Source organism: Pristiophorus japonicus, chromosome 21, assembly GCF_044704955.1.
Source record: "Pristiophorus japonicus isolate sPriJap1 chromosome 21, sPriJap1.hap1, whole genome shotgun sequence".
Classification (NCBI taxonomy): Eukaryota; Metazoa; Chordata; class Chondrichthyes; family Pristiophoridae; genus Pristiophorus; species Pristiophorus japonicus.
The window spans coordinates 85,228,753-85,300,841 of NC_091997.1; positions in this window are offsets into that span (position 1 = coordinate 85,228,753).

Here is a 72,089-nt window from a genome sequence, read left to right on the forward strand (position 1 = left end):
TGTTGGAGCCGTTACACATGCTCCTCCGTAAAGGGTGTGAATGGTTTTGGGGAGATTGTCAAGAACGGGCTTTCAATAAGGCGAGGAACCTGCTGTGTTCCAACAAACTGTTCACTTTGTATGACCCCTGTAAAAAACTGGTTTTAACATGCGATGCGTCATCCTACGGGGTTGGGTGTGTGTTGCAGCAGGGTAACGATGACGGCCGACTCCAACCGGTGGCTTACGCCTCCAGGTCACTCTTCCAGGCAGAGCGTGGATACAGCATGGTCGAGAAGGAGGCACTCGCGTGTGTGTACGGTTTGAAAAAGATGCACCAGTACCTTTTCGGAAGACAGTTCGAGCTAGAGAGGGACCTCAAGCCATTCACATCCCTGTTGTCCGACAGCAAGGCTGTCAACGCTAACGTGTCAGCTTGCATACAGCGATGGGCCCTCACGCCGGCTGCGTATGACTACACCATACGGCACCGGCCAGGCACTGAAAATTGCGCTGACACACTCAGCATGCTCCCACTGGCCACCACCGAGAGGGCGTCGGAGCAGAGCGCCGAGATGGTCATGGCCTTTGAGGCTTTTGACACTGCGGGCTCCCCCATCACAGCCCGACAGATTAAACTCTGGACCAACAGGGACCCCCTCCTATCCATGATAAAGAAATGTGTCCTGACTGGGAATTGGGCGTCTGCACACAGGGCGTGCCCCGAGGAAGTCAGGCCGTTTCAGAGACGGATGGATGAACTCTCCATCCAAGCCGACTGCCTGTTATGGGGCAGCCGGGTAGTCATGCCCCAGAAAGGAAGGGAAGCATTCATCAGGGAACTCCACAGCGAGCACCCTGGCATCATGTTAATGAAGACCATTGCCCGGTCACATGTATGGTGGCTGGGGATTGACTCAGACCTGGAGTACTGGGTTCGCAGGTGCACGACGTGTGTCCAGCTGGGAAATGCACCAAGGGAGGCTCCACTCAGCCCATGGCCCTGGCCCACCAGGCCATGGTCATGCATTCACGTAGACTATGCGGGCCCTTCATGGGGAAAATGTTCCTGATCGTTGTCGATGCATACTCGAAGTGGATCGAGTGCATCATATTGAACTCGTGCACGACATCCATCACTGTGGAGAGTCTGCGTACAGTTTTCGCAACCCATGGCTTGCCGGACATCCTGGTCAGTGACAATGGCCCGTGTTTTATCAGCCATGAATTCCAGGAGTTTATGTCGGGCAATGGGATCAAGCACGTCCGGACAGCGCCGTTCAAGCCGGCTTCCAATGGCCAGGTGGAACAGGTGGTCCAAGTCATAAAGCCGGACATGCTACGCATCCAAGGACCCTCCCTTCAGTACCGCCTATCGTGCCTCCTGCTGGCCTACAGGTCCCGGCTGCACTCGCTCACGGGAGTCCCGCCAGCGGAACTCCTCATGAAACGCACGCTCAAGATGCGGCTGTCCTTCATTCACCCAGACCTAGCAGACATTGTTGCGGGCAAGCGCCAGTCCCAAACCGAGCTCCATGATCGAGGTTCAAGGGGGAGGTGTATAGAAATAGATGACCCGGTATTTGTTCTTAACTGATAGAGAATTCAAACAAGCAGTCTGTGAGAAAACACAGACTTCCCAGTCAGAGCTGCTACGTGAGTGGGAGCACGTTGCATTAAGTCATCAATCAACTTGACATTTCAACAAGCCAATTAGAGGTTAACAGTATATCAATTGAGCCAATAAGGTCAAAGAAGGCGAGTTCTTTTCTGTAAATTGATCAGGTATAAGAACAGCCATTTTGGCCATGTGTTCTCAGAAGGACAAAGGACTGGCAATCAGCCAAAAGCTTGTATGCTGCTGTTGGAATCAAATTACGTTAAACCTACTACCGGAGTTCGCATTTCATTGAAAATTAAGAGATCTAACATTAACCATGCTTTGGGACCCAAATGGCTTGAGGGCACTGTAATCGGCAAAGAAGGAAACAGGGTCATGGTGGTCAGACTAAACAATGGGCAGATATGCCGCAAACACTTGGACCAAGTAGAGACAAGGTTCAGCATAGACAAGGAGGAACTGGAAGAAGAGCATGATTAGATAGCACCAACACCACTGCCAGTGTACGAGCAACAAAGACAGCCATCAGCATGCACAGTCCCGGCGGCCAGCCTGGACAGGCCGGAATCACCTCAAGTGACAGAGATGCGTGCTGAGGCTCAGCCACCAGAGCCACAACTGCGGAGCGTCGACCACCCAATAGGCTTAACCTCTGAAACGAAAAGACTTAAGGGGGGAGGTGATGTCATGTATTTCACCATCTTGCAATGACAATAGTTATGTAACTGTAACTCATGCACACTGTACCTGTACCCTTGAAATGCACACCCTGACCACAGGGGGTGAGCTTGCGGGAGACAATACTCACCTGGGTTTCCAGGTATAAAAGGGGAGGTCCCACCCAGGGTCAACACTCCTTGGTCCTGGGAATAAAGTGAAGGTCACAGAGTGACCGTATCTGATATATACATGCCTCATGTGAGTTTGTAACAAGGTGCAGAGACATTACAGGGACATTGAATAAATTTAAGACAGACAGTTTCTTAAACGATAAAGGGATAAGGGGTTATGGGGAGCGGGCGGGGAAGATGAGCAGAGTCCATGATCAGATCAGCCATGATCTTATTGAATGGCAGAGCAGGCTCGAGGGGCCGTATGGCCTACTCTGTTCCTATTTCTTATGTTATTATTAAATATTCCCTCCCCTAAGAGACACAGCAGCTTTAATTATTCACAAACATTTTGACGCAGCCAAAATGTAACAATACAAGATAGAAACAATATTCGAATGTCAGGGAGTTACACAGTGAATTGTCAGAGACTTCAGGCCCAAATTTGGCCCTCCGGTTTTATCGGCGCACCTCGGAGCCCCCCACCGACATTTTGCCTCAGAAGCAGTGCCAAAAAAAATCCTTCCGATCATGGCCAATTCTCGGGCCGTCTGTGGAGCTGGCATGGTGCAGAAGAAAGATGGGGGGGGCGGAGCTAGGTCCTGGTGCTGAAAACAGTACCGGGACCTCTGCACATGCACGCTAGAGTCTGCACGCATGTGCAGTAGCTCCTGGCAGGCTGTTTCGGCAAATGTGTGGTGCAGGCTGTGTGGGAGGGGCCAAAGCACGCCGTCCCTATCCCGGGCCGAGTGGCCTGCCGCACACTCTGATATCGAAGGATCGCAGACCGGTGCGAGCTTTGACTTGGTGCAGAGCCAGGATGGCAAGGAGAATTCACAGAACACCGAAGAGGAGAGCATTGGCAGCCAAAAGTGCCCAGTGTGTGAGGTCGTCTTCCAGCTCAACCTGGAAGACTTTGATTTTGAGCAGCACGTTGTGAAGCACTTTGTTTACGAGTGTCCAGTGTGCCAAAGGACCTTTCCAGAGAACAGACAAGCTGCCTATGAAGACCATGTGCAGTCCCGTTTTATGGAGGCCAACTGAGAGGCAAACAACAAACCAGTTTGAGTTCTACTTTATAAAAATGCCGCCGAGCCCAGCCTTTCCTCTCCCTCCCTCATTGGTGGCCCGTTGCGTTCCCTAAGGTAGGAGTTCTATTTTTTCGTTGTTATTTACTTATTGATTTTGGTGTTTTAGGTGTAGGGCTCCTTCTATTTTTTTATTTTTTATTTATTGATTGCTTATTACTTTGGTCTTTGTGTTTTAGATGCAGAGTTCCTTCTATTTTTGTATTTGTTATTTATTGATTGCTTATTACTTTCGTCTTGGTGCTTTAGATGTAGGGTTCCTTCTATTTTTTTATTTTTTATTTATTGATTGCTTATTACTTTGGTCTTGATGCTTTAGGGGCAGGGTTCCTTCTATTTTATTTGTTAATTAATTGCTTATTACTTTTTGTGCTTTGTTTGGTGCTTGGTGGTGCTTTAAATGTAGTTACTTGCGCCGATTCCTTAACTGTAGGTAAGGTATTTCTGTGCAGACAAAAGTGGACACATACGCTGCCCTAAGTTAGTTTAGTACAACTTTTTTCTGACTAAATTGGCATAAATGGTGTAAGTGGCTGGGAACATCCCCTTTTGAAAAAAAACTGACCTAACAAAAAACCGAATTAACTCACTTACATTGCCGCAAATTAAAAGGTCATATTTCGCAACAGAAAAATCAAGTTACACCAAAAAAAATGATGCAACTCATGGGGAAATTTGGGCCCTTCATTCCTTGTGCAGAGTCTCACTCAGTGGGAGGGTGAATTGGATAATTGGTCACAAAGATCAGTATGCTCAATTTTCTAATCATTAAGTTCTCCAAAAATACACTCTCTGATTCCTCCCTGTACAAAGGGGTAAAACATTAAAGGCTGAGCCACTTCTGCATACATCCTGGTGACCAGTTCACCACAACATTAGTAAAGGTCTGAGAGCTGGTCTACTCTTCTGCGACCTGGGAGCAGGTCTCTTGTTTGCCTAAGGCCAGGCAGCTAGGTGTCCTACTCACCAGAGGCCTGGAAGGAGGTGTCCTGACGGTTTTCTCGGCTGCAGATAACGCATGACCTGGAAAACATTTGAAGGGAACAAATTCAGGGGTTTTATAAGAAATACTGACTAAAACTGACCAACTTGGAAAGGTTTTAGCTTTGTGTAAGTTTCAATAAATTTAATTAGGTCTTAACATATTGAGGACAACAACAACTTGTATTTATATACAGTAACGCTTTCAACGTCCCAAGGCGCTTCGCCATTGGCTAAATAAAAGATATGACAATATTAACTATTTTGGATTCTTTGTTAATTCTGTCAACTCCAAAGCTTCTGTAACTTTGTAAGATAATCTTAGAGAGATCCAAGGGAGATCACTGTGATGTTATAAATCAGAAAGCAGGAGTGTATATTGGAAGCTGCCAAAGGCAATTCAGTGCATAAACGCTACTGTGCACTTTACAACTGTCATTAACTGAGATGGCGAATTGGCATTCTGACCCAATACCTTACTTGCAGATTACTATGAGTCAGAAGGTTGTGGTTTCAAGTTCCACTCCAGAGACTTGAGCACATAATTTAGGTTAACATTTCAGTGCTGTATTGAGGGAGTGCTGAACTGTCAGAGTTGCTGTTTTTCAGATGAAACATTAAATCAAGGCCGTCTCAGGTGGGTGTAAACAATCCCATGGCACTATTTGCAGAAGAGCAGGGAGGTTCTCCCTGGTGTCCGAGCCAATATTTATCCCTCAACCATCGTCACTAAAACAGATTATATCATCATTATACCTTGGTGATATCATCCGAAAACATGGAGTCAGTTTCCACATGTACGCAGACGACACCCAACTCTACCTTTTCACCACTTCTGTTGACCCCTGCTTGATATCTATATTGTAAGATTGCTTGTCCGACATCCAGTATTGGATGAGCAGAAATTTTCTCCAATTAAATATTGGGAAGACCGAAGCCATTATCTTTGGTCCCTACCACAATCTGCGTTCCCTAACCACTGACTCCATCCCTCTCCCTAACATCAATCTGAGAGTGAACAAGACTTTTTGCAACCTAGGTGTCATATTTGACCCTGAAATGAGTTTCCAGCCACATATCTGTGGCATAACTAAAACCGCCTTTTTCCACCTCCGTAACATTACCCACCTCCGCCCCTGCCTCAGCTCTTCTGCTGCTGAAACCCTCATTCTTGCCTTTTCTTACCTCTAGACTTGACTACTCCAACTCACTCCTGGCCGGCCTTCCACATTCCACACTACGTAAACTTGAAGTCATCCAAAACTCAGCAGCCCATGTACTAATCCGCACCAAGTCAAGATCACCCATCACTCCTATGCTTTCTGACCTACATTGGCTCCCAGTTAAACAATGCCTTGCTTTCAAAATTCTCATCACTTTCTATATCTGTAAACTTTTTCAGCCTTGCAATCCCACAAGATATCTGTGCTCCTCAAATTCTGGCCTCTTGAACGTCTCTCATTATAACTGTTCAACCATCGGTGGACATGCTTCAGCTGCGTGGGCTCTAAGCTCTGGAGCTCCCTCCCTAAACCTCTACGCTTTTCTACCGCTCTTTCCTTCTTTAAGATGTTCATTAAAATCTACCTCTTTAATCAAGCTTTTGATCATCTGCTTTAATTTCTTCTGTGGCTCGGTGTCAAATGTATCTGAAGCACGGTTGTGAAGCACCTTGGGACTTTTACTACGTTAAAGGCGCTATATAATTAAAAGTTATTATTATCTTATTGCTGTTTGTAGAAGCTTGCTGTGCAAAAATTGTACTGTGTTTCCCTACATTACAACAGTGACTACACTTCAAAAGTACTTCATTGACTGTACACTTGGGGACGTCTTAAGATCATGAAAGGCGTGATATAAATGCAAGTCTTTCTTTCCATTATCAGAGATGCCAGTGTCTCCGTGTGATCCACCTGGCTCTGTTGACTGCTTATTTAGTCTGTGTGAAAACTAACAACAAGGGTAGCTGTCAGTTCTTTCTTGGCCAAGGATTCACACTTTGAATTATGGTCTCAGTCACTTTCTGTCAATTTGCAGTGGTCCAAGTTCCCAATGGACCACAATTATATTCTGAGAGCATCTGATTTTTAAAGCCAGCCCAGCCATCAATTCAGCTTCACCCTGCCAGTCACAGGGCATCTGTATTAATTTTCGTCCTTACCCACCCTGTAGAATTAGTTACTAGTTAATCAGTGCTTTAAAGTAATTCTTCCATGATAGAGACCCTGGGATGGCCCCATTCTTATTCGGTGAAGGTGGTGAAGCGCAGAGGCTCCCTCAGTACAGGGATGATACATCAATACATATCAAGCTTTCCTTAGAGCTGTACACTTATGGTAACAGGAGTTATTGCAGGCAGACAAAGGGTGATGTAGAGTAACTTCAGTCGATACATCGATATATCAGATTGATAAATGGGATAACAACGATCTACATTTGTCTTGCCAGCTTAGAATTACTGACAGATCCACAAACTTTGTTATGTCCATTGTGTAACTGAGATTTTAATATTCTAAATATTAAATACAAGTCTTCAACCATCATTAATTGTAGTATTCTCACTTGGAATGTGATCTCACAAACTGAGTGGCATTTATGCAGTGTCCAACATTTCCTGTATCTGTTTAAAAATATTTACTGCTAAAAAGAACAGACTGGACATGGACAGAAGCACTGCAAAATCAATCTACTCTAAAATAATTTTTAAAAATAAGTACAGAATTTTACAATACATTGTGGGGAATTCTGTGAGATAATTGGAGGATTTGATCTGCAATGAAAAAAGCCTTCAAAGAACACACAGCTGGAGACTGTTAGTCAGATTCAGTGTCTGTACCACTGCTTAGGCGTCAACTTAGTTACATATTGTTGATGTTTGTTTGACAGAAGTAACATTACTGTAGTCAAGTTAACGTCATTTGCCATTGCTATTCCCATTGTAACATTTGTTCATTATACAAGAGCTATTATGTTTCACAAGATTTAAAAAAAATCCAGCAATAGTGCCTTTTACTGAGATTTTTTTTACTGTAAGTGCCATAATCCTTGAGCATGCCTTTATTCTTTACGTTGTTTATACCCATATGTTAGTCTTTATGTTTTTGAAATGTGCCATCCGGTCCAATTTTGTGGGAGCAGTTAACTTGAATAGACGCACCTTCTTTGTGACATGACAGCTTGTGAAATCAAGTGTTCCATCGTTGCCACCCGGGAACATGAAATGCACCATGCAAAGGTTGACGTCAACTTCTATTAGAATGAAAACCAGACTTTTCACAGATGCACAGTAATTACATTAAACTCTGAGGAATTGCAGTAAAGGGAGTCTGAATCAAAATGATACCCAATAAAACATGCATTCTAGAATAAAAGACAGAGTCTATTTCACTTAAGTACATCCCCATTTTGTGTTTGAGCCCCTATATATATATTTTTAAAGTCAATACATCTCATAAATATTTGAAAACCTGTCTTTGTTAACTTTAAAACAAAATACACGTAATTCAGTAAAGAAAAATTATTGATGACAGGAAGCTGTTCAAAACATATTCTGCTAGTTGGTGAAGAACATATTAACTGTCCAAGTTTCAGCGGCAATGTTGTAAAAAGGGGACTGAAAGATGATTAAGGCAGGTGCTCACAGCTCCCTAATCCAATGGAAAACTCACTGGAATTATCACGTAACTATTTGTAGGTGGCAAAACATCAAATCAGTAGACAGTGAGGATGGACGCATGGAGAAATATGTAGGAAAAAACTAAATGAAGACTTTCATGATATTCCTTCTCTCACTAAGCATTGATAATTGCTTGACGAGTAGTATCAACTGAAGAAAGCTGATTCCTTTCTAACAATCTAAAGAAGAAAATCTAAGATGATTTAATGCCCCTAAATTTTTGGTAAATCCTTGGAATGTTCTGATTTTTTTCTCTATAGAATTGGGTCATTTTCATTCTTTATTTTTCAATTTTCTTCCCATTTCCATTGTCTTCATTTGAAAACCCATCATAGCAACCAAATCCTGTCCTTACCTGATATCTAAATTTCTGGATGCTGGCTGATTTTCCCCTCCTTACACCAGGAACACGGAGGCCATTGTAACATTCCTAGATCATTTATTAAGGATCGATTTTAACTGCTGGAAGATTGGGCGGGCTTTGTTAGAAGTGTCAAATCCTCCTTACTCAATGTTCCTCTCTGCTCTCCGCCCTGACGATAGCTTATCCCCAGCGCAGTACAGACAAAAATCTACCCCACTGTCTCTAACTGATTTTCTGTGCAGACAGCATCACATAGCACTCCTCTGCAGAGTTCAGTTATTCAATCTCTATTTGAAAGGCAGATAAAGTTATAGTTGGAAAAATAAAAAAGCAGAATATTGTTTAAAAGGTAAGAGACTGTGAAATGTTGATATTCAGAGGGACCCGAGTGTAGAACTAGGGGTCATAGTCTCAGGAATAAAGGTCGGCCATTTAGGACTGAGATGAGGAGAAATTTCTTCACTGAAAGGATTGTAAATCTTTGGAACCCTCTACCCCGGAGAGCTGTGGATGCTCAATCGTTGAATATATTCAAGACAGAGTTCAATAGATTTTTGCATACTAAGGGTTCAAAGAATATGCAGCCAAGGCAGGAAAGTGAGTTTGAGGAATAATATCAGCCATGATCTTATTGATTGCTCTTATTGAATGGCCTACTCCTGTTGCTATTTCTTATGTTCTTATGTTGGTGGTATTCAAATTTCTGCAGTTTAGTTACCTCCTTATTTACGGTATCGGATTAAAAGTTATTTAAGTCTCTGTAGTTTCAAGCTGAATTAAACATTGGAAAGTGGTGCAATGCTAGCGCTTGAATGCCACTACCTCATGCACAGTGCTCCCATTTCCTGGCAAACAACGTAATGGCTAATTTATTATCCTCTGACTCACAGTATAGTGCCATCTGGCAGATGCACATGGAATGGAGATTACAGGTCAGAGAGAAAAGGGAACGTTTGGTGATATATTTTTGGCTTAAAATGTTTGTGCAGATACACAAAAATAAGTATCAGATCTGTTAGGGGAGCCGATGTGTCAAACGTAATTACATGAATTTCTGGTGAACTTTGATTTTAAGCAAAACAATTAAAAAAATTCATTCATTCTCAGGATGTGGGTGTTGCTGGCAAGGCTAGCATTTATTGCCCATCCCTAGTTGCCTTGACTGAGTGGCTTGCTAGGCCACTTCAGAGGGCAGTTAAGAATCATAGGGTGTGAAATTCATTATCGCCCTGTTTGGGGGTGGTAACAGTTGGGAGGTGCAAGACTTAGTGCCAGGTGCTGAAGTCTTGCCCCTCTCAAAAAATTCGGGTTACTGCCCCCGCTAAATCAAGTGCTCCACTTACTTCTTGGAGCACTAACGGGGCAGATGCCTCAGCAGCGCTGCTTACTAGGCCGTGCAGCGCTGCCACGTCCAAGGGGCTCTTCCCTCACTTAAAGGGAAGGGCCCACGCTGCATACTTTGGACCACCATGGAGCGGAGGCGCTGCGCGATCAGCCCGGCGCTCAAACAGAGTGCCTGGCTGAGCAATCGCGGTTAGGACCCCGCGAAGAAAATGGAGCAGCATCGTCCATCATCCACCTCGCCTTTATTTTCTGCCCCGGTAGCGGCCGGCCGCACAATCCACGCCTCCTGCAGCTATCGGTGCTTTCGCCTAGCACTACTACAGGGGTGAAAGTGATTTTCGGAGCCGGAGCAATGCGCGCGGCAATGATGTCATGATCTCTGGGTGCAGGAGATCGGGGTGCAAAGCAGTAGCACCAATGCTAAACTCCCACGCAATATGGCGGGAGTTGTTGCCAGCGCTGTGCCCGGGCGGTAAGGCCTTTGCTCCCCATTAGTGACCGCCCATGGAAGGCATAAATGCACCAAATTCCTAGCTCATAGAATCATATTTTACAGCACAGAAGAAAGCCAATCGACCCATTAGGCATGTGCCGCCTGTTTGAAAGAGCTATCCAAAGTGTTGCACTCCCCTGCTCTTTTCCCATAGCCCTGCATTTTTTTCCTTTTCGAGTACATATCCAATTCGCTTTTGAGAGTTACTATTGTTAACATACTAAAGTTAACATGCAGGTACGCCAAGCAGACTTGAGTATAAGTGTAAGATGTCTTAATGTGTGAGGAGCTCATGGACTTCTTCGTCTCAAAGTTTGAGACCATCCAATCAGCTGCCTCTACGAGTTCCCTTCCTTCCATTAGACCACCAGTCCAAACTTGCTCTGAGGCTCCCACCTGCCCTAGCACTAAGCTTGCAACATTCTCTAGTTCCTCTTTGATCTCCCCTCTTGAGGTTGGTGATTGGAACATGAGCAGATACAGCAGGAGCAGTGAGAAACTGTCGAGGGATGTGGTCAGGGCCCAGGAGAGGCGTGAGTTCGGGACCAGGGGCAGCACGGGCCAGCTCACACTGCGATATGCGTGCGCACTAGGTCCGTGCAGCAGAGCAGGTCTCCAGTCGTCTTGGATAATCTTTGCCACTGGACCAAGACCTAACTCTGTCAAGCCCATGTGGTGGCTGGTGTGCAGTTAAAAAAAATCCACGCACAGGCATCTTCCACCCTTCAGGATGTAGTATCGAGCCTGGAATATTAGGTTCTTCATTGAAACACCTGTGAACTCATCCTTTTTTGGCGTGGAAGCAAGTCATCCTCATTTCGAGGGACTGCCTATGACGATGACCTCTCCAAGCTCATCTTGTCCATGAGCCCCATTTCCTGTTCCCTTGATCCTATTCCCACCAAACTGTTGACCTCTTTTTTTGGATCCTGTTGTGTATGGAGAAAAAGTCAGACTGAACACAGTGAGCTCAAAGTAAAGTATGACCTTATTCTTTTATTGCAGGTCTCCAGAATGCCTCTCCAACTTGTGAAGCCTCCTAAGATTCCTTGAGACGCCAGAGGATGAGCCCTCTGGTGGCTGTACATAGTATATACAAGTCCACATATATAACAACACTTCCCCCCGCCTCCCTCCCAAAGTCAATAGTGTAGCTATTTACAATGTGAGTCGATCTGGGGCCCTTCTTGCCCTGGTTGATCATCTCGGTGTGAAAGCTGGTGTTGTTGAATCATTTGTTGGGCCCTCGCTGGCTGCTGTGCAGCTGGCCTTGCTGGGCTGCCTGGTGTGTTGGGTCCTGCAGGGCTGCTGTGGATGATGTGTTCTGCTTCGTGGTCAACTGTGGTGCCGGTTGCCACTGGTGTGTATGTTGGGGGATCAAAAAAGGTAGGGTCCAAGGTGGGTTGCTCAGGACAGTCCGTGAATCTGAGTGATTTGGTCCAAGTGTTTCCGGTGAATGAGTCCATTTGAAAGTTTGTCCCGAAACATCCTGCATTTCCACTGGGACACTGGACCAGCTCCCGTGAAGCACACAGCTTTTGACTAGAGATAATAAGGAGTCCTGGCTTGTCCAGGTTTTGATCTGCAGGGCAGTGACGGGTGATTGATCACTCTCAAATGCTTCCATAATCATGGCTAGATCTGTGGGCTGCGCCATTTCCACCCCCGTGGTGGGCAATGGCAGCCTACTGAGAGCATCAGCGCAGTTTTCTTTGCCTGGCTTGTGGCGGATGGCATAGTTGTATAGAAACATAGAAAATAGGTGCAGGAGTAGAGCATTCGGCCCTTCAAGCCTGCACCAACATTCAATAAGATCATGGCTGATCATTCACCTCAGTACCCCTTTCCTGCTTTTTCTCCATACCCCTTGATCCCTTCAGCCTTAAGGACCATATCCAACTCCCTCTTGAATATATCCAATGAACTGGCATCAACAACTCTGTGGTAGGGAATTCAATAGGTTAACAACTCTCTGAGTGAAGACGTTTCTTCTCATCTCAGTCCTAAATGGCTTACCCCTTATCCTTAGACTGTGTCCCCTGGTTCTGGACTTCCCCAACATCGGGAACATTCTTCCTGCATCTAACCTGTCCAGTCCCGTCAGAATTTTATATGTTTCTATGAGATCCCCTCTCATCCTTCTAAACTCCAGTGAATAAAGGCCCAGTTGATCCAGTCTCTCCTCATATATCAGTCCAGCCATCCCGGGAATCAGTCTGGGGAACCTTCGTTGCACTCCCTCAATAGCAAGGACGTCCTTCCTCAGATTAGGAGACCAAAACTGAACACAATATTCCAGCTGAGGCCTCACCAAGGCCCTGTACAACTGCACTTGTGAGTGCCCATCTCTGGATGTGGGCCGATGCGTTGATATTTATCTCTTTACTCTCGGAAAACGGATATAAGTGGCTTATGGTCAGTTTCCAATTCAAATTTTAGCCCAAACAGGTATTGATGCATTTTCTTTACCCCATAGGCACACGCTAACGCTTCTTTTTTAATCATGCTGTAGGCTCTCTCAGCCTTAGACAGATTCCTGGATGCATAAGCAACATATTGCAGTTTCCCGAAATCATTAGCTTGTTGCAATACACACCCGACGCCATGTGACGATGTATCACATGCTTGGAGCAAACGCTTACATGGATCATGCAACACAAGCAATTTGGTTGAGCATAACAATTTTCTCGCTTTTACAAAGGCATTTTCTTGGCTTTTGCCCCAAATCCATTCGCCCATTTTTCATAGTAAGACATGTAGTGGTTCTAGCAGTGTGCTGAGACCCGGTATTAAGTTACCAAAGTAGCTCAAGAGTCCCAGAAACGACCGTAGCTCCGGCACGTTCTGTGGCCTCGGTGTGTTTTCGATTGCCTCCGTCTTCGCATTGGTAGGCCTGATGCCGTCCGCCGCAATCCTCCTTCTAAAGAACTCCACTTCAGGCGCCAGGAAAACGCACTTCGAGCGATTTAGCCTGAGCCCCACTTGGTTGAGTCAACTAAGAACCTCCTCCAGGTTCTGCAGGTGCTCGACTGTGTTCCAACCTGTGACCAAGATGTCATCCTGAAAGACCACGGTGTGCGGGACCGACTTCAGTAAACTTTCCATGTTTCTCTGGAATATCGCCGCCACTGATCGGATTCCAAACGGGCATCTGTTGTAAACAAAAAGACCTTTGTGCGTGTTGATGCAGGTGAGGGCCTTCGATGATTCCTCCAGTTCCTGCGTCATGTAGGCTGAAGTCAGATCCAGCTTCGTGAACGTCTTTCCTCCCGCCAGCGTTGCAAAGAGGTCGTCGGGCTTTGGTAGTGGGTATTGGTCCTGCAGGGAGAAACGATTGATAGTTACTTTGTAATCGCCACAGATTCTGATGTCGCAGTCTCCCTTGAAGACTGGGACAATAGGACTGGCCCACTCGCTGAACTCGATTGGCAAAATGATGCACTCTCTTTGCTCGATCTTTATCCTTTCTCTCATCATGTACGGTACTGCTTTCGCCTTGTGATGGATGGGTCGCGCCTCCGGAATTAGATGGATCTGCACTTTCCCGATGCCTGGTTCGAACAGCGAAGGAAATTTGTTTAAGACCTGGGCACACGAAGTGTCGTCAGCGGGCGATAGCGCTCGGACGTCGTGCCAGTTCCAGCGTATCTTTCCCAGCCAGCTCCTGCCAAGCAGCGAGGGACCATCGCCCGGTACCACCCAGAGTGGTAGCTTGTGCACCGCTCCATTGTAGGAGACCTTTACAGTAGCACTGCCGATTACTTTTGTGTAAGATCTTAGTTTCGTGCGAACTGGAGTTAAGACTGGCCTTGAAGCCTTGTTGCACCACAAACTTTCGAAAGTTTTTTTGCCCATGATGGACTGGATTGCGCCCATGTCCAGCTCAATTGGCACCGGGAGTCCATTTAATTCAACATTCAGCATTATCAGGGGACAATTCGTGTGAATGTGTGCACCCCATGTACCTCTGCCTCCTCTATCTGAGGCTCTGGTTAGTCGTGATCCTCCGTGGATCTGTCCTCCTCTGCAACATGGTGGTTTGGAGGTTTACTGGCTTTGCAGCTCGCCTGCCCACTCGTTGGAGATGTCCCATTGTTCCATAGCCCTTGAAAACGTACTCTTTGAATCGGCATGAATGGAAACGATGATCACGCTGCAGTGCCAACAAGGTTTTAGTGGCCTTGCATTCATCACCCTTGATGGTGGACTCTGAGTCATCTGTGGATGTGCAGCTGCAGGTATGCGTGACCTGCCCTGTATGTTACGATTCGAAAACAACATCACTTTATTCACAGTACTTGTGTGCTGAGAGATTTGTTTCATGTTGTCACTGGTGGCAATGAATGCCTGGGCTATTGCTATGGCCTTACTCAAGGTTGGGGTCTCTACAGTCAAAAGTTTGTGAAGTATGGTTTTGTGGCCAATACCAAGTACGAAAAAGTCTCTGAGCCTGTGCTCCAAATGTCCTTCAAATTCGCAATGCCCTACAAGGCGTCTTAGCTCGGCGACATAACTCACCACTTCCTAGCCTTCAGACTTTTTGTAGATGTCGAGCCGATACCTCGCCATCAGAACGCTTTCCTTCGGGTTCAAATGCTCTCGGACCAGTGTGCACAAATCGTTGTACGATTTCTCTGTGGGTTTCGCTGGAGTGAGCAGATTCTTCATGAGGCCATACGTTGGTGCCCCATAGATGGTGAGGAGGATCGGAGTTCGTTTGGCAGCGCTCTCTTCCCCATCTAGCTCATTAGCCATTAAGTATTGGTCGAGTTGCTCCACAAAAGTTTCCCAATCATCTCCCACCGAAAATTTCTCCAGGATGCCCACTGTTCTCTGCATCTTTGGGTTCGCTATCTGTATCTTGTCGCCAGTTGTTGTGTATGGAGAAAGAGTCAGACTGAACACTGTGAGCTCAAAGTAAAGTGTGACCTTAGTCTTTTATTGCAGGTCTCCAGAGTGCCTCTCCAACCTGTGAAACCTCCTTAAATACCTGTGTTCCCAAGGGATTATGGGATCCTTTAGGACTCCAGGGGATGAGCCCTCTGGTGGCTGTACAGAGTAAATACAAGTCCCCATGTTAGCCGTCATTGTTAACGGTTCTCTCTCCTCAGGTACTGTTCCTCTCTCCTTCAAATCTGCCGTCATCACCCCTCTCCTCAAGAAACCCTTGACCCCACTGTGCTTGCTAGGCCGCCCCATCTCCAACCTCCCTTTCCTGTCCAGAGTCCTTGAACGTGTTGTTACCTCCCAAATCCATGACCATCTTTCCTCATCAAACTCAATGTTTGAATCCCTTCAATCTGATTTTTGCCCCTGCCACAGTACCGAAATGGCTCTCATAAAAGTCACAAATGACATCCTTTGTGACTGTGACAAAGGTAAACTATCCCTCCTCGTCCTCCTGGACCTGTCTGCAGCCTTTGACACAGTTGACCACTCCATCCTCTTCCAACGCCTCTCCATCATCGTCCAGCTGGGTGGGACTGCACTCGCCTGGTTCCATTCTTATCTATCGAATCGTAGCCAGAAAATCTCCTGCAATGGCTTCTCTTCCCACTCCTGCATCGTTACCTCTGGTGTCCCCCATGGATCTATCCTTGGTCCCTTCCTATTTCTCATCTATATGCTGCCCCCTTGGCGACATCATGCGAAAACAGGGAGACAGTTTCCACATGTGCGCTGACGACACCCAGCTCTAACTCTCCACCACTTCTCTCAACTCCTCCATGGTCTCTAACTTGTCAGGACGGCTTGTCCGACATCCAGTACTGGAGGAGCAGAAATTTTCGGCAATTAAATATTGGGAAGACCTTGGGACTCCAGGGGATGAGCCCTCTGGTGGCTTTACAGAGTAAATACAAGTCCCCATGTTAGCCGTCATTGTTAACGGTTCTCTCTCCTCAGGTACTGTTCCTCTCTCCTTCGAATCTGCCGTCATCACCCCTCTCCTCAAGAAACCAACCCTTGACCCCACCTGTGCTTGCTAGGCCGCCCCATCTCCAACCTCCCTTTCCTGTCCAGAGTCCTTGAACGTGTTGTTACCTTGTTTACAAATCCTTCCATGGCCTTGCCCCTCCCTATCGCTGTAATCTATTTCAGCATTACAATGCCACGAGATGTCTGCGCTCCTCAAATTCTGCCCTCTTTGGTCCCCGCCACGAACTGCGTTCCCTAACCACTGACTCCATCCCTCTCCCTAACATCTATCTGAAGCTAAACCAGACTGTTCGCAACCTAGGCATCATATTTGACCCTGAAATGAGCTTCCGGCCACATATCCGCAGCATAACTAAACTGACTATTTCCACCTCCGTAATATTGCCCACCTCCGCTCCTGCCTCAGCTCGCCTGCTGTTGAAACCCTCATCCATGCGTTTGTTACCTCTAGACTTGACTACTCCAACGCACCTCTGGCTGGCCTCCCACATTTTACACTATGTAAACTTGAGGCCATCCAAAACTCGGCAGCCCGTGTCCTAACTCGCACTGTGTCACATTCACCCATCACCCCTGTGCTCGCTGACCTACATTGGCCCCGAGTTAACCAACGCCTCGATTTCAAAATTCTCATCATTGTTTACAAATCCTTCCATGGCCTTGCCCCTCCTTATCGCTGTAATCTATTTCAGCATCACAATGCCACGAGATGTCTGCGCTCCTCAAATTCTGCCCTCTTGAGCATCCCTGCTTATAACTGCTCAACCATCGGTGGCCGTGCCTTCAGCTGCTTGGGCCTTAAGCTCTGGAACTCCCTCCCTAAACCTCTCCGCCTCTACCTCTCTTTCCTCCTTGAAGATGCTCCTTAAAACCAACTGCTTTAACCAAGCTTTTGTTCATCTGCCGTAATTTCTTCTTCTGTCGCTTGGTATCAAATTTATCTGTTTTGTCTTATAACACTGCTGTGAAGCACCTTGGAATGTTTTACTACAATAAAGGTGCTATATAAATAAAAGTTGTTGTTGGAATTATATAGGGCCCTGGTGAGACCACACCTGGAATATTGTGTACAGTTTTGGTCTCCTTACCTAAGGAAGGATATACTTCGCATAGAGCGAGTGCAACGAAGGGTCACCAGACTGATTCCTGGGATGGTGGGTGTAATGTATTTGCTTCATGGGTTCTTTGCTTAAGAATTCATAGCAACATATTGCTATTAAGAACTATTGATTTATTAGCAAAAGGTTTAACAATCACATTACACATTACCAGTTCATCCACCAGGCTCACAACGACCTGCCTCATCATGGATCCCCTGAACCCAACTGGTTGGGGTTTTATTGAGTCTTGTGAACATCACGTGACTGGCTAAGTCACTCCCAACTCAACAGCTCTACAACTATTTTGTTGACACTTAAATCAAATGCCCCCTTTTGACAAGGGCATTAGAAACCCATGAATTAACATTTTAAAACTTTAACGAAAACCTTTAATCAAATTAGAATTTGTTTGCTGGGGGTGATGATGCATTCCAATGCCTTCGGTGCCCACCTCTCGCAGAAGGCCACAAGCGTAACGGTAGACACTGCGTGTTCCATCTCCAGGGACACCCTGGCTCGAATGTAACCGTGGAAGGGAGGCAGGCAGTCAGGCTGAACGGTCCCCTCGACCGCCCACTGCCTGGACTGGTTACTGTCCACCATGGCCATGCCCAGGAGCAATCCTACGAGGAGGCTTTCCGACCAATCCGCTCCCCTCCGCACAGGATGTCCAAACATCAGGAGTGTGGGACTGAAGTGCAACCGGAATTTGAGGAGCAGCCCCCTCAAATATTGAAAGAGGGGCTACAACCTCACATATTCAACATACACATGGAACATGGACTCCTCCAAACCACAGAAATTGAAGGCAACCTGGGAGTCCATGAACCAACTTAAAAATCGATTACATGGGACTGCTCCGTGCAACATCCTCCAGGCCAAATCCCCAATAAATAAAAGAAGGACTCCCGCGTAGAGAGCACTCTATTGGGGACCCCCGCCTCCTCCGGGCGACAAGCTGGTGTGTCCAGACAGTAGACGAGGATGGCAAAGTGGAGAGTGTGCAAGAGCAGCCCGTACAGGAATCCCCTCCGCGCAGAACTGAAAGGCACAGAAGGGATTTCCCGGAGGAGGCTCAAGTTGTGAGGCGCCGACTCCCGAGGGAGGTTTCGGAGCTTGATGCCGATGAGGAATTCCGTCCGGATGGGAGTCAGTTCGGACAGGATCACCCCACGTGCTTGAGTCTCCTCGATGCACTTAATGGAGTCAGGGCCCAGTGCTGTTTTTAGCGACTCGATGGCATTGGCCGCACTCCGGTGGTCGGCCCAAGAGAGGCGCCGTGCCAGCTCTTCAGGCGCCATCCAGCCCGCTCCTCCATCATCCAGTAGGTCCCTGACCCTGATCACCTTGCCAAACACAGCCCTCTTGTCTGCCTGCCACCTAAAACCGCTCTCATGGAGGTACAGATTCCTCAGCAGCGGCTCCCAAAGGACAGCCGCTACTCCAGACGGGAGAGAACGGCGCTTGGTGGAGACTTTGTTCCAGACCCTGATGTGTTCTTGGTAAAAGACAGGCAGGCCCTGCATGGCGGTCCGAACGCCTCCCAGGTTTACAAACAGGAGCTGTGTGTCATAATTGAGGCAGTACTGCTGACGTAAGAAATAGGTCGCCAGCGCACACCATCTAGGACGTACAGGTATCTCTGCAGGGTCTGAAGATGGAAAGTCGCAGTCTGGGTGCTCATGCACACCAATGCCTGACCGCCCTCCCTAAGCAGGAGACTCAGATGCTTCCTGTTGTTCCAGAAGAAGTCCACCAGCTTCTTCTGTATCTTGGCGACAAATGCAGGGGGAGGGGTCAAAGTGACCAATGGGTACCACAGCATAGTGGCCATCAGCTGGTTTATGACTAGCGCTCGACCCCTGTAGGACAGCACTCAGAATAGTCCTGTCCAGTGCACTAGGCGAGCAGTGACTTTGGCCTCCAGCTCTTGCCAGTTTGCTGACCAGGCTTCCTCGTCAGGGCTAAGGTAGACTCCCAGATAGAGGAGATGGATTGTGCTCCAGGCAAAAGGCCTGAGCTCCTCCGGCAGAGAGTCCACCCGCCACTGACCCACCAGGAGTTCAAAACATTTCTCCCAGTTGATCCTGGTAGAGGATGCGGACGAATACATGTTCTGGCACTTACACATCCTCAGCAGGTCAAGGGGATCCTCGACCATGAGGAGCACGTCATCGATGTAAGTCGAGAGGACGACCTCCACGCCCGGTCCTTGCAGAGTCAATCCCGTCAACCAATTCCGCAAGAGGCGCAGGAAACGGCATACGGCATATAACTGGCCGGACTTGGGACATCCCTGGCGCACCCCTCTCCCAAAGCGAAGGGGTGCTGTCAAAGAGCAGTTAACCTTAATCAGACAGTGCACAGTGGCGTACAAAAGTCTGATCCGGGCAACGAAATGCGTCCCGAACCCGAAAGCACGCTGAGTCCCGAAAAGATATTCGTGATCCACCCGATCGATTGCCTTCTCCTGATCAGGGAAAGGAAGGTGACCGACAGACTAGATGGATGTTGTCGTGGATTGTCCAGCCCGGGACCGTGTAGGACTGGTCAGGGTGGATCATGTGGTCCAGCATGGCACCAATGCGAACAGATATGGCCCTGGCAAAGATTTTGTAATCCATGCTGAGGAGGGAGACTGGGCATCAGTTCTTCAGTAGGCAGAGATTGCCCTTCTTTGGCAGCAGGATGATGACTGCCCTGTACCAAGAGAGGGGCATCTCCCCGATCGGCAGACTTTCCCCCAGGACCCGCGTGTAGTCGCCCCCCAGGACGTCCCAGAACGCCCTGTGGATCTCCACGGTCAACATGTCCAGCCCCGGGGAATTTCAAGAGCTGGTTGAGGGCACGGGTCACCTCCGCCAAGCCGAGCAGAGTGTCCAGATTTTCGGCGCCGTCCGGGCCGACCTTCAGCAGGTCCTCCCACAAAACTCTGCATGCTCACTGGCTAGATCCGGAGAGAACAGAGCCCCGTAATAGTCTTGGGCTCTGTTTCTGATGCTCTCCGGATCCGAGACCAGAGATCCGTCGTCGGCCAGCAGCGTCAAGAGCTGCTTACGGACTCGCCGTCTTTTTTCCAGCGAGTAGAAGGGGGAGCCGCGGCCTAGAGGAACCGGATACACGACCTCACGAACGCGCCTCGGGACCCGACAAGCTGCAGATCCTTCAGCACGCCCTTCTTCTCTTCATACACCGTCTGCAGGGCCGGGTCCTCGACGACTTACATAAAAACATAGAAACAGAGAAAATAGGTGCAGGAGTGGGCCATTCGGCCCTTCGAGCCTGCAGCCCCATTCAATAAGATTATGGCTGATCATTCACCTCAGTACCCCTTTCTTGCTTTCTCTCCATACCCCTTGATCCCATTAGCCGTGAGGGCCACATCGAACTCCCTTTTGAATATATCTAACAAACTGGCATCAACAACTCTCTGCGGTAAGGAATTCCACAGGTTAACAACTCTGAGTGAAGAAGTTTCTCCTCATCTCAGTCCTAAATGGCTTACCCCTTATCCTTAGACTGTGTCCCCTGGTTCTGGACTTCCCCAACATCGGGAAAATTCTTCCTGCATCTGACCTGTCCAGTCCCATCAGAATGTTATATGTTTCTATGAGATCCCCTCTCATCCTTCTAAGCTCCAGTGAATACAGGCCCAGTCGATCCAGTCTCTCCTCATATGTCAGTCCAGCCATCCCTGGAATCAGTCTGGTAAACCTTCGCTGCACTCCCTCAATAGCAAGAACATCCTTCCTCAGATTAGGAGACCAAAACTGAACACAATATTCCAGGTGAGGCCTCACCAAGGCCCTGTACAACTGCAGTAAGACCTCCCTGCTCCAATACTCAAATCCCCGAGCTATGAAGGCCAACATACCATTTGCCTTCTTCACCGCCTGCTGTACCTGCATGCCAACTTTCAATGACTGATGTACCATGACATCCAGGTCTCGTTGCACCTCCCCTTTTCCTAATCTGCCGCCATTCAGATAAAATTTTGCCTTCGTGCTTTTGCCCCCAAAGTGGATAACCTTACATTTATCCACATTATACTGCATCTGCCATGTATTTGCCCACTCACCTAACCTGTCCAAGTCACCCTGCAGCCTCTTAGCATCCTTCTCACAGCTCACTCCGCCATCCAGCTTAGTGTTATCTGCAAACTTGGAGATATTACACCCAATTACATCTAAATCATTGATGTATATTGTAAATTGCTGGGGTCCCAGCACTGAGATGAGACTCCAGGTTGAACACCTTCTTCTCCAGGCATCCCACCCTGGCCTCCCGCCTCTTGGTCGACCTCTTCGCATACTCCTGACAGAAGAGACGGACGTGAGCCTTTCCCATGCCCCACCGTAACCTTAAGGAGGGGAAGCCCCCCTGCTTCCTTCTCCAGTCGGCCCAGAACCGACGGAACGAATCTCAGAAACGCTCATCCTCCAGCATCAGGTTGTTAAAATGCTAGTACATGGACCCCACCCGCGCACGGAGCGAAGCAAGCTCCACCCACAACAGGTGGTGGTCTGAGCACGGCACCGGCCGCATGCAAGCCGCCGGAACGCAGGAGACGTACGCCCGGAATATATACAGGCGGTTGATTCTGGACCATCCTTTTCCAGGCCTCACCCAAGTGAAGGTGCTGGAGTCGGGATGGAGATTTTGCCACACGTCCACCAAGTCAAAGGACCCGACCAGGTCCCTCAACTTCTCCATTGCCGTCATGCTCTGCGGGGGCACTGGAGCGGTCTCTCACCTCGAGGGTGCAGTTAAAATCCGCCCCCCCCCGAGGACGATGCAGTCGCCAATGTTGATGGAGCCTAAAAGAGTGGATACTTCTTTGAAGAAGCGCACTTGCTGCGCACCAGGCTGAGGGGCATACACGTTTACTAAATGGAGCAGCACGTCCCCCAGGCGAACCGTGAAAAGAGCAAGTGGCCTTTCACAGGCTCCTTGAGCCCTAAGATCTCCGGCTGAAAATGTGTGGCCAGCAAGATAGCCGCCCCACTAGAAGTGGCGGTGAGGTGGCTCATGTGGACTTCTCCTTGCCATTCCAGGAGCCACATGGCCTCGTCTCTCAGAACGGTGTGGGTTTCTTGCAGGAAGCACACCGCATATTTCCCCTCCCTTATGAGCAAAAAGTTATTAAATCTGCGGCGCGCCTCTCTGCCGCCGTTGAGGTTGGCTATGGTTATCTGCATGATAAGAGCATAGAGCAACCTCTAATTATCCCTGCTATGGGGAGGGAGCGGAGTCGTGTGATGACCTCCACTCCCTCAGCAATCCATCGAGGAACATTTTGAGCCGACGCAGCTCACGGTTGTCTTTTTTGGATAATACCGTGTCCGCACCCATGATTTTGACGGCTGCACGGACGGACCTGATGAGCAACGCCGGCTTGGACCATTTGTCCAGGGTCAGCTGGGCTTTATTTCGGCGACCCTTGCAATCCGCCATAAAGTCCCGGAGTTCCTTAGCAGGAATAAGGGGGGACTCAGCAGTGGGCACGAGGAGATCCATCGCCTCACTGGCGATGGACTCTAAATCCTCTCCTGCACCCACCACCGAGCCCCCGTCCTCCTTCGGGACGTCACCACCAGTGGCCAGTCCGTCGACCACATAGGTTGCGGCTAACGGCCCGGCCGCACCATCCGGCCCTACCTCTGTCATAATCCCACCCCCAGGATCAATGGCAGAGGAGTCCTCCCTGGGCTCCTCCTGGGGTGCCAGGTCAGGACGCAGGACACCCCTCCGCCCAGGCACTGGTGTGCATGGAGAGACCGGGTCGAAAAACTCCTCCAGTTGCTTCAACTCCCCCGGGATGGAGATTGGGGTTCCTCACCCTCCCTGCCACCATCCTCGGACCCAGCGGGCGGGGGTTCTTGGGAATTGTTTCCCGCCAGGTCGAGCAGATCCCGGGGAATGTTCAGGTTTGACTAGGCGGGGTCGGACTCGGCTTCTTCGGCCTCCCCTGCCTCAGTCCCCAGGACGCTCAACCCGGCAGCGATATTTTCTTTTGGCGGCCCCGTGGCCCCTGCAACGCGCAGGTCTTCTTCCCCATCCTCGGGAGACTCAGGCTGGACAGCCTTGGCTGTCTCACCCTCCTGAGGGACAGACCCTGTCCCGCCTACGCCGCACGTTGGGACCGGTGGTGGGGGACGCAGGACCCGCGCCAGGCACCAGTTCCTCCCTTTCAATGGGGTCGCCTTTTTGCTTAGGCTGGGAGGATAATTTTGCAAGTTCAGGTAAGTCTCCGTCATGTTGTGCCCGATGTAGTGAAGACTCTCCCCATCGTTGTACATGACCTTGGTCTTCTTCCGTTCCCCTGGAGTGGTGGCTCCTTTTGTGTCCGGAGGGATGCGGAGGCAGGGAGACCTCAATGTCTGCCAGGTCGAGCAGATCCCGGGGAATGTTCAGGTTTGACTAGGCGGGGTCAGACTCGGCAGGGAGACCTCAATGTCTGCCTCCGTCTCCACTTCCGCTCCCTCTTTCTCATTTTGTTTGCCCTGCCCGAGCCTGAACGCGGGTGGAAAACTCTCCGCAGAAGCGGGTGTGGTAGAGGGCTCGGGCTCGGGCACGGAAAGCCCTGCGCTCGCCGGTGGTGTGTTGGGGACGAGCGCAATGATGGGGCTGTCTGGCTCACTTTAGGGACTCGCCTGCAGGTGTTTTTTCTTGCACCACGCCTTCCTTCCGTGCGGACGCTCTCCCTCCCCGCACCACCCCCCCCACCCCCCGCCGGAAACGGTGATGATATTAGCCCCCGATGACGCCCGTGCATCTATGGCTCTCGAAACGCGGACGGTAACGAGAGGAGGAGCGCCGGCGGCATCTGCCTTGGCCACTTTAGATATTTTAGAGGCCTTGGAGGTGGGGCAGTTCTTGTGGACACGCCCCACCTCCTTATAGGCGTAGCACTGCACAGCGTCCGATGTCCAGAAGACGCGGTAGGCTGTCCCCTCGTGGAGCACAGTAAATGCTCCTTCCTTCACCTCCTCCCGCGCCAGCTGAACACATGATGGAGGCTGGCCTCCCTGAAGCCGAGCAGTATCGGCGTTATTCCCGACCTCACCTCCCCCAGTTGACGTAGGTGGGGGAGGAGGAGCTCACTGGGAACAAAGGGCGGGCCTTTAGAAATGACGATTCTCTGCACGGTGGCCTTGAGAGGATCCACTGGCAGGAATATCCTGCCCACTGTGAGCCCCTTACTAACGGCCAGGGACACCGCCCGCTCCGACCCCAGGAAGAACACAGCATTTGTCGTACATTTTGGAGGCGGCGACAATGGCCGAGGGGCCGACAACCCCAGTCATTGCCCTCACGCACTCCTCAATGGTCATATTGGGGTGAGTGTAGCTCTTGACCCCATTCTTTTTGGTTATTGACCTGAATGATGGCGGGGCAGCAGGAGCAGCAGCAGCTGCCGTGGCCTTTGCTGCCACACGTACATAAGTCTGGGCTGGCCCCACCACCGACGAAGATGGACTCGCCATATCAGGGTCACTTTAAGTCACAGGCCTGTAGGTCTTAATTTGCCTTATTTTTGAGCAGAGGGTGCACTCCTGATGGCAAACAAACAATGTCTTTATCGATGGTCTTCTGGCAAGGGGAGAAGAGATCTTCATCCTGGATGGCTTGAACCACCCAGGCACGGTCCTCTACCAGGTCTTAACGATGGTTAATTGAAGGGAATTAACTTCACCCAGGCAGCTCCAGCTATCCTGGGCCAGGCAATGGGGGAGGGGTGCTTTTAGTGGTGTGTGAGGCCTAGTTATTGGCAAGAACCGCACATACTTACACACCCACCCCCCAAGATGTTCCGGCCTTCTTGATATCTTTTTTCCTCCCCCCATCTATAAATCAAACCCAGCTGTAGTTGTTTGAGAATGGCTCTCCCTCCTTCCACATGGATGATGATGTTATTTTGCAGCTTGTTTCTCCCCTCTCTCCATTTCTGTAGCACGAGCAGATGCAGCTCTTGCTCTTCTTCTCTCTCCAAGAAACCCTGTAGAAGTGCAGGCAGCTTCTCTTCCTCCTCATGTCCGGACGGCAGACGAGATGGCAAGGTGGAGAGTGTGAAAGAGCAGCCCGTACAGGAAACCCCTCCGCGCAGAACTGAAAGGCACGGAGGGGATTTCCCCGAGGCGGCTCAAGTTGTGAGGCGCCGGCTCCGAGGGAGATTTCGGGGCTTGGCGCCGATGATGAATTCCATCCGGATCTCCCCATGTGCTTGAGCCTCCTCGACACACCTAACGGAGTCCGGGACCAGTGCTGTTTTTAGCGACTCGACGGTATTGGCCGCGCGCAGGACGTCAGCCCAGTTTAAGCGTCGTGCCAGCACGTCTGCCGCCATCAGCCCGCTCCTCCGCCATCGAGCAGGTCCCTGACCCTGGTCACCTCGCCAGCCACAGCCCTCTCTGCCTGCCACCTAAAACCACGGTTGTGGAGGTACAGATTCCTGAGTAGCAGCTCCTGTAGGACAGCCACCACTCCAGACGGGGGAGGGCTGCGCTTGGTGGCGACTCTGTTCCAGACCCTGATGAGTTCCTGGTAACAGACAGGCAGCCCCTGGACGGCGGTCCTGACGCCCCCCAGGCTCACAAATTGGAGCCGCGTGTCGTAATTGAGGCTGTACTGCTGGTGGAAAAAATACGTCGCCAGCACGCCACCTAGGAGGAGGCTCAACATAAAGGTTTCTCTGCAGGGTCTGAAGACGGAAAGTCGCTAGCTGGGTGCTGACGCACACTAACGACTGACCGCCCTCCCCAAGCGGAAGACTCAAGACTGCCGCAGAGACCCAGTACTTCCTGTTGTTCCAGAAGTCGTCCACCAGCTTCTTCTGTATCTTGGCAACAAACGCAGGTGGAGAGGTCAAAGTGACCAGCCGGTACCACAGCATAGCGGCCACCAGCTGGCTTATGACTAGCGCTCGACCCCTGTAGCACAGCACTCGGAGCAGTCCTGTCCAGCGCCCTAGGCAAGCGGCGACTTTGGCCTCCAGCTCCTGCTAGTTCGCAAGTAGGTTTCCTCGTCGGAGCTAAGCTAGACCCCCAGATAGAGGAGATGGGTCGTGCTCCATGCAAAAGGCCTGTGCTCCTCCGGCAGGGAGTCCACCCGCCACTGACTCACCAGGAGTCCAGAACATTTCTCCCAGTTGATCCTGGGGGTGGATGCAGCCAAGTAAATCTCCTGGCACTCATGCATCCTCCACAGGTCAACGGGATCCTTGACCATGAGGAGCACATTATCGGCGTAAGCCGAGAGGACGAACTCCATGACCGGCCCTTGCAGAGCCAGTCCCGTCAACCTCTTCCGCAAGAGGCGCAGGAAAGACTCCATGCATAAGGCATATAACTGGCCGGACACGGGGCATCCCTGGCGCACTCCTCTCCCAAAGCAAAGGGGCGCCCTCAAAGACCCGTTAACCTTAATCAGAATCTCCGTGGTGGCGTACACAAGCCGGATCTGGATGAAAAAATGCGTCCCGAACCCGAAAGCACGCAGAGGTGCCGAACAGATACTCGTGATCCACCCTGTCGAACGCCTTCTCCTGGTCTAGGGAAAGGAAGGCGACCAACAGACCAGCCTCCTGGGAATGGTGGACCAGGTCCTGGACCAGATGGATGTTGTCGTGGATTGTCCAGCCCGGGACCGTGTAGGACTGGTCGGGGTGAATCATGTGGTCCAGCACGGCGCCAAGGTGAGCAGACATCACCCTGGCAAAAATGTTGTAATCCGTGCTGAGGAGGGAGACAGGGCACCAGTTCTTAAGTAGACGGAGATCACCCTTCTTAGTCAGCAGTACGATGACTGCCCTGCGCCAAGAGAGGAACATCTCCCCGTTCGCCAGACTTTCCCCCAGGACCCGCACATAGTGGCCCCCCCATGATGTTTCAGAACGCCCCGTGGAACTCCACGGTCAGCCCGTCCAGCCCCGGGGACTTTCCCCTCGAGAGCTGGTTGAGGGCACCGGTCAGCTCCGCAAGGCTTAGCGGAGCGTCCAGATTTTGCGGCGCCCTCCGGGCCGACCTTCGACAGGTCCTCCCACAAAACTCTACACGCTTCCTCTGGACACATCCGGAGAGAACAGAACCCCGTAATAGTTTTGGGCCCTGTTACTGATGCCCTCCGGATCTGAGACCAGGGATCCATCGTCGGCTAGCAGCGTTAAGAGCTGCTTACAGACCTCCCGTCTTTTTTCCAGCGAGTAGAAGGGGGAGCCGCGGTCTAGGTCCTGAAGGAACTGGATCCACGACCTCACGAACGCGCCTCAGGACCCGACAAGCTGCAGGTCCTTCAGCACGGCCTTCTTCACTTCATACACCATCCACAGGGCCAGGTCCTCGATGACTTGACCCAGACAGGCTTCTAGATCGAGCACCTCCTTCTCCAGACACCCCACCCTGGCCTCCCGCCTCTTGGTTGATCCCTTCGCGTACTCTTGACAGAAGAGACGAACGTGAGCCTTGCCCACGTCCCACCATAACCTCCAGTCGGCCCAGAAGGACGGAACAAATCCACGTGGCCTCGTCTCCCAGAATGGTGTGGGTTTCTTGCAGGAAGCACACCGCATATTTCCCCTCTCGTAGCAGCGAAAAATTGTTAAATCTACGGCGTGCCTCCCTGCTGCCATTAATGTTGAGGCTGGCTACGGTTATCTTCATGACAAGAGCATCGTGCAACCTCTAACTTAAACTACGGTGAGGGGCGAAGTCGTTTGATTACCTCCACTCCCTCAACAGCCCAGCAAGGAATGTTATGAGCTGGCGCCGTTCAAGGGTTTCTGGTTTTGATAGGGTCCCGTCCGTGCCCATGGTTTTGACGGCGGCGCAGACAGACCTGATGAGCAGCGCTGGCTCGGACCATTTGTCCAGGGCCAGAAGGGCACTAATGCGGCGACCCTGGCATTGCGCCAAAAATTACCGGAGTTCCTTGGCAGGAATGAGGTGGGACGCAGCGGCGGGCACGAGAAGATCCACCACTTCACTGGTGATGGACGCCAGATCTTCTCCCGCGCCCTCCACTGAGTCCCTGTCCCCCTCCAGGAGGTCGTCCCCAGCAACCGGTCCGTCGACCGCACGGGGTTTTGCAAATGGTCCATCCGCCCTACCTCTGTCATGATCCCACCCCCAGGATTGTCGGCAGAGGAGTCCTCCCTGGACTCCCCTGTGATGCCGGGACGGGAAGCGGCAGTGGACGGGGGTCCCCCTCCGCCTCAGGCACCATGCCTCAGGAGCATGGAGAGACCGGGCCAAAAAACAGCTTCAGGCCCTCCCAAGTCCCCCGGCTCCAACATCAGGGACAACGATTGGGGTTCCACACCCTCCCGGCTACCATCCCCCGGCCCAGTGGGTGGGTGTTCCTGAAGTGCATTAAAATCTTGTTCTTTTTCCGCTAGGTCGAGCAGATTCCGGGGGATGTCAATAATTGACTGGGCGGGCTTGGACTCGGCCTCATCGGCCCCGCCCGCCACAGTCCCCAGGATGCTTGACCCGGTCATTTTCTTTTCGCAGCCCCGCGCCCCCTGCAAGTGGCAGTTCTTGTTCTCCATCTCCGGGAGCCAGGCTGGGCAGCCTTGGATGTCTCGCCCTCCCGAGGGACCCCGCCTTCGGCGCGCATTGGGAGCGCTGGTGGGGGGATGCGGGACTTGTGCTGGTGGGGGATGCGGGACTCACGCTGGGCACCAACTCCTCCACGGAGGGACCTTGGTCATCCTCCGCTTCCTTGGAATGGTGCCTTTTTTTCCTGGAGGGACACGGAGGCAGGGAGAACTCCATGTCTGCTGGGGCTCCCGCCTCCACTCCCTCCTTCCAATTATCTTGCCCACGCCCGAGCACGACCATGGGTGGCAAACTCCCCGCAGAGGTGAGTGCAGTCAGGGGCTTGGGCCCGGGCTCGGAATTCACCGCGCTCACCGGCGATAGTGGGGGGGGGCGAGCGCGTTGATTGGGCTGTGTGGCCCACTGAGGGGACTGTCCGGAGGGTGTTTATTTGTTTTCTTGCACGCCTTCCTTCCGCGTGGATGCTTCCCTCCCCCCCGCCGGAGGCCATGAAGACAAAGGCCTCCGACGATGCCCGCGCACCTACGGCTCACGGCACGCGGACAGTACTAGGGGGAGGAGTGGCTGTGGCACCAGCCTTGGCCGCTTTGGCTGTTTTAGCGGCCTTGGAGGCGGGGCAGTTTTTGTGGACGTGCCCCACCTCCTTTACAGGCGTGGCACCGCACGCCGTCCGACATCCAGAAGACACGGTAGGCAGTCCCCTCGTGAACGAAAAGCTGCCGCCGGAAGGAGAAAACGATGGAGGCTGGCTTCCCTGAAGCAGAGCGGTATTGGCAGTATCCCCAATCTCACCTCCCATAGTTGACGCAGGTGGGGGAGGAGGAGCTCATCGGGAACAAAGGGCGGGACGTTCGAGATGACGACCCTCTGAACGGTGGCTTCGAGAGGATCCACCAGCAGGACAGTCCCGCCCACTGTGAGCCCTTTACTGAGGGCCAGGGAGACTGCCCGCTCTGACCCCAGGAAGAACACAGCCTTCCCGTACATTTTGGAGGCAGTGACAATGGCCGAGGGGCTGACTACCCCAGCCATTGCCCTCACGCACTCCTCGATGGTCGTGTTGGGGTGAGTGTAGCTCTTGACCTCATTCTTTTTAGGAATGAGTCTGAAAGGTGGCAGGGCAGCAGGAGCCGCCGTGGCCTTTGCTACCACGTGCGCATAAGTTTGTGCTGGCCCTGCCACCGGCAAAGATGGACTCGCCATATCGGGTTCCCTTGAAGAGCTACAACTCTTTTGGGAGAAAAAATAAACATTAAACATTAAATCAAGTGCCCCCCGATCTGGGGACACTGCAAACATTTTTCGAGACCCTTTTTTGCGTGTTTTTTGTTGTTGTTTTTTTTGTATTTTTTGGGGGGAGTTTTTTTAGGCATTAAATCATATTTTTTCAAGTGCCCCCTATAAAAGAGGAGGGGAACACTAAAACCGGCATTTAAAATAAATTAAACTTTAAAACATATAAAATCAAATTAAAATTTGGATGCCGGGGTGACAATGCACTCCAGTCCCTCCGGCGCCCACCTCTCGCGGAAGGCCGCGAGCGTACCGGTGGACACCGCGTGCTCCATCTCCAGGGACACTCTGGCTCGCGTGTAACTGCGGAAGAGAGGCAGGCAGTCAGGCTGAACGACCCCCTTGACCGCCCGCTGCCTGGACCGGCTGATGGCACCCTTGGCCATGCCCAGGAGCAGTCCTACGAGGAGGTCCTCGGACCTACCCGCTCCCCTCCACACAGAGTGCCCAAAGATCAGGAGTGTGGGACTGAAGTGCAACCAGAAATTGAGGAGCAGCCCCTTCAAATAATGAAACAGGGGCTGCACCCTTGTACATTCGATAAAAACGAGGAACACGGACTCTTCCAGACCGCAGAAATTTCAAGCGGCCTGGGAGCCCGTGAACCGACTCAAAAATTTCTTGCACGGGACTGCTCCGTGCACCACCCTCCAGGCCAAGTCCCCGATAAATAGTGGGAGGACTCCCGCGTAGAGTGCACTCCATCGGGGACTCCCGCCTCCTCCGGACGGCAAGATGGTACGCCATGGCGTGTCCAGACAGCAGACGAGGATGGCAAGGTTGAGAGTGTGCAGGAGCAGCCCGTACAGGAAACCCCTCCGCGCAGAACTGAAAGGCACGGAGGGGATTTCCCCGAGGCGGCTCAAGTTGTGAGGCGCCGGCTCCCGAGGGAGGTTCCGGGGTTTGGCGCCGATGAGGAATTCCGTCCGGACGGGGGTCAGTTCGGACGGGATCTCCCCACGTGCTTGAGCCTCCTCAACATACCTAACGGAGTCAGGGTCCAGAGCTGTTTTTCGCGACTCGATGGCATCGGCCGCGCGGCGGACGTCGGCCGGATTTAGGCGCCGTGCCAGCATGTCTGCCACCATCCAGCCCGCTCCTCCGCCATCGAGCAGGTCCCGGACCCTGGTCACCTCGCCAGCCACAGCCCTCTCATCCTGCAGGACAGCCGCCACTCCAGCCGGCGGAGAGCTGCGCTTGGTGGAGACTTTGTTCCAGACCCTGGTGAGTTCCTTGTAAAAGACAGGCAGCTCCTGGACGGCGGTCCTGACGCCCCCCAAGCTCACAAACAGGAGCTGTGTGTCATAGTTGAGGCCGTGCTGCTGGCGGAAGAAATATGTCGCCAGCGCACGCCACCTAGGAGGGGGCTCAACGTAAAGGTATCTCTGCAGGGTCTGAAGATGGAAAGTCGCGAGCTGGGTGCTGACGCACACCAACGACTGACCGCCCTCTCTAAGCGGGAGACTCAAGACCGCGGCAGAGACCCAGTGCTTCCTGTTGTTCCAGAAGAAGTCCACCAGCTTCTGTATCCTGGCGACAAACACAGGGGGAGGGGTCAAAGTGACCAGCCGGTACCACAGCATAGCGATAGCGGCCACCAGCTGGTTTATGACTAGCGCTCGACCCCTGTAGGACAGCACTCAGAGCAGTCCTGTCCAGCGCCCTAGGCGAGCGGCGACCTTGGCCTCCAGCTCCTGCCAGTTCGCTGGCCAGGCTTCCACGTCAGGACTAAGGCAGACTCCCAGATAGAGGAGATGGGTCGTGCTCCAGGCAAAAGGCCTGAGCTCCTCCGGCAGGGAGTCCACCCGCCACTGACCCACCAGGAGTCCGGAACATTTCTCCCAGTTGATCATGGCGGAGGATGCGGCCGAGTAAATCTCCTGGCACTCACGCATCCTCCGCAGGTCAACGGGATGCTCTACCGTGAGGAGCACGTCATCGGCGTAAGCCGAGAGGTCGACCTCCACGCCCGGCCCTTGCAGAGCCAGTTCCGTCAACCTCATCCGCAGGAGGCGCAGGTGGCATATAACTGGCCGGACATGGGGCATCCCTGGCGCACCCCTCTCCTAAAGCGACCCGTTAACCTTAATCAGACACTCCGCGGCGTCGTACAAAAGTCGGATCCGGGCGACGAAATGCGTCCCGAACCCGAAAGCACGCAGAGTTCCGAACAGATAATCGTGATCCACCCTGTCGAACGCCTTCTCTTGGTCGAGGTATAGGAAGGCGACCGACAGACCAGCCTCTTGGGAATGATGGACGAGGTCCCGGACCCGATGGATGTTATCGTGGATTGTCCGGCCCGGGACCGTGTAGGACTGGTCGGGGTGGATCATGTAGTCCAGCACGGCGCCAAGGCGAGCAGAAATTACCCTGGCGAAGATTTTGTAGTCCGTGCTGAGGAGGGAGACCGGGCGCCAGTTCTTAAGGAGGCGGAGATCGCCCTTCTTAGGCAGCAGGACGATGACTGCCCTGCGCCAAGAGAGGGGCATCTCCCCAGTCGCAAGACTTTTCCCCAGGACCTGCGCATAGTCGCCCCCCAGGACGTCCCAGAATGCCCTGTGGAACTCCACGGTCAGCCCGTCCAGCCCCGGGGTTTTTCCCCTCGAGAACTGGTCGAGGGCGCTGGTCAGCTCCGCCAAGCTTAGCGGAGCTTCCAGATTTTCAGTGCCCTCCGGGCCGAACTTCGGCAGGTGCTCCCACAAAACTCTACGCGCTTCCTCGCTGGATGGCTCCGGAGAGAACAGAGCCCTGTAATATTCTCGAGCCCTGTTGTTGACACCCTCCAGATCTGAGACGAGAGAGCCGTCGTCGGCCAGCAGCATCAAGAGCTGCTTACAGACACCCTGTCTCTTTTCCAGTGAGTAGAAGGGGGAGCCGCGATCCAGATCGCGCAGGAACCAGATCCGCGATCTCACGAACGCGCCTCGGGACCCAACGAGCTGCAGGTCCTTCAGCGCGGCCTTCTTCGCAGGGCCGGGTCCACGACGACTTGACCGAGATGGGACTCCAGATCAAGCACCTCTTTTTCTAGGCGCCCGACCCTGGCCGCCCGCGTCTTGGTCGACACCCTCGCATAATCTTGACAGAAGACACGGACGTGAGCCTTGCCCACGTCCCACCATAGCCTCAAGGAGGGGAAGCCCCCCTGCTTCCTTCTCCAGTCGGCCCAGAAACGACGGAACGAGTCCTGGAACCGTTCGTCCTCCAGCAGCTGGTTGTTAAAATGCTAGTACGCGGACCCCGTCCTCGCGCGGAGCGAAGTGAGCTCCGCCCACACCAGGTGGTGGTCCGAACACGGCACCGGCCGCATGGAGGCCGCTGGGACGCAGTAAACGTACGCCCGAGACACGTAAAGGCGGTCGATTCTGGACCATCCTACTCCAGGCCTCACCCAAGTAAAGGCGCTGGAGTAGGGATGGAGATTTCGCCAGACGTCCACCAAGTCGAAGGACCCGACCAGGTCCCTCAACTTCTCGATCGCCGTCATGCTCTGCGGGGCACCGGAGCGGTCCCTCGCCTCGAGGGTGCAGTTAAAATCCCCCTGAGGACAATGCAGTCACCGACGTCGACGGAGTCAAGAAGAGCGGACACTTCTTCGAAGAAGCGCGTTTGCTGCGGGCCGGGCTGAGGGGCGTACACGCTCACGAGATGGAGCGGCACGTCCCCCAGGCGAACTGTGACGTGCAGCAAGCGGCCTGGCACGGGCTCCTCGACCCCCAAGATCTCTGGCTGAAAATGCGGGGCCAGCAAGATGGCCACCCCACAAGAAGTGGCGGTGAGGTGTCTCATGTGGACCTCTCCTTGCCATTCCAGGAGCCACGTGGTTTCGTCTCCCGGAACGGTGTGGGTTTCTTGCAGGAAGCACACCGCATATTTCCACTCCCGCAGGAGCGAAAAATTGTTAAATCTACGGCGTGCCTCTCTGCCGCCGTTGATGTTGAGGCTGGCTATGGTTATCTTCATGACAAAAGCATCGTGCAACCTCTACCTTAACCTATTGTGGTGGGGGGGAGTGGAGTCGTTTGTTGACCTCCACTCCCTCAGCAACCCAGCGAGGAACGTTTTGAGCTGGCCCAGCTCGAGGCTTTGCGCCTTTGATAAGGGCCCGCCCGCGGCCATGGTTTTAGCGGCGGTGCGGACGGACGTGATGAGCAGCGCTGGCTCGGACCATTTTTCCAGGGCCAGATGGGCTCGGTTGCGGCGACCCTGGCTCTGGACTAAAAAGTCCCGGAGCTCCTTTACAGGAATGAGGGGGGTCTCAGCGGCGGGCACGAGGAGATCCACCGCCTCACTGGCGATGGACTCCAGATCCTCTTCCGTGTCCTCCACTGAGTCCCTGTCCCCCTCCGGGAGGTCGCCGCCAGCAGCCGGTCCGTCGACCGCACGAGGTACGGCAAACGGCCCGGCCGCTCCATCCGGCCCTGGGTCTGCCCCAATCCCACCCCCAGGATCGTCGGCAGAGGAGTCCCCACTGGGCTCTTTTAATTGTGGTGCTGGGTTAGGAAGCGGCAGCGGAAGGGGTTCCCCCTCCGCCCCAGGGACCGGGGAACATGGAGAAACCTGGTCAAAGAAATGCTCCAGGTCCTCCAATTCCCCCAGCTCCAAAGTTGGGGGCGAGGGTTGGTGTTCTTCCCCCTCCCCGCCGCCACGCCCCCGGCCCAGCGTGTGTCTGTTCTTTAAAATGTTTTCAATTTTCTACTTCTGCCGGATTGAGCAAGTCCCAGGGGATGTTGATTGTTGGCTGGGCGGGCTCAGGTTCGGCCTTTTCGGCCCCGCCCGCCTCAGTCCCCGGGACGCTCGATCCGGCGGCAACGCATTCCTCCGCCGGCCCCACGCCCCCCACGACTACCCCAGCCATCGCCCGCACGCACTCCTCGATGCTCATAGTGGGGTGAGTGTAGCTCTTGACCCCATTTTTTTTAGTAATTAATCTGAAAGGTGGCAGGGCAGCAGGAGGCGCAATGGCTGCGGACGCCGCCTGCGCATATGTCTTAGCTGGCCCTGCCACCGGCGTGAATGGAGTCGCCATTACGGGGTCCCTTTAAGGGCTACACTCACCCCAAAGTCACAGGCCTTAATGGTCTTACAGAGGCCTCATTTAATATATGAGCAGAGGGAGCTCTTAATGAGGCACACCTCTCCCCTAGTTGACGATTGGGGAGGGGCCTTGCTCCCTCTGCTAAGTTGTCTTAATGGTAATTTGATTACCAATTAGGACGAAAGGGCTCTCAGAGAGAGAGAGGGGAAAAGACAGAGAGAGAGAGAGAGAGAGAGGGTGGGGTGGGTGGGAAAGAGGGAAGCTGTGAGTGCTGGGTGGGTGTTTTGCTGGGGTGCACTCCCCAGATGGCAAAAGGACAATCTTATAGATGGTCTTCGGGTGGGGGAGAAGATGTCTTCACCTGGGGCAGCTGCAGCCACCCAGGCACGGTCCTCTACCAGGTCTTAATGATGGTTAATTGAAGGGAATTAACTTCACCCAGGCAGCTCCAGCTATCCTGGGCCATGCAATGGGGAGGGGTGCTTTTAGTGGTGTGTGGGGCCTAGTTATTGGCAAGAACCCCACACACTTACACACCCACCCCCCAAGATGTTCCGGCCTTCTTGATGTCTTTTTTCCTCCCCCCACCTATAAATCAAAGTCTTTATGGAGATTGCACCAAAAACACCCAGCTGTAGTTGTTTGAGAATGGCTCTCCCTCCTTCCACATGGATGATGATGTTATTTTGCAGCTTGTTTCTCCCCTCTCTCCATCTCTGTAGCACGAACAGATGCAGCTCTTGCTCTCCTTCTCGCTCTCGCTCCAAGAAACCCTGTAGAAGTGCAGGCAGCTTCTCTTCCTCCTCACAGGGTCTCACAATCACACACCAGTTCAACTATTTTAGTTGTGCACTTTAAACAAATAGCCACTGCAGGGGGGGGGGGAGGGGCACACTCCAAAATACATATTTTCCAGTGCCCTTTTTTTTTGGGGTGGGGAGGAGATTTTTAGTGCACAAGTGCCCCCTGGCTAAAAGCTGGGGGGATGGGGGGGAGGGGGCACTAAAATCGGCAAATTAAAATTTGGTTGCCGGAGGTGATGATGCACTCTAGTCTCTCCGGCGCCCATCTCTCGCGGAAGGCCGCGAGTGTACCGGTGGACACCGCGTGCTCCATCTCCAGGGACACCCTGGCTCGGATATAACTGCGGAAGAGAGGCAGGCAATCGGGCAGAACGACCCCCTCGACCTCCCGCTGCCTGGAACGGCTGATGGCCCCCTTGGCCAGGCCCAGGAGCAGTCCTACGAGGAGGCCTGCCGACCTGCCCGCTCCCTTCCGCACAGGGTGCCCAAAGATCAGGAGTGTGGAACTGAAGTGAAAGCAGAATTTGAGCAGCATCCCCTTCAAATAATGGAACAGGGGCTGCGACCTCGCACATTCAATAAAAACATGGAACACGGACTCTTCCAGACTGCAGAAATTGCAGGCGGCCTGGGAGCCCATGAACCGACTTAAAAATTTATTGCATGGGACTGCTCCGCGCAACACCCTCCAGGCCAAGACCCCAATAGATAGAGGGAGGACTCCCGTGTAGAGTGCACTCCATTCGGGCCCACCGACTCCTCCGGACGGCAAGATGGTGCGCCATGGCATGTCCGGACGGCAGACGAGATGCAAGGTGGAGAGTGTGAAAGAGCAGCCCGTACAGGAAACCCCTCCGCGCAGAACTGAAAGGCACGGAGGGGATTTCCCCGAGGCGGCTCAAGTTGTGAGGCGCCAGCTCCAGAGGGAGGTTTCGGGGCTTGGCGCCGATGAGGAATTCCATCCGGACGAGGGTCAGTTCGGACGGGATCTCCCCACGTGCTTGAGCCTCCTCGACACACCTAACGGAGTCCGGGACCAGTGCTGTTTTTAGCAACTCGACATCAGCCCAGTTTAGGCGCCGTGCCAGCACGCCTGCCGCTATCCAGCCCGCTACTCCGCCATCGAGCAGGTCCCTGACCCTGGTCACCTCGCCAGCCACAGCCCTCTCGTCCGACTGCCACCTAAAACCTCGGTCGTGGAGGCACGGATTCCCGAGCAGCGGCTCCTGCAGGACAGCCGCCACTCCAGTCGGTGGAGGGCCGCGCTTGATGGTGACTCTGTTCCAGACCCTTGTGAGTTCCTGGTAAAAGACAGGCAGCCCCTGGACGGCGGTCCTGACGCCCCCCAGGCTCACAAACAGGAGCTGCGTGTCGTAATTGAAGCTGTACTGCTGGCGGAAGAAATACATCGCCAGCGCACGCCACCTAGGAGGGGGCTCGACGTAAAGGTATCGCTGCAGGGTCTGAAGACGGAAAGTCGCTAGCTGGGCACTGACGCACACCAACAACTGACCGCCCTCCCTAAGCGGGAGACTCAAGACTGCCGCAGAGACCCAGTGCTTCCTGTTGTTCCAGAAGAAGTCCACCAGCTTTTTCTGTATCTTGGCGACAAACGCAGGGGGAGGGGTCAAAGTGACCAGCCGGTACCACAGCATAGCGGTCACCAGCTGGTTTATGACTAGCGCTCAACCCCTGTAGGACAGCACTCGGAGCAGTCCTGTCCAGCGCCCTAGGCGAGCGGCGACCTTGGCCTGCAGCTCTTGGCAGTTCGCCGGCCAGGCTTCCTCGTCAGGGCTAAGGTAGACTCCCAGATAGAGGAGATGGGTCGTGCTCCAGACAAAAGGCCTGAGCTCCTCCGTCAGGGAGTCCACCCGCCACTGACCCACCAGGAGTCCGGAACATTTCTCCCAGTTGATCCTGGCAGAGGATGCGGCCGAGTAAATCTCCTGGCACTCACGCATCCTCCGCAGGTCAACGGGATCCTCCATCGTGAGGAGCACGTCATCGGTGTAAGCCGAGAGGACAACCTCCACGCCCGGCCCTTGCAGAGCCAGTCCCGTCAACCTCGTCCGTAGGAGGAGCAGGAAAGGCTCCACGCAGATGGCATATAACTGGCCGGACATGGGGCATCCCTGGCGCACCCCTCTCCTAAAGCGAAGGGGCGCCATCAAGGACCCATTAACCTTAATCAGACACTCCGCGGTGGCGTACAAAAGTCAGATCCGGGCGACGAAATGCATCCCGAACCCGAAAGCGCGCAGAGTTCCGAACAGATAGTCGTGATCCACCCTGTCGAACGCCTTCTCCTGGTCTAGGGAAAGGAAGGCGACCAACAGACCAGCCTCCTGGGAATGGTGGACCAGATCCTGGACCAGATGGATGTTGTCGTGGATTGTCTGGCCCGGGACTGTGTTGCACTGGTTGGGGTGGATCATGTGGTCCAGCACGGCGCCAAGGTGAGCAGACATCACCCTGGCAAAAATTTTGTAATCCGTGCTGAGGAGGGAGACCGGGCACCAGTTCTTAAGTAGGGGTGAGTGTAGCTCTTGACCCCGTTCTTTTTAATAATGAGTCTGAAAGGTGGCAGGGCAGCAGGAGCCGCCGTGGCCTTTGCTACCACGTGCGCATAAGTTTGTGCTGGCCCTGCCACCGGCAAAGATGGACTCGCCATATCGGGGTCCCTTTAAGAACTACACTCACCCCAAAGGCCTGAAAGGTCTTGATTGGCCTCGTTAATGAGCAGAGGGAGCTCTTAATGAGGCCCAACTCTCCCCAACTTTTGACAATTGGGGAGGGGCCCTTTTCCTTCTGCTCAGTTGTTGCCTTTTTTTTAAGAATATATTTTAAAAGAGGCTCTCAGTGAGAGAGAGAGAGAGAGAAAGAAAAAAGGTGGGAAAGAGGGAGGCTGTGGTATCAGGCACCCCTCACAGCATTGGGTGAGTGCTTGCAGGGGATGCACTCCCCGGATCACAAACAAAGTCTTTATATTCTTTTAGCGTGGGGGAGAAGATGTCTTCACCCGGGATGGCTAGAACCACCCAGGCACAGTCCTCCAAACGATGTTAAGACAGGTAGCTCCAGCCAACCCAGGCCAGGCAATGGGGGAGGGGTGCTTCCAGTGATGTGTGGGGCCTAGTTGTTCGCAAGAACCCCACACACTTGCACGCACACCTCCCCACCCTCTTCCCCATGATGTTCTTATTAATCTTCTTTCCTCCCCCCACCAATTTAAGCAAAATCTTTTTTGGGGAGTGTACCAAAATACACCCACCTGTTGATGTTTACAATGACTCTCCATCCTTCCACACAGTTGGTGAGTAGTTGAATCGCAGCTGTTTCTTCCCCCTCTCTCAAAATCTGCAGCAGTAACAGGAGTATTGGCAGCTCTCCCTCCTCTCCCCTCTCCAGGCAGCAGGCCTCCTCCTCCTCCTCCCAGACGCTCACAGTCTCCCTGTAAATGTATCTAGAAGGCAGTTTTTCTTCCTCCTCCTCTCACAGGGTCCTGGGTTCACTCTCACTCTCACTGTAGTTGTAGCAGTATTAGCAAAGGTTTAACAATCACACTGCACATTACCAGTTCAACTATTTTAGTTGTGCACTTTAAACAAATGCCCCCTGCAAGCGGGGGGTCACACTCGAAAAATTTTTTTTTCCAGTGCCCCTTTTTTTGGGGCGGTGGGGGGGGGGGTGCGGTTAGGACACTAAAAACAGAAATTATACAAGTGCCCCTTGGCTAAAAGGGGGTGGGCACTAAAACCGGCAAATTAAACTTGAAACTTAAATGATCAAATTAAAATTTGGTTGCTGGGGGTGATGATGCAGTCCAGTCGGAAGGCCGCGAGCGTACCGATGGACACCGCATGACATTACCAGTTCATCCACCAGGCTCACTACCACCTGCCTCATCGTGGATCCCCTGATCCCAACTGGCTGGGGTTTTCTTGAGTCTTATGAACATCACGTGACTGGCTAAGTCACTCCCAACATACAAAGGTATGAAGGCAGAGTTGGCTAAAGTGGACTGGAAAAATAAATGAAAGGGTAAGACGATAGAAACCAGTGGCAAACATTTAAGGAGATAGTTCATTACTCTCAGCAAAGTTAAATTCCAGTGAGAAAGAAAGACTCTTAAAAGAAGGATGGTTAACTAAGGAAGTAAAGGATGGTACCAAATTGAAAATAAAGGCATACAATGTTGCAAAGAATAGTGGAAGGCCAGAGATTGGGAAATTTTTAGAAACCAGCAAAGAACGACTAAAAAAAATGATCACGGGCTCAATTTTCCCTGGTCATTTGCGCCGTTTTTCTGCCGTAATTATTTAATTCAAAATATCCCCCTGGAATCTGCGCCGGCGTGACTGCTTTATTTATGATTTTTCTACGTTTGGTTTTTTTCATGTCATAGGGCAGCATTCCCTCATGTCTGCACCAGTTTTCAGCATTTTTCACGGGTTGTCCCAAAATTTTTTATCCTTGGTTGGCGTATCTGGCTACTCCCGAAAAACCTTCTGGTGAGTTAATAAAAAGCAGCGCACATTGAAAAATCGTCACTGAAAGACACCAGTGTTTTTCATCAAAGTTTTTGGAGGGAGTCTCTAACACTTGAAATATCCATAATAAAGTTGAACTTTTTTTACCTTTCAACGGAGTACATGGAAGTTTCTTGGATTTCTGAAGTTTTCATTTTTTATTTACTCACACGCCACCACTGAATGTCTTCAAGCAGGCTGGAGGGGGGGTCGTAGCATCGGCCGTCAGAATCGGCTCAGCGCCCGGACACAAGGGCTCGGGGCTCGGCTGGAAAACAAGCCCGGCGGGGAGGTGGCGATCGAAAGGATGCTGCACTGAGCCCGAGGAGGGAGGTGCCGATTGGAAGGCTTCTGCACTGAGCCCGTGGATGGAAGTGCTGATTGGAAGGCTGCTGCACTCGGCACAAGACTGCAATGAGTTTGAGGGAGGGGGGGGTGGAGAAGGGGAGGTCACAAGGCTGCGATGAGTTGGGGGAGGGGGAAAGGGAGAAGTCACAAGACTGCAATAAGCTGGGCGGGGGGGGGGGGGGGGGTAGAAGTCACAAGACCTGGGTGTGGTCCATCCATACAGACCTTGGAGAGAGAGAACAAAGAACCTGTCCTGTCTGCTGTGTTAATAATGGAACAAATAATGAAAATGATTCAGATTTAATGTAACATATATTTTATTGAAAAGTTTAACAAACAGTTCTTTGAACTTAACTTAACTTTAATAAAATTATTCTTCTATTAAACTTTAAAGTTTTCAGTTATGATCACTTACAAACTTTAAGATCACTTAAAAACTTTAAGATCACTTACTAACTTTTAAATTTATAAATTTACATAACTTGCAAAAAATCTTTTAATTTGAGAACTGTTACAACAGTAAAAATAATAATAACAACAACAACAACAACAACAGCAGCAAAGAAAGGCTGCATCCATCTCTCCTCCACCTTATTCTAAGACCGCCCGTCGCGCTTGTTCTCGGTGACTCCACCACCCTGCCCGCAGGTGGTGGCACAGTGTTTCTGGGCTTGGTACCAAGCTTATTCTTTCTAAGATCTTGGGTAGTGTGCACCTGTTGAGAGGAGGGGTGGGTGGAGGCGGCAGGCAGCAATGTGGAGGACCCAGGTGGCAATGTGGAGGGCCCAGGAGGCAATGTGGAGAGCCCGGCTTGGGGCTCTTCAGAGGCTGGTGTGGGGATTGGAGTGGGAGTGGCAGTTGATTCTGTCAATGGGTGCGGGGTCTGGGCGTGTTCCTCTATTGCAGCAGCTAACTCCAGCATGCCGTCCCTCATGCACTGACAGTGTCTCAATGACCTGCAACGTTCCCTCCCTCATGTTGAGCAAAACTGTCTCAACTACTGTGACATTCCTTCGCTCATGCTCAGTGATAGTGTTTGCACCATCTCTGACATTCCCTCCTTGATGTTCACTGACAGCGCACCAGCTACCTGTGACATTCCCTCCCTCATGGTCACTGACATCATTCCCATTTCTCATACGATTGTTGTTACTTCTCCCGATACTACCGCTACCTCATCACCCACCCCACTGATGGTGTCCAGGAGTGATCACTTAAGACCAATACTCTCCCCACTCATTGCCATCATCTGAACCACATCTGTTAGGATAACGTGGTCGAGCTCGCCTTCCACTCCTCCCCACAGGTGTGGCTCGCACCCCACCACTGGGACCTGCAGCCTCGGATATTAGGAAACCATGGAATATCCCACCAACACTCAAACCACTAGTCACGGGTGTGCCTCGCTGCACCACACCACTGGAATTAGCAGCATCGGAAGGTGGGGCCCTGGGTGTGCCTCGCTGCACCACACTACTGGAACCCGCAGCCTCGGAAGGTGGGGCCCTGGGTGTGCCTCACTGCACCCCACCACTGGGACCCGCAGCCTCGGAAGGTGGGGCCCTGGGTGTGCCTCACTGCACCCCACCACTGGGACCCGCAGCCTCGGATGTTAGGAAACCATGGAATATCCCACCAACACTCAAACCACTAGTCACGGAAGGGGCTGGCACCTCAATGGGCGGCACCTGCACCTCCACCAAAGTCAGTAAAACAGTGGCAGCTTCATCCATCTCCATCCCCTCACCCTCCCCCTCATCCCCATGCTCTTGATCTGAAGGGTGGGATTGGAAGATGTTCTCCTCTTCAGGCTCGTCCTCGTCTGAATCTTTTTCTGCATCGTCAGGGTTGGCCTCAAGTTCTTCAAAATATAACAGAACACAGAGAAATGGTTAGCAGCAGAGAAGGGGACAGGGTGGGTGGCATAAGTAGGCTCACACAGTGCAGGCAGCAGGCTGATTTGAAGGACCACGATGAATGATACCACATTGCATCAACCAAAATGTAGCTGATGGAGATATTCCCATGAACCGAAATATGGCTAGCCCGCGTAGTACTTAATATTTAGCAAAGCCAGACTGGAATTAGCAGGACTTACCCTCTCCCTTGAGTGTGGGCCCAGCTTGTGCAGTGGTGGTTGCTTTTCTCTAGGCAGGACCCGTCAAAGCAGCGACACTCTCTTCCAAGGGTGGCAGTGGTGCTGGGCCTTCTCCTGTTTGAGTTCTTATTATGTACCACCTTCCTTAACAAAGATGAATATGCAAATTTTTAGAAAGGGTGTCTTTCTGCTGGGTAGGACATAAACAGTTGGTCACATTTAAATTGCAATTCCATTGAATAAATGAAAATATTACTTACACTAACTACTTGACCAAGGTTCAGCCATTTCTTTCTACACAGGCCTCCAGATCTGGTGGTGGTCACCATTGCGCAGTAATCTTCTGCAACTTGGTTCCAGCGTTTCTTCATTTCTTTGGGTGGAACTTTTATGTGACCTCTGCTGGTGTCCAGTTCCTGCCATCTGGTCTCAATCACAGTAACTAGTGCCTCCACTTTACCCTGTAAGATATACTTGGTCCTTGCACCGCGTTGCATCTTGCATTGCTGCCGATCCGATTTTTCCAATGCTCTCACACAGCACTCCTTCTCACACAAGTGGCTCTTTAAAAATGGCCGATTGCCAACCTGGAGCTGTACTGCACATGCACGTCCATTGAAATACCGTCACTTTTTTTGTTGCGAATGCTCAGAAGGTGCAGCATCGTTTTTTCGGCGCAGACAGCAGGCTCCAGCCCCCCCCTGCCCCCGCCACCTCCCCGAGACGACTGGACACGCTACGTGGCACCAAATTTGAATTATTCATCAGGGAAACTTTGGCAAAATATTTCTGCCGCATTTCTGGCCTAGAAAAACTCTGGAAATATGCCAGAAAATGGCCTTGGGCAAAATTGAGCCCAGAGAGAAGATAGTTTATGAGAGTAAACTAGCAAGAAATATAAAAACAGACAGTAAGAGCTTCTACAGGTATATAAAAAGGAAGAGAGTCGCTAAAGTAAACATTGGTCCCTTAAAGGATGAGATTGGAGAATTAATAATGGGAAACAGAGAAATGGCAGAGACTTTCAACAAATATTTTGTATCAGTCTTCAGAGTAAAAAACACTTAAAAGCATCCCAAAAATTCATAATCAAGGGGCTATTGTGGGGAGTGAACTTAAAACAATCATTATCACTAGAAAAAAAGTACTAGGCAAACTAATGGGACTAAAGGTGGACAAGTCTCCTGGACCTGATGGCCTGCATACTAGGGTCTTAAAAGAAGTGGCTGCAGAGATAGTGGATGCATTGGTTGTAATCTATCAAAATTCCCTGGATTCTGGAGAGGTCCCAGCGGATTGGTAAACCGCAAATGTAACGCCCCTATTTAAGAAAGGAGGGAGACAGAAAGCAGGAAGCTATAGACCAGTTAGCCTAACATCTGTCATTGGTAAAATGCAGAGTCCATTTATTAAGGAAGCAGTAGCAGGACATTTAGAAAATCATAATGCAGTCAAGCAAAGTCAGCACTGTTTTATGAAAGGGAAATCATGTTTGACAAATTGCTGGAGTTCTTTGAGGATGTAACGAGCAGGGTGGATAAAGGGGAACTAGTAGCTGTCATATATTTGGATTTCTAGAAGGCAATCGGTAAGGTGCCACATAAAAGGTTACTGCAGAAGTTAAGAGCTCACAAGGTTGAAATAATATATTAGCATGGATAGAGGATTGGCTAACTAACAGAAAACAGAGAGTTGGGATAAACGGGTCATTTTCAGGTTGGTAAACTAAAACTAGTGGGGTGCCACAGGGATCAGTGCTGGGGCCTCAACTATTTACAATCTATATTAATAACTTGGATGATGTAGACAAATTTGCTGATGATACAAAGATAAGTGGGAAAGCAAGTTGTGAGGAGGACACAAAGAATATGGAAAGCGATATAGATATGCTAAATGAGTGGGCAAAAATTTGGCAGATGGAGTATAATATGTGAAAATGTGAGGTTATCCACTTTGGTCGGAAAAATAAAAAAGTATATTATTATTTAAATCATGGCATCACGGTGACATGGCTCCGGGGTTACCAAAGTTGGGAACACAACATCCAGGGGTATTCAACATTCAGGAATATTGACAGAAAGGAAAAGGAGGTGGGGTAGCGTTGCTGGTTAAAGAGGAAATTAACGCAATAGTAAGGAAGGACATTAGCTTGGATGATGTGGAATCTGTATGGGTGGAGCTGCGGAATACCAAAGGGCAGAAAATGCTAGTAGGAGTTGTGTACAGACCACCAAACAGTATTAGTGAGGTTGGGGACAGCATCAAACAAGAAATTAGGGATGCGTGCAATAAAGTTACAGCAGTTATCATGCGCGACTTTAATCTACATATAGATTGGGCTAACCAAACTGGTAGCAATACAGTGGAGGAGGATTTCCTGGAGTGTATTAGGGATGGTTTTCTGGACCAATATGTTGAGGAACCAACTGGAGGGCTGGCCTTGACTGAGTGATGTGTAATAAGAAAGGACTAATTAGCAATCTTGTTGTGCGAGGCCCCTTGGAGAAGAGTGACCATAACATGGTAGAATTCTTTATTAAGATGGAGAGTGACACAGTTAATTCAGAGACTAGGGTCCTGAACTTAAGGAAAGGTAACTTCGATGGTATGAGATGTGAATTGGCTAGAATAGACTGGCAAATGATACTTAAAGGGTTGACGGTGGATAGGCAATGGAAAACATTTAAAGATCACATGGATGAACTTCAACAATTGTGCATCCTTGTCTGGAGTAAAAATAAAACAGGGAAGGTGGCTCAATCGTGGCTAACAAGGGAAATTAAGGATAGTGTTAAATCCAAGGAAGAGGCATATAAATTGGTCAGAAAAAGAAGCAAACCTGAGGACTAGGAGAAATTTAGAATTCAGCAGAGGAGGACAAAGGGTGTAATTAGGAGGGGGAAATAGAGTATGAGAGGAAGCTTGCCGGGAACATAAAAACTGATTGCAAAAGCTTCTATAGATATGTGAAGAGAAAAAGATTGGTGAAGACAAACATAGGTCCCTTGCAGTCAAATTCAGGTGAATTTATAATGGGGAACAAAGAAATGGCAGACCAGTTGAACAAATACTTTGTTCTGTCTTCACGAAGGAAGACACAAATAACCTTCCGGAAGTATTAGGAGACCGAGGGTCGACTGAGAAGGAGGAACTGAAGGATATCCTTATTAGGCAGGAAATTGTGTTCGGGAAATTGATGGGATTGAAGGCCGATAAATCCCCAGGGCCTGATAGTCTGCATCCCAGAGTACTTAAGGAAGTGGCCCTAGAAATAGTGGATGCATTGGTGATCATTTTCCAACAGTCTATCGACTCTGGATCAGTTTCTATGGACTGGAGGGTAGCTAATGTAACACACTTTTTAAGAAAGGAGGGAGAGAGAAAACGGGTAATTATAGACCGGTTAGCCTGACATCAGTAATGGGGAAAATGTTGGAATCGATTATTAAAGATGAAATAACAGCGCATTTGGAAAAGTGTGACAGGATCCGTCTAAGTCAACATGGATTTATGAAAGAGATGTCATGCTTGACAAATCTTCTGGAATTTTTTGAGGATGTAACTAGTAGAGTGGACAAGGGAGAACCAGTGGATGTGGTGTATTTGGACTTTCAAAGGGCTTTTGACAAGGTCCCACACAAGAGATTGGTGTGCAAAATTAAGGCATATGGTATTGGGGGTAATGTACTGATGTGGATAGAGAACTGGTTGGCAGACAGGAAGTAGAGAGTCGGGATAAACGGGTCCTTTTCAGAATGGCAAGCAGTGCCTAATGGGGTGCCGCAGGGTTCAGTGCTGGGACCCTAGCTATTTACAATATACATTAATGATTCAAATGAAGGAATTGAGTGTAATATCTCCAAGTTTGCAGATAACACTAAACTGGGTAGCGATGTGAACTGTGAGGAGGATGCTAAGAGGCTGCAGGGTGACTTGGACAGGTTAGGTGAGTGGGCAAATGCATGTCAGATCCAGTATAATGTGGATCAATGTGAGGTTATCCACTTTGGCGGCAAAAACACGAAGGCAGAATATTATCTGAATGACGGCAGATTAGGAAAAGGGGAGGTGCAACGAGACCTGGGTGTCATGGTACATCAGTCATTGAAAGTTGGCATGCAGGTACAGCAGGCGGTGAAGAAGGCAAATGGTATGTTGGCCTTCATAGCTAGGGCATTTGAGTATCGGAGCAGGGAGGTCTTACTGCAGTTGTACAGGGCCTTGATGAGGCCTCACCTGGAATATTGTGTTCAGTTTTGGTCTCCTAATCTGAGGAAGGACATTCTTGCTATTGAGGGAGTGCAGCGAAGGTTCACCAGACTGATTCCCGGGATGGCTGGATTGACATATGAGGAGAGACTAGATCGACTGGGCCTTTATTCATTGGAGTTTAGAAGGATGAGAGGGAATCTCATCGAAACATATAACATTCTGATGGGACCGGACAGGTTAGATGCAGGAAGAATGTTCCCGATGTTGGGAAAGTCCAGAACCAGGGGACACAGTCTAAGGATAAGGGGTAAGCCATTTAGGACTGAGATGAGGAGAAACTTCTTCACTCAGAGTTGTTAACCTGTGGAATTCCCTGCCGCAGAGAGTTGTTGATGCCAGTTGATTGGATATATTCAAGAGGGAGTTAGATATGGCCCTTACGGCTAAAGGGATCAAGAGGAATGGAGAGAAAGCAGGAAAGGGGTACTGAGGTGAATGATCAGCCATGATCTTATTGTGTGGTGATGCAGGCTCGAAGGGCCGAATGGCCTACTGCTGCACCTATCTTCTATGTTTCTATGTTTCTAAATGCGGAGCGATTATAAAATGCTGCGGTACAGAGGGATCCGAGGATCCTTGTACATGAAATTCAAAAAGTTAGCATCCAGGTACAGCAAGTAATTAAGAAAGCAAATGGAATGTTGGCCTTTATTGCAAAGGGGATTGCAAAAGTCCTGCTACAACTGTACAGGGCATTGGTGAGACCACACCTGGAGTACTGCGTACATTTTTGGTTTCCTTATTTAAGGAGGGATATACTTGCACTGGAGGCAGTTCAGAGAAGGTTCATGAAGTTGATTCCTGAGATGAAGGGGTTGTCATATGAAGAAAGGTTTAGCAGGTTGGGCTTTATTCATTGGTGTTTAGAAGACTGAGAGGTGACCTATTGAAACATATAAGATTCTGAGGGGGCTTGACACGGTAGATACAGTGAGGATGTTTCCTCTCGTGAGGGAATCTAGAACTAGGGGGCATAGTCTCAGAATAAGGGGTCGCCCATTTAAAATGGGGAAGAATTTCTTCTCTCAGAGGTTCATGAATCTTTGGAATTCTCTGCCCCAAAAAACTATAAAAACTGGGTCATTGAATATCTTTCCTTGGTTCTTTTGCCACTTATCTTAAATCTGTTAACCACATTGGATGTGGGACTGGAGTCACATATAGGCTAGCCTAGGTAACGACAGCTGGTTTCCTTCCCTAAAGGACATTGGGCTATAAAATGGCCTCCTTTGCGCCCCTCCCCCTTTTAGCGCATCCAGGGGGGGATAACGGGGCGCGACCGGGTGCGGTGAGAGAAACGACGCCCGCAAAATTCCCGTGGAGGTTTCCGGCTGCGGTAACCCCTAGCGCCACGATCTCCTGCGCTCCGGAGATCATGACGTTATTGTGCTGCGCAACGCCCCGGTAACGGCCCGGACCCGAAGTTCGGTTTTGCCTGCTGTAGCATCGCCAGGCGTCAACACGAGCAGCTGCAGAAGGCGTTGTTAGGGAGGCTGGCCACCTGGGGAGCAGTATTTAAAGGTAAGGCGCTTGTGTCAATAAAAATGTTTTTTTCAATCTCTTAGGCCAATTGTTTCACCATTTCCTTTGGCTGTGATTGATCAGCCCTGCACTCTGTTAGAGTGCTTGAGCTGATCATCGCGGATTGCGGCTGCCGTTGAGGACAAGGGACATCGACTTCATGCAGAGCCTGCCCTTCCCTTTAAGAGAGGGAAAGAGCCTCCATTCCCAGCAGCGCTGCCCTCGACACCACTACCGTCCCTCTTGCCGGCTTTAGTGCTCCAAGGGAAGTGGTAATGTTTGATTTAGCGCTCCACTTCCTTCCTTGCTAAACCGGAAGTTCGCATTGGAGTCGCTTGCTTAGCGCCCAGCAATACTTTTGCGCAACCCATTATGTGAACTGTTTGGGTCTTTAACGACAATCCGACAGCTTCATGGTCACTTTTAGTGACAGCACATTTTTATTTCCAGGGTTTTCGAAAACTGAATTCAAATTTTCAAACTGCCTGGGTCAGATTTGAACTCACGTTTACTGGATTATTAGTCCAAACCCCTGTATTACTAGTCTAGTAACATATCCACTATAACATATCCACTAGACTACTATACCACAAAAATTGCATTTGTTATATTTGACAAGATGTCCTCCCAATTTATAGACTAGTTCTCCTGGGAAGAGACGCAGAAGAACTGATATATGCTGTTTTTTTCGAGGTTTCAGTGTCGGCCGACAATTAAAATAAAATGCCTGCCATGGCAGTGTGCCCATCCCTTTAAGGGCGGACACGCTGCCTAGCCACTGGCAGCTTCACACTGGGAAAAGCTGTCAGATGGCTGCTCTGCTCCCGCGTGGCAATTTACCTCGCGGGACGTTAAGGGGTCGCTGCTGGGTGGTAAGGGGTCGTTTCCGCTGCCCCCGACTCGGGGGCAGTTTCTGATGGGTCCGTCCATCTGCCTGCCCCCGTTAATGGACCTTAAAGAGGGGAACAATTTCGGCCCCATAATTTTTTTTTCAAAAAATTACATTATTGTTTAAAATATTTAATTAAATGGAATTTTAATTAACTTTAAATATGTAATGTTTTTTAAAATCTATTTCATGTGTTTGTGTATTTTTTAAGTGATTCCATGCATACTTATGAGAGTTCTGTAAAAACTCCGTATGACTGGGGATTCCCTTCTTTTATTGGTTGGGCAAGCCCACGTGATCCCAGGGGCTCTTGCGAACTGCATGCACTCCTGTGATACGTGGGCCTCTACACACCCCTAGAGTAGATGCCCAGGAGCGCAAGTCATCAAACCTCCTGGACCACCAGGTAAATTCGTCGATTTTTTGCAGGTCAGAGGCATCTGACTGTGGGAAGCCTCCGACCGCAAATTTTGGGCCATTATGTCTACCCAGATTATTACTAGCTCCCTAATAAAATATGAAACCTGATGCTGTGGCTGCACACAGTCACAGATGTATGGGCTATAGTGACTACATATGCAGGCTGCCTGAGGTTCTGAGCTGTTTCTCAATCACTTCTTTTGAGACTTTTTCCTAGAATGAAGGCTTCTTAAAGCCCTTCTAATGGAGAAGTGTCGTGTTGCTAGCTTTGTAATTGGATTTTTAATTTTATTTCTTGACTTAAACAGCACCGTGTCTTGCTGGGTAATAAATCTGTCTCCAGTGTACACAAGGCAAATGATATGTTAACTACTGGTTTCCCAACTTTTGGAAATCTGGGCAATCGAACCAAAAAAAACACGCAAGTAAACATATCCTAGCACAAAGTCAAGCATAATCAGAACAGCAGGAGCTGCAATATATTTTGGCAAAAAAATGAGCCACAAATCTAGCATTAGACATAAACTTTTCTGCCCTGTATATTTCAGAAAAGTAACACAAACTCAAGAGCTTTGAACTTTGTCACCTTGTTTAACCTTTTCTTTTCTTCTCAGACTTTCCCATGCCTTTTGTTTTCCTTGGCTACAGAGGTCTTTTTTGGTTCCCATTTAATATTTTTTCTTGTCTATAAGAACTATTGCCAATAGAATGGACAAGCGCCAAAACAGTTTAAGAAATGTTTTCAGGCCTCAAGTGCTGTTGTAATTGAAACAATGAAAACCTGTACAAAAACAGCTGAACCAACAGAAGACAATGGCTGGTCTCTCACTACTTCAGCACACTGCGAAAGACACTCTGGGCAATAGCATTAAAGCATTAATATCATTTGGGCTGCAGTACAATTCAATATTTTTAGTCAAAAAAGAGATCTTTTTATTAACTTCGGGAAAGGTACCTGTAAAGTGTTGCTCATTGAGATGTTTTTTATCCTCATTTTTTAATGTATGCCATTGTAACAGCAAACCTGTAATTTTATCCAGAATATGAATACTGTAGTACACTAGCAGATGTGTATATGCTACAGGGACTAGTTTGTCTAAAGATCTGACAGTATGGCATTTGTATTCTGCAGGGGTATGTAGAACCATGTCCAAAGAACTCAGCCAATACAAACATGGCCAGATCAGAGCAACACGATAGAAAGAGGCTTTCTGTAGCTGTGTAAATGTAAGGGAATGCTAGAAAACACAAGCTGTTGAAGTCTTTGCTGCTAGAAAGCGATGTCTAAGGATTAATTTCTGAAAAGACTTTTGATCATTCTGTACCTTATTCTGCTTTTCTCATTAGTTTCGATGGTGGTATCTGCCTCATGTGTGATATCTATATATTACATTGGGCAGTATTCATATCAATATATATACACACAAATCCACACACATGGACACACATACAACTACAATTAGTATTAAATATATATATATATATTTCATGTTGAAGTTTTTCTGTTGGGTGTTTTTTCACCAGGTGTCCTGTATTACCAGCTGCCATTATCTCTGCCATTACCTTACCTGGAATGTTTGTTTGGTTACACGACAGCAAAGGCTGTAGTTCTACAATGACACTGAACCATGGATGGAATAGGTCAGCTGAAATCACCAGGGTAAATTCAGTGCTCCCAGGAGGGAACCTTACTCCAGGGAAATTTAGGTTGGAGAATTGGCGCTATAGTGTTGTAGCCTTATCGCTGACACATGCTCTCGTTGAACAAGGCTCGACGGTGGGAGTGCGGGATCACTGAATTTACCCTTTATTATCATTCGTAAACATAAGGAAATGGTAGGAAACATAAAAATGTTAAAATCTTGCTGGTAGAAAGGGACGTCCAAGGAATAATTTATGAAAAACTTTTTATAATTTCTGCGCCATCTTTTGCTTTTGCCCTGTCAATGGTTCTGATGATTTAACTGCCCCATGTATAACATGGTACAGAATTATGCATAGAGGGTTTCAGATAAGGTTGAAGTTCATTCGAACTTCGACATTGAAGACAGCCAAATATATTTACCCTTTAGACAACACTTCTGTACACATACATATAGAATAACAAACAGTTTGGAATGCATTATAAAGATTAAAGAATTCCAGTAAGTTAGTTAAACATGATTTCCCTTTCATGAATCCATGCTGCGTCTGCTTGATTGCACTATTCCTATCCAGATGTCCCGCTATTTCTTCCTTAATGATAATTTCAAGCATTTTCCCCACTACAGATGTTAAACTAACCGGCCTATAGTTACCTGCCTTTTGCCTGCCCCCTTTTTTAAACAGAGGCGTTACATTAGCTGCTCTCCAATCCGCTGGTACCTCCCCAGAGTCCAGAGAATTTTGGTAGATTATAACAAATGTATCTGCTATAACTTCCGCCATCTCTTTTAATACCCTGGGATGCATTTCATCAGGACCAGGGGACTTGTCTACCTTCAGTCCCATTAGTCTGTCCAGCACTACCTCCCTAGTGATAGTGATCATCTCAAGGTCCTCCCTTCCCACATTCCTATGACCAGCAATTTTTGGCATGGTTTTTGTGTCTTCACTGTGAAGACGGAAGCAAAATAATTGTTTAAGGTCTCAGCCATTTCCACATTTCCCATTATTAAATCCCCCTTTTCATCTTCTAAGGGACCAACATTTACTTTAGTCACTCTTTTCCGTTTTATATATCTGTAAAAGCTTTTACTATCTGTTTTTATGTTTTGCGCAAGTTTACCTTCGTAATCTATCTTCCCTTTCTTTATTGCTTTTTTAGTCATTCTTTGCTGTTGCTTAAAATTTTCCCAATCCTCTAGTTTCCCACTAACCTTGGCCACCTTATACGCATTGGTCTTTGATTTGATACTTTCCTTTATTTCCTTGGTTATCCACGGCTGGTTATCTCTTCTCTTGCCGCCCTTCTTTTTCACTGGAATATATTTTTGTTGCGCATTATGAAAGAGCTCCTTAAAAGTCCTCCACTGTTCCTCAATTGTGCCACCATTTAGTCCTTGTTTCCAGTCTACTTTAGCCAACTTAAAGCATTAAAACCGATAGTTAAGGTGTTTTCAAAGAAAAACCCATATTTTTTGGGAAATTGTCATTTAATAGAAGGAGCAGTGCATCTTTAAGAGCTCCCTTCTCCACATGCCCCCTTTGCAGGGGTGGACTTAACATTGGGCGGGATTTCCACCTGAAAATCAGAAAATCGATTTGCCTTCATTAAATATTCTGTGCAGGAAGTTGAGTGCATGGTGCATTGCATCAAGTGATGCAGATCTAGTGAGGCTGTGAAGTTCCAATTGCCTGATTCCCACTCGCAAGATTTATTCTGACAGAATTGTTCCCACTTATCAACATTTCTAGACTTATACTACAAATGATTTACCATTAAAAAGAAAGAAAGACTTGCATTTATTCGCGCCTTTCACAACCACCGGACGTCTCAAAGCACTTTACAGCCAATGAAGTACTTTTGGAGTGTAGTCACTGTTGTAATGTGAGACCCACTGCAACCGGATTCGGTAGCCTAATGGTTATGGACTACATATCCAGATGTCTGTGAGTTCAAACCCCACCATGGCAAATTGTGAAATCTAGTAATTTTTAGACCATTGCTGGATTGTTCTTAAAAACCCAAGTAGTTTAATCATGTCATTTAGGGAAGAAAACTAGCCACTCCTACCTGGTCTTGCCTTGCCTACATCCAGTTGCCTGCATATTGACTGTTAAAGCCCTCAGAGCAACTAGAGATGGACAACAAAGACTGTCCTAGCAGCATCTCTCACATGCCAAGAACAAAGAAAAAGAACCCATTGAAAAAAAGAGGGAATATTTAGGCAGTAGCATGTTATCATACCAGTATGAATATCATACCCTGATCGTGGCTCTGAATTTGATTCAAGCCTGTTTCTCAGGTTTTAGTACAATCTTTCCAAAATGTTCAAGACTGATTGGTTTTATGTCTGAGTTTATAGGCATCTTACGACAAGTATAATTGTCAGGCAAACTGTGCATGGTTTCATTGAGTCAGTATAACTGTCCTAAATTGCAAACCTTACTTCTGGTGTAACTGGGATGAACCAGAACTGCCATAGATACTGCTTGTGAGAAACTGAAATACCCAGGCGTAAAGCAGTAAGTTTTTATTAGATTTTTTTCCTTATATTTAAATTGGGCAGATTGTTTCTCCTCTGGATTTCTCAGAAATTCTTTCTGCCAATTCTTTTGAAAGGCAGTAATGTTTCATTCACAGATGGTACTTTAGAAAAGAAAAACAAAAGTTAAAAAGCTTACAAAAGTTTTTTTAAGGGTGGGAGGGAATGAGTCACTTTACAAACACATGGGAGGAGAGAAGGAAAAACCCAGAATGCATTACAATTAGAGAAGGGAGGTGGAGGGAAGGGAAAGCTCTGCATTCTGCAAAATAGGGGGAAACGTTACACATTGCAGTCAGGGGAGGAAGGACCGAGGCACATTGCAAACAAAGGGAGGAGATTGACTTGAATACTTTTAAGAGAAGAAACAATTACACAAGGCAAGCAGAGGAGAGGAACGAGGCAATTGCAAAGGAAAGGGCAATTACAAATTGCAAGCAGAGGCGCAAAATATCCTGATTGTTTCAACTAAATGGCCCTTGTCAAGTTGCAGGCTACTTTACAATTACATTAGTTTTGTAAATGAAGGAGTGGTTCTGCTTTACAAATAGAAGTTTTTATAACTTCGTAACTAGCATTTCAAAGTACGTGAGGTCCAATCAGTTATGAAATTGAGAAGATTTCATTGCTTTGGTTGGTAGCCAAGTGATACAACTACCTCTATATTTAGATTTGTTAATCTTTTATTATGTGCAGTACAGCTTGTAACTGGCATGAACAAATAATATTAAAATGTGGAAGACTGGCACCAGGCGATGATAAGCTATAGGTTTTAAGCCAATGTTTTCCCAAGCAGCAATTTCCCATTCTCAACTACACTGATCAGTGAGATGCCAGACTGAGGCCAGGTACATCCTCACAGTGAGGTAGGAAAGAGTCAGAGGACAAGTTACCCAGTTTTTTTCATGTACCATAAAAGAAAGAACTCGCATTTGGCTGGATACAGCTGCTGTATGCATCTCAGAACAGAAAGCTGTGCTTGGTAATAATATATACAACCCACAACAAACTGAGACAGAGAAATAATTTCTGTTCAGAATGGCAATGAAATTGGGCCAAACCAGAAATGTTGAAACCCTTGCCACAAAATGAAATCTGAATACATAACATAGAAGAGCAATCTTGAGGAAAAGTAGTTCATTGTTCGTTGGATAATGATTCAGGGCTGAATATGCCAGTAGGTGGGAGCTGAAGGTACCCAGGCAGTATTTTCTGCCTAAATACAAATGCAGCATGTTCTGCATTTGTGGTCAGTTGATCCATCCAATCAAATGTAAACTGAAACATTAAGGTTAATCAGCTTAATATCCAGAAATGATCCACTTCATCGGTAATGTATTTACATAAGGTCTTCCCACCACCAGGGGGCACTACCGTCGGAAGTCCTAGGGTCATAGGTACACTCGTGCTGGGTCCGGAATATAACCTGAACTTCGCCTTTGTATCCTCACTTCTGGAAGCCATTAAAGACTGACCAGGTTACACCTAGTCACTGGCTGACAGTACAGAGTTCATTGCATTATTTCATACACCACACCTGGCGACGAGGAAAATGCAAACCCACGCAAAAGCATGGCGAGCACAGCCAATCAAGTACTATTGGAATTCTCAAGAGATTCAATGAGGGAGAGGATTGGGAGATTTCACGGATTGTCTTGACCAGTACTTCGTGGCAAACAACCTAAACAAAGACGAGGATGCAGAAAAACGCAGGGCAGTTCTTCTCACCGTCGGTGGCCCCACGATTTCTGCACTCATCAAGAATCTGCTCTCACCCACTCTTCCTACAGAAAAGGATTACAAAGAACTGTGTGCTCTAGTTCGGGAACACCGTAAACCCACGGATGGAATCTTCATATCCAGATATCGCTTCTATACGCACATTCGTCCAGAAGGCCAGGACGTAGTGGCATTTGTTGCCGACCTGAGACGTCTTGCAGGGCCTTGCAAATTTGGGCCTGCATTGGAAGACATGGTGTGTGACTTTTTCGTGATCGGGGTCAACCACAAGATGATCTTAAGTAAGCTGTTGGCTGCAGAGACGCCGGACCTCAGCAAGGTCATCACCATTGCCCAGGCTTGCATGTCCACGCAGAAAAGCACGAAGCAGATATCGCGACAAAACAGGATTTGTGGAGACTACAAGGTCACAATCAGCCAAGTTTCGAAACAAGATCAGTACCCGCTACCGAAAGCTGATGACCTGTTTGCAACGCTAGCCGGAGGAAAATCGTTCACTAAATTAGATCTAATGTCAGCCTACATGACACAGGAACTGGTTGAATCATCAAAGAAACTTAAGTGCATCAACACGCACAAAGGACTATTTATTTACAACAGGTGTCCTTTTGGCATTCGTTTGGCGGTGACCATATTTCAGAGAAACATGGAGAGCCTATTGAAATCCATCCCCAGGACTGTGGTATTCCAAATCGACATCCTAGACACCGCCAAGCACCTGCACAATCTGGATGAGGTTCTGTATCATCTGGACAAAGTGGGACTCAGGCTGAAACATTCAAAGTGCGTTTTCATGGCACCAGAGGTCGAATTCCTTGGATGAAAGATTGCTGCAGACAGAATCAGGCCTACAGACGCAAAAACAAAAATGTGCCCAGGCCCCAGAATGTGATGGAGCTGCAATCATTCCTGGGTCTTCTCAACTACTTCGGTAACTTCTTACCTAAATTGAACACAGTATTAGAACCTTTGCACAAGCTGCTCAGGAAAGGAGATGACTGGGTGTGGGGTGAACTTCAAGACAGAGCCTTTGAGAAGGCTAGAAATCTGTTGTGTTCTCACAAGCTACTGGTACTATATGACCCATGCAAGCGTTTAGTTTTGACCTGTGATGCGTCGTCCTATGGGGTCGGCTGCATACTCCAGCAAGCCAATGAGTCAGGCAAACTACAACCAGTTGCATACACATTTCGAAGCCTGACCAAGGCAGAAAGAGCCTATGGCATGGTAGAGAAAGAGGCTTTAGCATGTGTTTATGGGGTAAAAAAAATGCACCAGTACCTGTTTGGGTTTCGCTTTGAGCCACTTATATCGTTGTTCTCAGAACATAAAGGTATCAACACCAAACCGTCGTCCCGCATCCAGAGGTGGGCGCTGACATTACCTGCCAATGATTATGTAATTCGCCATAGACCAGGCACCGACAACTGAGCTGATGCATTGAGCTGGTTACCGTTGCCACACCGGAGGTGGAAACGCCAATGCCCGCAGAGCTACTCATGGTCATGGATGCCTTTGAGAGTGAAGGTTGCCTGTCACTGCTCAACAAGTTAAGACCTGGACTAGCCAGGATCCGACTCTATCGGTTGTAAAACGTTGTGTTCTTAAGGGGACTGGTCAGCCATCCCAGGAAATGGGTGATGAAACCAAACCGTACAGCCATTGCAAAGTTGAGCTTTCCATCCAGTCCGACTGTTTACTGTGGGGTAATCATGTTGTAATGCCCAAGAAAGGCAGGGCGAGATTTGTATGGGAGTTACATAGTACACATCCCGGTATTGTCATGATGAAGGCCATTGCCAGGTCCCATGTTTGGTGACCTGGCATTGACTCGGACTTAGAGTCATGCGTGCATCAGTGCAGCACTTGCATGCAGTTAAGCAATGCCCCAAAGAAAGCTCTGCTCAGTCTGTGATCATGGCCATCCAAACCATGGTCTAGAATCCACATCGACTTTGCGGGCCCCTTCCTCAGTAAAATGTTTTTTGTGGTGGTGGATGCACACTCCAAATGGATAGAATGTGTGATCATGTCATCCAGCACTTCCACTGCCACCATTGAGAACCTGAGAGCCATGTTTGCCACACATGGTCTGCCAGACATCGTTGTCAACGACAACGGACTGTGTTTCATGAGCCTGGAGTTTCAAGAGTTCATGAAACGCAATGGCATAAAACACGTGAGGTCAGCCCCGTTCAAACCCGCGTCCAATGGTCAAGCGGAGCAGGCAGTTCAAATCATCAAGCAGAGCCTGAAACGCGTAACTCACAGTTCCTTGCAGACATGCATGTCACGCATACTGCTCAGTTACAGGACTAAGCCACACACGTTCACCGGGGTCCTGCCTGCGGAACTATTGATGAAGAGAGGCCTGAAAACCAGGCTCTCTCTAGTCCATCCTGACCTTAATGAGCCTGTCGAAACCCGACGTCAACGCCAGCAGTAGTATCACGACCGCGCTACAGTGTCACGCGACATATCTGTAAATGACCCAGTGTATGTATTTAACCATGGTTAAGGGCCCAAGTGGCTCCCGGGCAATGTTACAGATAAGGAGGGTAACTGGGTGTATATGGTTAAGCACAAGAATGGGCAGATGTGCAGGAAACGCATTGATCAAATCAAGCTAAGGCACACTGACGAACCGGAACAGTTGGAAGAAGACACCGCGAGCTTAGACGACCAACCAACTCACGTCCAGCCATCAGAAGAACCCACTGTGGTCAATGCCTAGCCTAAGTCGTGAGAGACTTGGAAAGCACTGGGATTGTACTGAGATGGTCAACCAGGGAACTAAAGGCTCCGGACCGTCTGAACTTGTAATATGGACTTGTGCCAAGAACTGGAGGGGAATGATGTAATGTATGTACATAAGGTCTGCCCACCACCAGGGGGCACTACCGTTGGAGGTCCTATGGTCAAAGGTACACTCTTGCTGGGCCCGGTATATAACCTGAACTTCACCTTTGTGTCCTCACTTCTGGAAGCCATTAAAGACTGACCAGGTTACACCTAGTCACTGGCTCACAGTACAGAGTTCATTGTATCATTTCATACACCACATCATTCTTATCAACAACTGAGACTGGCCTGTTCCATTGATGTCCAAGGTGAGGTTCCCTCAACATCCAGGGTAACTTTTCAGGAGCCATGTTTTTAAACTGAAATGCCATTCCAGAATTGAATGCAGCAATAACTGAGCATTAGGCTACTTCCAGCAAAAGCAAAAAGCTGTTTTTTCCCACCAATGGAGAATTTAGAAGATTGCCAGAAGTACCAGTATTATATATGTAAACTTGTATTTACTCTGTACAGCCAACAGAGGGATCACCCCCTAGCGTCCCAAGAGATACCATAATCCCTTGGGAGCACAGGTATTTAAGGAGGCCTCACAGATTGGAGGGACACTCTGGAGACCTGCAATAAAAGACTAAGGTCACACTTTACTTTGAGCTCACAGTGTTCAGTCTGACTCTTTCTCCATACGTAACAACCAGAAGGGTAGATTTTCCTGTTGGCAGGATTCAGATGTGTGGGGGGCTGGGAAAAAGCCAAATGATTCCCTTCTCCAGCGCAGTGCTTTACTTGCTCGTTGCACCATTTCCCTTCATTTTAAAGGGTGGAAGATCGTCCGCATGCGCTCCAAAAGAAGTGCTCTACTCAGAGCTCTGACATGGCAAGCAAGTCCCAGGTGGGTGGAGGAAACGCTTCAAGGACATCCTCAAAGCCTCCTTGAAGAAATGCAACATTCCCACCAACACCTGGGAATCCCTGGCCCAACACCGCTCAAAGTGGAGGAGAAGCATCTGGGAAGGCGCCAAACACCTCAAGTCTCTTCGCCGGGAGCACGCGGAAGCCGAACACAAACAGCGGAAGGAATGCACGACAACCCAAGCACCCCACCCACCGTCCCTTCAATCACCATCTGCCCCCCTTGTGACAGAGACTGTAGGTCCTGCATTGGTCACTTCAGTCACCTGAGAACTCATATTAGTGTGGAAGCAAGTCATCCTCGACTCAGGTACTGTTTAAGAAGAAGAAGAAGGACCATTTCCCACGGGGCTTTTACTAATAGTGCACGATTTCCAAGAGGGCTTTTTACTAATAGTGCACTACTTCCCAGGGGGCTTTTTTATTATAGTGCACAATTTCCCAGGGGACTTTCACTAATAGTGTACGATTTCCCAGGAGGCTTTTTACTTACAATTCACAAATGGTGTGAAGGCTTAATTTCCATATTCAATGTGATGCTAATGAATTTCCATGGAATTTTATGATCCTGGCACCTGCCCAGATAACATGTATTAAAGACTTTACATGTTCTGCTTTTTCAGAAAATCATTTCTTAAAGGTGAACCAAAATTATGAAAATGGGTAAAGCATTCAATATTCTTGAGATTTTTTGGAGGCTGAAGAAGAGAATAAGGTGAGGATGACAGGGAGGTTTGTCTGCACCAAAGGTGGTCCACCATTATCCACTGAGCCATGGCACAGCCCCAGGGACAGCTAACTAGGTCTGACAAGGGAACTGTTTTTGAAAGCTAAGGTTCATCTAGGATACAACTGAGTTGTGCTATTTGCTGCAAGTTGACCTGCAGACAAACGCAACCACAGGGACTGCACTGGCAGTGTAGTCAAGGTTATAAACACCCTCATCCTCTACGCTTCTGGGTCCTGCAGGGGATATCTACAACATCAGTCAATCAGCAGTGCATAGATATATCAAGAGATCACTGATGCTTTCTTCACCAGGGTAAACTTCTTTATCACTTGCCCCACAGAAAAGCAACAGCATAATTACAGAGCACTAAAATTCCTCTGCATTACAGGATTCCTCAAAGGCCAGGGAATGATTGATGACACAAATATGTACATACATGTTCCGAGACACAATTGCCTGGATTTCTCCTCCATTAACGGGTTAGCAGTGAAGTAGGAATACCACCCTTCAATATGAATCCACCACTAAACTACTGTAATTTCCTCCAGGCCCCCTCATTTGCTATGTAAGGTGGGTATGGAGTAATAATACCATTCCTGATAGGTTTATCACCACTGGGAAGGAGAGAAATTCAGTTCAGGTCCAACTTTTAAAAGAAGGCAGCCAGTTAGAGGACAAGATCACTCTTCTGCAAAAATTGCTGAAGCAGATTAATGCTCATTTCCCAGTCGCAATTATTTTACTTTAAAGCAATCTGGATTACTTGGAAGGAGAAGGCAAACATCAAAAGATATCCTAGGAAACAAAAGCCATGGTCTGCATCCCTGGCTAATGACCCCCTTGCGAGACCCAAGAATGGGCAATGAATGCAGATTGAAAACACTCACAAATCTAGCAGATGATCATAAAATTATTGGCTTCTAGAAACATTCCTCAAAGGGGTCATTCCAGGACTCTGCTCTCCAGTGTGAGCAAAGGATCATGTCCCTCAGATACCAGGATAGGTCAGAGGGCGTCTTCCAGTAGATTCCCACTGGAGTCTTCAACATCATTGTTTTCTGCTTACAATTGTGCCATCTGGAGGAATAACTATACAGGAAATGAAAAAGGAGGCCCATCTGCAAAGAGCAGCATAGAACAACACAGACAATAACCCTGAGGGTGTTACTGGAAAATAGGGTTGCCAACTCTAGTTGGATATATTCGAGGAGGTTTTATCACATGGTCTACTGCCTCAAACCACCCTGGCCCTACATTCCCACTATTGGCTACGCAACATGTCCATCCTCGTGCTGCACCACCTTCCCACGCCAATTGGAAAACTAACATAGACTCTTTGTTACCCAATTGTGTATTTCTTGGCTGTCAAACATCATTGTTTTCCCATCTCCAGAGACACCCTCGGACCTGTCCAGGTATCTGAGGCGCAATTCAATGATCCTTTGCTCACAGTGGAGAGCAACATTCACACGGAGCACAGATCAGAGAATCAAGCCCAGAACATTGTTGCCCTATTTCTGACCTGCGCTCCCTGTGAACATTTTTCTCCCAGATTGCTCACAGCAGTGTCCAGGAAATTAGGGGGTTATTTTGGGGCAAGGGTAAAAACAGGCGCTATGTGGGTGTTGAGTTAATAAGAAATGCCCATTTGAAAGATTGGATTTAGGATGTTATTTTCAGGCTAATTGATAATTATCATGATTTGATCGTGCCTGCAGGCGCTGAAACCTACAATTGCAGGTTTAGCATTCAAGCGCTGATTAGATGCAATTTTCCTGGAGCTATATGTGTAGCACTTACACAATAGCCACCAAAGGTAAGCATCAGGATGAATAGTTGTGTTAGTTGACTCATGTTTACATTGTTTGTTTTTGGTGTATATAAACAGTGATGATGGTAATTGGGTAGTGGTGGAATTGGTGATCTTTTTATAGAGATCTCCATGGGGAAGGGGTTGAAAGGATTAATGGCAATGATCCTAACTCATGGAAGGTACATCATGTAGCAACAGTGCTTCGGAATCTGATAATGGAACATGTCTCTCAAATGCGCTCTTCAATTAGATGGCGGCAAGGATCCCTCCCAGGTGCGGACCATTTACCTGGAAGCCTCTGGTGCTCGCCCTGGTCCCCTTCCTCTTCCTACTCCTCCTCTTCCTCCTTCTCGTGGATCCTGAGGTTGATCCTCTGGCACAATTACTGGTGGTAAGGGCTGATTTCTTACGATCGCCAGATTGTGGAGCAAGCAGCAAATCACCATGAATCTGGACGCCTTCTCAAAAAGATTATAGGTGAAGGCTTGTTAAAATATAACCGGTACAACAAGACATTTCCTGCCAAGTCATCTGACCTCTGGTATCACCTGCATAAGAACATAAGAAATAGGAGCAAGAGTAGGCCATTAGGCCCCTCGAGTTTGCTCCACCATTTAATAAGATCATGGCTGATCTGATCATGGACTTAGCTCCACTATCCTGCCCACACACCATAACCATTTACTCCTTTATCGCTCAAAAATCTGTCTATCTCCGCCTTAAATATATTCAATGATCCAGCCTCCACAGCTCTCTGGGGCAGAGAATTCCATAGATTTACAACCCTCTGAGAGAAGAAATTCCTCCTCATCTCAGTTTTAAATGGGTGACCCCTTATTCTGAGACTATCTCCCCTAGTTTTAGTTTCCCCTATGAATGGAAATATCCTCTCTGCATCTACCTTGTCGAGCCACCTCATTATCTTATATGTTTCGATAAGATCACCTCACATTCTTCTGAACTCCAATGAGTATAGGCCCAACCTAAACAACCTATCTTCATAAGTCAATCCCCTCATCTCCGGAATCAACCTAGTGGACCTTCTCTGAATAGTCTCCAATATCTTTCCTTAAATACGGAGACCAAAACTGTACGCAGTACTCTAGGTGTGGCCTCATCAATACCCTATACAGTTGTAGCAGAACTTCTCTGCTTTTATACTCTATCCCCCTTGCAATAAAGACCAACATTCCATTTGCCTTCCTAATTACTTGCTGTACCTGCCTACTATCTTTTTGTGTTTCATGCACAAGGACCTCCAAGTCCCTCTGTACTGCAGTACTTTGCAATTTTTCTCCATTTAAATTAAAATTTGGTTTTCTATTATTTCTGCCAAGGTGGATAACCTCACATTTTCCCACATTATACTCCATCTGCCAAATTTTTGCCCACTCACTTAGCCTGTCTATATCCCTTTGCAGATTCTTTGCGTCCTCCTCACAATTTGCTTTCCCACCCAGATCATCAGCAAACTTGGCTACATTACACTCAGTCCCTTCATCCAAATCATTAATATAGATTGCAAATAGTTGAGGCCCAATCACCGATCCCTGCGGCACCCCACTAGTGACTGTTTGCCAACCGGAAAATGATCCATTTATTCCGATTTTCTGTTTTCTGTTAGTTAGCCAATCCTCTATCCATACTAATATATTACCGCCAACCCTGTGAATTTTTATCTTATGCAATAACCTTTTAAGTGGCACCTTATCGAATGCCTTCTGGAAGTCCAAATTCATCACATCCACTGGTTCCCCCTTATTCACCCTGCTCGTTACATTCTGAAAGAACTCCAGCAAATTTGCCAAACATGATTTCCCTTTCATAAAACCATGCTGACTCTGCTTGATTGAATTATGCTTTTCCAAAAGTCCTGCTGCTGCTTTCTTATTAATGGATTCCAGCATTTTCCCAATGACAGATGTTAGGCTAACTGGTCTATAGTTTCCTGCTTTCTGCCTGCCTCCTTTTTTAAATAGGAGCATTATATTTGCGGCTTTCCAATCCGCTGGGACCGCCCCAGGGAGTTTTGGTAGATTACAACCAATGCATCACTATCCCTGCAGCCATGTCTTTTAAGACCCAAATATGCAGGCCATTAGGTCGAGGGGACTTGTCCACCTTTAATCCCATTAGTTTGCCCAGTACTTTTTTTCTAGCGATAGTGATTGTTTTAAGTTTCCTCCCCACAATAGCCCCTTGATTATCACATTTTGGGATGCTTTTATGTGTCTCTGCAGCCACTTCTTTTAAGACCCTGGGATGTAAGCCATCAGGTCCAGGGGACTTGTTCGCCTTTGGTCCCATTATTTTACTGAGTACTACATCTTCAATGATAGTGGTTGTCCCTTGATTATCCACTATTGGGATGTTTTTATTGTCTTCTACTGTGAAGATACAAAATATTTGTTCAACATCTCTGCCATTTGCCTGTTCCCCATTAGTAATTCTCCAGTCTCATCCTCCAGGGAACCAACATATACTTTAGCCACTATTTTCCTTTTTATGTACCTGCAGAAGTCCTGTATCCTACCAACTCTCCTGACGTAATTCATTATTCTGAGTAATCATTGGAGCTAATTTAGAATTCTCTATACAATCACTACCGGTTACTGTCCTGAATACATGGATTCATGCTTGCGTAGAAATCCATAGAAAGAAACAAACCATCAGCATCGCATAAAATGATTGCTCTTTGTGTTCATATCTGAACTAGGAGTGTCAGCAGGTGACACTTCCAACAGCGGTCATTAGATAGAGATGGCGAGTGTGAATAATTTTGGCCAATTTTCTATCCCTATTCAGGTGATGCTGGGACCAATTGTCTGTGGTCATAGTTAACTTTAACCAACCTACCTCAGATGAGGGATTTAACCTAGGATTTCCCAGACCAGTATGGTTCAGTACTACACTGGGCAGTGTGTTTTTTGCAGTGAATCATTGGAGATCTGATACTAACCTTATATTTAATAGAACAATATCTAGGCATTTTTGGTACACCCAACTGAATTTTACCAACCAACAAGGAATGTGATTTTCAGACTTTACATGGAGGTGCCTTACCGCTTCCAGCCTCTGTGTGGAGAACTAGTTCCGCTTCCAGCCTCTGTGTGGTGAACTCGTTCCGCTTCCAGCCTCTGTGTGGAGAACTAGTTCCAGTTCCAGCATCTGAATGGAAGTCCAGCTCAACTTTCAGATCTTTACGGAAACCCAGCATCATTTTCAGCCATGGAGACCCTGTAACAAATCAGATTCTGCATGGGGAACAAGCATGCTCCCACTTTTCACGGAAGAGTGTAGCTTCCAGCTGTAGTACTACCTAACATAAAACCTCATGGAATACTAAAGATGCAGACAATATTCATTATATAACTACTGATTATATAACAGTTAATATATACTTTTGGCACCAATGGCATATCAGTCTCTATTAAATGTATAAAAAGAAATGCTACCAGAAATTAAATGATATAATTTATGATTTAAACATATACTATGATATTTTCAGTTAAGGACTAAGCATCAGTGAATTTTTAATATTGATCATTGGAAGTTTATTGTCAAACTCTTTAGGCCATTCATTTTTTTAACAGTGTAGCTGAGATTTTCCAATCAGCTGCCCAAAGTTTCCATACTGCTGCCTTTTCCAAAGTACAGGGGCTTATTGATGGAAGCCATGTGATCATCTGGCTAACAGTTTCCAACTGCTCCTCTGCCGCCACTCCTTGGTTCTCCACCTGCGCACTTTGACTTACCTGCTGTTCGCTCCCTAGCTCACCAATTACATCATCCAGGATATGTGTAGCAAAGCTAGGTGAGAGAGAAGCCAAGTTCTTTGTGGTGCTATCTCCCTCAATATAAATTCTTCTACCCACATTCACGGACATCTGTTTGACCTTGTTATCTCCGTGGCCTCTCTGCTGCCATGGTCTCGATCACAGACAAGGCCATCTCTGGCCACTTTCTTGTCTCCCTCACCACCAGCATCCCCCTATCGTCTTCCAACCCCACTTCCTTCTGCCCCTGAAGAAAACTCTCCCAAGTTGTTTACAACTGTATTTCAAATTGCCTTGCTTTTGACCCTCCATTTGTCACAATACCTTGGCAGCAATCGTTATGCTCAGTGACTCTCTCATCTTTTTGTTTTGACAAAATCTTCATTGTTCCATCAAGGCCAAGGGCAGCAGACTTGAGCATATCTGGTGCTTTTTGGCTGGGGCAAAGAAGGATTAACAGAAAACGAGTGCATGGTCTCTGTGCTGTTCTAGACAGGTTTCCATCGCCTGAGGGGTTCAGAAATGTTCCTGAGGTTTTTTTTCCCTTATCGGCCCTGGGCTTTTCTGTTTTTTTTTGCCTCTCCCAGGAGATTATATGGCAGCAGGATGGGGCAGAGGTGGCGGATGGGTGTTACATCTAATCACGATGCTCCAGTGATCATGAGTGTAAGGAAAACTTGATGGTCCAGCTGATATTTTCCTGCCCATCATTTTGATATGTTCATATGTAATTGGTTTAGCCATTATTCATCAGATTCGGCTGAACCACATGAAGCACTAGCAGGCCTCCCTCTGCCAAAATTGCCAAATACTCCAGCATCATCCAGCAGAACAAAGGAAACTCTTGGTCTCTTTTCTTCACCACCAACTGTCCCCTTAAACCCCTTTCATCTGCAATCTTCACCTTCACCTCTAACAATGTGAGGAGCTCATAATTTTTTTTGTCCCCAATATAAAAAAACAAATCTTCAGCTGTCTTTGCTTCTTCCTCCATTTTCCTTGCTCACCACGCCAATATTCCCATCCCATGCATCCTTTGCCTGAGTCCTGAACCTCATATCTCTTCTTAATTTCTCCCCTTCTCCCCCCTCCTTCTCCGAGTTCATCTTGTCCATGAGACCCACTTCCTCTTAACCCCATTCCCATTAAACTGCTGTCACGCAACTTTTCTTCCAGGCTTACATACTAAATGACACTGTAAATGGTTCCCTTTCCTCAGGCACTATCCCTCTTCCTTTTAAAACCACTTCTGAGACATTTAAAGCTAATCTTACAATAATGAGGAAGTAAAAATTCTCACCCAAAAATAATTCCACTCGTTCAAATTATAAATTTTAGAAATATTGAACATTTTTTAATTTTAAAAAGCAGTATTAAAAAGATATTTTAAGCATTGCAACAAAAACACTTATTCTCCTTTAAGAACTCCATGGAATATTCACTTGCACCCATTCAAAGAGGACTTAATAGGAGAAAAGTCCAATCCTAGTCCAAATGTCATAAAATTGTAGCTGATATTCATTTAAATATTTTCACGCACATTCTGGGCCTACTGAGGCCACGACACCAAATATCTGACAGGATCCACAAGCGGAAGGATTCAGTCACAAAATGTGCCAAAGACTTGCTCACCCAATTCTCCGATTCCCCCTGTCCCCATTCTGGGCCTTTGCAGATCAAAAAATCTATATGGGATCACATATATGTACACACACATGCCACATACATGAATACTCACACATGAACACGCGCACTCATACACATACACAAATACACACACATATGAACATATGCACACTCACACACATGCACACACACATGTGTATACACACACTCAATACACAGACATATGTGTTCTTACTAATAGAATTTGGCAAATCACCAGAATATGTGCAATTACTTGGCAAAGAGGAGAGAGCATTTCCATTCCTGTAGGGCAGATGGGGAGGCGTACGTCTGCTCTTGGTGAGGCACGAATAGGGGAAAGGGATCCAGAGGTTAGTGGGCCAGCCTTTAAGAGTATTGAAGCAACAGCAAAATATCAGAACTGCTGTGGGTGAGGTGCACAAAAAGACTGATCAGAGATTGGGAACAACTAAGAGATTTATCGATCAGATCAGTTCCCCCCTCTTATTGTACTGTAGCATAATGATTGCAACATGGCAGAATGTCTGTGGTGATACATGGTTTTAGATACATGTGGGTATCTCTCTAGACCCAGCAGCTATTGAATCAGCATGAGGAAAGATTGGCAGAAATAGAGGAGAGCTTGCAGACAACTAACTGAGACAATTTATTAGAGTAGCCAATCCACAATGGCAGTCTTACATCCGGGCGGCAAGTTGAAAATCTCCCCTATCGCTGAGATTGTGCATTACACCTGTTTATTCTTGCTTCAGTAGTGTAGCCAGAAACTTGTGACCATCCATTAATATTCATCATCATCATCATCATCATCATCATAGGCGGTCCCTCGAACGAGGATGACTTGCTTCCACGAGTTCACAGGTGTTTCGATGAATGACCCGATTTTCCAGTCCTGAACTCCAATTGAGGGGGTGGAAGATGCCTGTGGGTGAATTTTTTTAACGTGTGGTGACCGTTGCACACCAGCCACCAAACGGGCTTAATAGAGCTAGGTCTTGGTCCACTGGCAAGGATTAACCAGGATGACTGGAGACCTGCTCTGCTGCACGGACTTGGCGAACACACATATCGCATTGTGGGCTTGCCTGTGCTGCCCCTGGGCCCTCATCTCTTCTGGGCCACGTTCCCTCATCTGTCGCACCTTCACCATGATCTCTCGCCGCTCCTCCGCCATAAACATTCACTGCATCTCGCCACAAACACTCGCCGCTCATCCGCCCCGACCTTCCCATTCCTCTGTACCTGGGCCCTGCCGCTGGTCCTGCCCATGCTCCAAAACAGCGAACAGGGTTTTGATGACGTCACCCAGTCGCCCATCTCAAAATCGTCGCACACTTGGAGCAGCTCACGCTGGAGGTTGACGTGGTACGCCGCTCCAGCTCTTTCGTAGCCCGACCTGCAGCGCCATTCTTTCGCAGGTCGGGGGGCCACGATGTCCCAGGCCCGCCGCTCCAGCTCTTTTATAGCCCGACCTGTGGAGCTGTTTTGTATTCACACACAAAATGAATATATGGTAATCGCACAAGACCCTGTGGAGCCTCACTAGCAGTGAAAGTGAATTGGAGAATTGAGCCGAGAATGTTAGACCATATCTCCAACCCTCGCTTACATATAGTGAGCCTTCACATCGACAGCAAACTTTACAAAGTTATCACTTACACTTAACACACAACAGCAACAACAACTTGCATTTATATAGCACCTTTAACATAGAAAAACGTTCCAAGGCATGTCACAAGAGCAGTATCAAAGAAAAATTGACAATAAGCCAAAGAAGATGACATTAGTATAGGTGACCAAAGGCTTGGTCAAAGAGGTAGGTTTTAAGCAGCGTCTTAGAGAGAGAGCTTATACACAGCTGCATTGCACGGATGAATCTGATCCCCCAAGTGACCTCTCTGACTGTCTAATATGCAGGAGTTGATGCGTGCTGTCTACAGTTCATGGCAGTTTGAAGGGTTCCTCAAACCAAAACAGTCTAACGATTCATTAACATCGCACTAATATATCTGCATTTATATCCTGAAAATACATCACTCGGCACAGCACTGTTTTACAATCCTGTTTGACGCAACAGCCGGATCAGTGCCAAGAAAGTAAACCAGATGTGATGCCGTGGGAAACCTATTTAGAATGCGAAAAAAAAACTGGCCCAGAGATGTCTGAATCTTTGTAAAAGTAGCTAGAGACCGTAAATGGTGAGACTGTCCACTGACTGACCTGTTGAGATCACAGCAAAGATAATTGTTTTTGATTAAAATTAGTTTCTTGAATGTGTATAGAACATGGTTCTATTTTCACACCAACCTTGCAGGGATGGTTTTGTGCCAATCCCAATGATACACTAAAAAAAAGGTCTTTGATAAATGAAGGGAAGCTTAAATGACTTGTATGTGATTTTGTTTGGTATAATCATCACAATCAGAAAAATTGGCTGTAAGATAATTTCTGGAAAATAGTAAACTTTAAAAAATCTCACACAGCAAAGAAAATAAATGTCAATTAACTCATGACTAGCATCCTAAAGATAAAACATTGTAATTTTGCTTTTTTGTTTGATTTTGGTACAAAAGTCAGAGTTAAACGATGATGTGTTAAAGGCTGTATTGAGTTAAAAAATAAGAGTAAGAAGGTTTTAAATAAGCGTAAGCTGCCAAATCCCTAAGCTGTGGAATTCCCTCCCTAAACCTCTCCGCCTCTCTATCTCTCTCTTTCCTCCTTTAAGATGCTCCTTAAAACCTACCTCTTTGACCAAGCTTGGTCATCTGTCCTAATATCTCCTTATGTGGCTCGGTGTGAAATTTTGTTTTATAATGCTCTTGTGAAGCGGCTTGGGACGTGTTATTAAGTTAAAGGACCAATATAATACAAGTTGTTGTTGTTGAAGATAAAATCTCCCCTTTTAAAGGTATTATTCTCATGCACCTAATTTTTCTACACTTCAAAAGTACTTAATTGGCAATGACATGCTTTGGGACGCCCTGAGGACATGAAAGCCACTATATAAATGCAGGTTCTTTCTTACAGTCTAAATTCTGGATATTGCTATGGGTCAGTATTTTTGGAGGTGGAAGAAAGGATGTGCTGCAAGGCAGGATTGTTTGCATCAGAGGTAAACTGTTCTTATCCATGCAGACAGCTGTACAGACCCAGATAAACCTACCTGGGAATGTTCAAGAACATCTACCTGCACAAACTTTGCTTCACCAGACAGTTGATGGCTGAGCTGTGCTGTCTGTCGGAATCAGATCTGTAGATAACTTTGACCACAGAGGTGGCATTGCAGGATCAGTGAGGGTGACTGCAGCTCTGAACTTTTTACAACATAAGAAATAAGAGCAGGAGTAGGCCACTTGGCCCTTCGTGCCTGCTCCGTTATTCAATACTATCACAGCTGATTTTCTACTTTTAACTCCACCTTCCTGCACTATCCCCATATCACTTAATTCCCTTATGCCTCAGATTTTTTAGTACCCTTAAGGGGACATCCATAACATCTGTCAATCTGAAGTGCATAAATACATCAAGCAAGTCACTGATGCATTCTCCATCAAGTCATACACCTTCATCACTTTCCTTGTGGAAGATCAGCAGCAGAATAAGGACACATTGCAATTTTTCCTCAAAGTCCAGGGCATTCTTGATGGCATTTCTGTGGCAATCTCAGCCTTTACACACACTATCAACTACGACATTTTGGGACTTTTACCAACAGAGCCTAGAAAGGATTTTGTTTTAATTTGTTTTATGATATTGCTAAGAAGACTAGATTGATCACATAAAGGGTTAACTCCCAGAGCTACATGAACCATTTAGAATGTTAATTAGGGATAATGGGAAGTCAAACAGTACATTCCATAGCAGTTCACCCCCTAGTGCTAGAATAGTTTTCATTCCATTTGTCCCAGTAGGGGACTTAGTTGAACAGACATACAGGTGCCACAACTGTCCACCCCAAGGGACCTGCAAGTCAGTCAAGTTGGTAGCCCCGATTGGCAGCTTGGCAGACAAATACTTGACACAAAGTTGGGGGGGCAATCAGAAGATAGTCTTTTCTTTTGTCTCTCTCTCTCTCTCTGAGATAGTCAGGAACGCAGAGCGATCTTTATATCTAATCTGTCAAACTGTGAGAGAGATACCCAAAAACTACTGGGGCTTAAAGAGAGTGCAATAGTCAATTTCACCTGGGGATATTGGGTTGCGGGGGAACATAATCAGGTTACTCCAAGATTCTGCTCCAGTTGCCCTGGCTTTTTAAATTCAGATGGTGGGCAGGATACAAGGGCACAGCTCTCCATGTCAC